The sequence below is a fragment of the Cheilinus undulatus genome, linkage group 3 (assembly GCF_018320785.1).
Source record: "Cheilinus undulatus linkage group 3, ASM1832078v1, whole genome shotgun sequence".
NCBI lineage: Eukaryota > Metazoa > Chordata > Actinopteri > Labriformes > Labridae > Cheilinus > Cheilinus undulatus.
In genome coordinates, this window is record NC_054867.1 from 23,288,506 (window position 1) to 23,360,594 (window position 72,089).

A 72,089-nucleotide genomic window follows, 5' to 3' on the forward strand; every position below is an offset into this window, starting at 1 on the left:
GCTTTAAAACTAATGGCTGGCTTCATCCTGACTTCAGACAACATTGTTACGTCATAAGTTCATTACTGACTACAGCAGATCACTTGTCAATGCTTGTCATCATTGTCAAAACTTGATATTGAACTTGGGAGGAGTGCTGGAGTAATCTTTCTCCTAAGAAGGGGGGAAAAAATATAGCAACTGAACTGAAATAAATTTACAAAGTTGGTTTGAAAATGTATAATTTTTAGTCTTTTGACACTGTGCAATCCTTGCTTTACATATTCAGCTCATGATGAATGAAGTATCAATGCAATTTATTTAGGTACAAAAGTTGATAAATGATGCTCAAAGAGTAAATTATGGGTCAATGACATATAAGGCTGCATTCACCTGACATTTGCAACTCATTTCAAATAAACAGGCAAATACTTAGAGACATGTTGTTGCTTTTACTCTTGTTCGAAAGTGAACATATATTTTTAAAAATAAATTAACCACTTTAATGGTAAAATATGTATATATGTGTGTATATATATATATATATATATATATATATATATATATGTGGGCATGTACACTTGTTGTACCACTAAAGTGAACATGGAAAGTGTACATGCCCACATGTGACTGAAAAGGAATGTCTATATCTTTACTTGAAAAGGATTCCATGAGTGAGAGCTGGAGTTAAATAGATGATAAACGCTGCTACATTCTTAAATGTACGTGTGATTGAGAGCTGATGTGATCATGTTAAAGGATGTACTTCTATGATGGGAAAACACTGAAATATAGAAAGTCAACATTGTGTAAGAATTTCTCTCCTTAGTTCTGTACATCCTGCTCTTGCAGTGACCCTAACCCTTAGGTCATGCAGTTTTTCAGATGTAAATAATCAAGTGTAAATACCTACATATAGGGACTTAAGTTTACAGCAGTAACACAGTCCTAGGAGAAAAGTGCACTCAGTGAGTATTAATGCCAACAGTGTATCAGAATGGGAATAAAAAATTACAGTCATTGAGGTCTGATATTATTATTTTATCATTATTATCATTATTGTTGTCTAACAAAATTAGGTAGATACTAGAAGGCTAAAATAGTCCTTATTCTTAACTATTTTAGATAACTCAACTTACTGGAATGCAAAGATATGAAGAGCTAGTATTCCTTTGTTATCTTAGTGCTATTGTAAAGCATATGTATGTCCACCCATTATCATTCATAAGAACAGTCTATGGCTATAGAAACACTCCATAGGGTTTACAGTAGCTACTGTCTGACTTTATAATCTAAGGTCAAAAAGTTACAAGGAGCAGATTATTCTTTGGAAACCACGCACTTACAAACATCACTTTTCTGACGTACAGTATGTTATGAATCACAGGAGGAGGTGTAGGGTGCTACAACAAGGTGTGCGCGCGCTCACGTGCACGTGAACACTCGCGGTTAGGGGAGGGTCGCGTCACGCCCACTGCCAGACTGACTGGCACGAGGAGGACTACAAATAAGACCAAGATAACTCAGTGGAGAACCTCAATACAACTCTCTCCTCTGTTACTTAGTCATTTTAAACGAAGAAAAGGGCAGCAGACATGGCTCAAGGTAAGCTTTAATATCTCCGTATTTTAACATATTTTTTTTACTTCTTTAAATATTTTAATTACAAGTGTAACCAAATTTTCATTAAATAGAATAATTGCTGAACGGTTAACAGCTAGCTTAATGGCTGAAAAAGTCTTACAGGCTTCTTCATGATGGATTTATTTGGCCAGTTAGCTCACGAGAGTATTTTTGTTTGATGTTTTCTTTCACATATTTCCTTATATGGGCTTTTACTGTTTATGATACTTCAAACTGAATTATTTTCCTGTGCTTTCTTGCTTTGGCGGGTATTTTCGTCACTTACTTCCAGGTGTTTTAATTACTTAAAAAGGCAAACTTTCACTTAGCCAAGGGCAGTGCTGTAACCTACCACACTGCACATATTATGTATATTAAGTGTGCTCATGCCTTCACGCTGTAGTTTGGTTTTAGTGCTGCAGGAGTAACTGTGAGGCACGCTTTCACCAGAGATGTGAAAGCAGACGCATCCAAAAAATGTTTAACCTTGTTCCCTGAGAACATGATTGCTGCTCTCAGACCTTTGACATGCATAAAAGCAGCTGAGAGCAGCTGGAGCCTCCACTTGTAAACTGTTGCTGCATTTACAGGCACACAGGGAGCTTTTCAAACATTCTTTGTAGAAACATTCAAGTCTGACCAAAGCAGTCAAAAATCAATGTTGGCATGAGATCACCTCTGAAGAATTCAATAGTTATATCCAAAGATGAGAAGCCTGAAGTTTAAACTTTCAGGTGTGTTTGGGCCCATTACTCTAATGTTAGTTTAAAAATGTATTGGTGTATTTACTCTTTGTACAGAGTGTTAATAAGACTTTAACTGGTGATGCTGCACGCTATAACAAAGCAAATCTTTAGTTGAAAAAATATTTTGACATATAAAGACCATTTAATTGAAATGTAAGGTGTCCATGATGACTCAGTGAAGTCAGGATGAGCATTACCTACAAGACTGAAACTCCTTTCACCTCAGAAGTGACTCATGTTTATTTTTCCAAAAGGACTAAAATGATGTTTACTGTACCGGCTTCTCGCCTCAAAAACAACTAGATTTTATTTAGATTTCCTTAAAAGGCTAATGCTGGCTTCATTGCCGCTTACTTAGACAATCATCCACAGTGTGGGCCACGGCTTGAAGGCTGACGTAGGGGTGTGTAGTATGCGAGGTTAAGTGAGAAAGTCAGGGTCAAGGCTGAGGAATCTTTGCCCATTCATTCTCTAGTAGGGAATTGTGCTGAAAAAAGCTGCAAGTGAATGCATTATGTTACGCTTTAGAGCACACATGCAGACCATCTGCGATACCATAACAGCTTCACACGACGCAACACATGCTGCTGCACTGTGGTTTTGGAATAAAATCTAAGTTGAATTTATTTTGTGTCACTTTTGAAACCACAAAAAGGCTTCAGACTGCAGCAGTATAGATGACGAGAGCTTAAATCTGCACCATTAATGTGTTTTCCATCAGCCTTCAGTTGTAAAGTTACTCTCAATAATTGTTTTCATATTCTTTAAGATCAGGAGTCATTTTACTGGACTTTGTCACCTTTCATGGGAGAGTCTATAAAACACTTTTCAAAGAGAAACAGTGAGACTGAAAGGAATTTCTTGGACCTGAGTTTTCAGTTTCTTTCTAACGGACTATTTAATTGCAGCTGTGTGCCTGTGAAAAGCTGATATTTATTCAGCTTATGCACTGATAAAATTTGAGTTGAATAATTGCCAAAGCACCCTCAGACTAAACAGCAAAGCTCTCTGACTACAATCTGCAGCTGCCCCAAAATAGGTAGAGTTATCATCTTTAAGGCATTTGACCCAATTAGTTACACTTGCATGTGCTAAATTAGTAACAGGACAGGGGTCAAGATCACTGTAAAGATCAGAGAAGTCCAGATGCACAGTGGGCTTCATGTGAAACAGCAGGAAGTCTTTGCAGCTTAGTCTTTGCTCCCTCAAGTCCATCCAGGTCTTGACACAGCACCCCATGCTTGTTTCCAGTGCTTTCCTAAACATGAAGGAGAAATAATTAATGAGAGGTTAACCCCTTAACGTGTCATGAAGCTTAAGACGTTGTTGGTCACACTGAGGACCATGGATGCATTGTTAGAGGGGACCCTAATTTTTTCTACTAACAGGAAATCAGAGGGTGGGTTTCTTTAGTCATAACTTGCCCCTGAGAGAAGGTGTGGTTGTGTGTTTGCACACTTCACAGGGAGTGACTTTCTGTCTGTTTACCTCCTGCTAAATGCACTCAGAAAGCCCAGTGAAACAGAATTATCTAATAATGAACGACTGTGTGAGCTCAGTTTTCTTCCACAAAATTTGTAATAACTTCCAAATAGCTCAATGAGTTTGTAAACAAATCTACATGAACATTTGACGCTGCTCCTTGTGCTTTAATTACTCTGGAAAATGAAGGAAATATAAGGGTTGTTTGTGCTAACTAGCTAAATATATTAAACACATTTATAGCCACTGCATGAAGAAAACTGGACTCCAGTAAACCAGAGCCTGATGCTTTATTTACCACAAGTCAGCCATTAAAGGAGTTCATTGTAATCTTGGGACCTTGTAGATTCTTTTGAATATCCTACATCATATACACTGCTGTAAATTTTACAGTGTGCTCTGTAACATGTCAGTTTAATAGCATTTGAGGTGCCACATAAATTTACACACTTGTGTCTTGTTAAATTAAATCTAGAACCAAGAATACATCTGGAGAGCTTGAAATACAGATGTATGTTCTCAGGGCTTTAATGATAATGGCCTATTATCATCAGTCATATTATACTCTTTAATGTTTTTGTACCTTTTATACAGCTGTTCTTTAGAATAAAAAGGATAATCTTTCCTTGATTAAGTCAAGTATTGTAGGCTTGTAATCCATATTATAAATCCAAGACATTCGTTAATGTTAGAATAAAGTTTATTCTTTGTCTATAACATGATTTTTGTTAAAGTCAGAGATGTGTCATTAGCTCCTCTTTTATAGAATTATGTTTTTCTTTGAAAGTTGGAAGGTTGTGTTTTTTAATGCTTTTATCTCCTCCAAAGCTCTGAACATCGACCGTTGGAACCTCGAGTGTGAGTTCAACAACATGGACCACCGCACTGATCTTAACGGCATAGATCGTCTCATTGTGAGGAGAGGCCAGCCGTTCACAATCAGCCTGTACCTTCACTCCGGACAATACCAACCAGGATTCAGCTCTCTTGACTTTGTTGCAGAAACAGGTACTAATGACTCTTTACAGCCTCTTTTTACAAAGATATTTTTGGTCTTTATTCTGTAGATAAAGACTGTCAAGTGGAAAATAAAGAAAACAACTGACTGGTCATTTAATTACAGTCGGCTACTTTTTTCCCCTGTTGTTGACTTTAAAAAAAAGTTGGGTTAACAAGTTGCAGCTATTTTTTCTTGTGTATTTAGATTCCCTACAACAGTGTATCAACTTGCAATAAAGTAATTTTAAAGTAAAAATGCTCCTTTGCAGCAAAAACATGAAACTAATCTACTTAAGACTAATCACTCGATATATTTTTTTATGTTTGGCATTTTAGGCTTGTGGCTTCCTTTTAAACTCAGAAAGTCTTAAGTGTTTAAAAAAGTAAGAACAGACCTCTAATGAGACTTCCATGAAACCATTCGTTTTTAAAATGACAGTGTTAGAAATAGCAGATCAGATTTTGCAGCAATGTGAGCGTTACTTATGAAGTAGCTGATTTCTTTTTATATACCTGGTCAATGGCTGTGTTTCATCTTTACAGAAATGAATTACAACCACAAAGTTTTGTCTTGATTGCAGGAAAAAAAGTGTTTTCTCAACTTCTTGGAGAACCCCTAGATAAAATATCTGCCATCTCTCCTCATTTCAAGGCACAGTATGAAAATCCTGCCACTAGGGGGCTCTCTATCAAGATAATATTACAATATGACAAATAGAGACCAGCTTACCTCTGCCTATCTCCACTTTTAAGTTATTTGAATTTAGAACTCTGTTCATTAAAATGGCTCTTCATAAGGTGTTTATACCAAACAGTCAACCAATGTTTAATTACATTAACGAATTTGACATACTGGTAAAAAAAGGAAATAGTGTTCATCTGGGTTTGTGATGCTGCTCACAAAGCATGCTGGGATCTCTTGCAGTGTGAACCTTGAAGGACCCTTTTAACAGCTTCTCAGGGCTGAGCATGGACAATTGAACTTGCAGCCACCGCAAGGAGACACCTCCCGTTACAATTATTACACTAAGAATAAGAATTTCTGTTTCTGAAAACTGTTGGAAATATTTTAGATAATGTAAAACCTCAACTAAAAAACATAGATAATGTAGGAGTAGTTCTTTTCAAAATTTATATAAAAATTTGAGAGCAAAATTCTACATGTTGTAAATGAACTGGGGGAAGCCCCGGAAGAAGATAAGGGGATGATATGCACCAACCATTGTTCGGATCAGGAGATGAGCTCGTGATCAGTGTAATGAGGACTGTAGCTTCAGCACAAGGAGTGCCTGTTTTATCATCTGAGCTAAGCTGACACCATCCGTTTGACATTTTCACCTACACTATATGGGTTTCTGAACAAAACATATGAAGAATTCATGTGCTTAACTAGATACTTAAAACTAGATATTTCAAATAGTAATTAATGAATTTCACTGTTAAAGTTACTGACCTTTCCAGGGCAGCCAAACAGCCAGAAAAGTGAATGAACCCAACTGTCATCATATAAAAAATGCGATATTATGATCCTATTAAGAGCAGGGGTTAAGGAAAATATTGTGGTTGCTTCCTTTCAGTCCGGAAAGTTGGGTCATCCTGCTGGAATGAGTGTGTTTCTTGAGCTGACCTTAATGCTCTTTGCTACCTATTGTTATTTCAAAGATGAGAGGGGAAAGGAGCGGTAAGGGTGGTGGAAAGAAAACCAAAGTTATTTTCTTTTGTCACTGATACTGCTACTGGATTTTTAAATGAGCATGCTGCTGTGAATGGTATTTTAGTGGACTCAGATACTGTTTTAACACACACGCCTTCAGAAACTATAGAAAAACATCTGTATTTACTTCTCATGTCATATTTGTATGAAGCGTTCCTGCTGAGTGTGATAACACAGCTTTAACTCCCACTAATATCCAACTGTTTTAACAGGAAGTGATGCTTTACAACAGGAAAGCATGTGTATAATCATAGATAACATTATCAACCTTTTAGAGTCAAGTATGGTTTAATGGATTAAAGGAGGACCCCTAATCCCACCCAGTGAGAAGGAAGTGATGGATCCAACTAACTTTGGTTTAGTTGGCTGTGCTGAGTGAAAGATGTGAAAGAATTTAGTCTGTGGACAAAAGAGAAACATTTATGTAACTTACCAGAATTCACATTTGCACTGTATCTCAGGGGACTGCGATTCAGTTTGGTCATAATTAAGCACATTACACAGTCCATGCAAGAGATGAGATTCCAGAGATGTATGAACTAAATTTGGGCACAACCAAAAATGTCCCTTGTGAGTTTTTGCATTCTTTAGGCACTCAAGTTTCAAAGCAATTGTTCACATGAAGTCCTGAGACACTAGCTATATTCTCTGTTCTATGCAGGTCCCCAACCCTCTGAGATATATGGCACAAGGGCCTCCTTTGGTCTCTCCGACCACATTGACACTTCCTGCTGGAGTGCTACGATCACTAGTCCCCCTGGGGACATGGTGGCCCTGTCTGTCTGCTCTGCCCCTGATGCACCCATAGGCCGCTACACCCTGACCCTGGGGCAGTCAGGGCGGATTGAGTTTATCCTGCTCTTTAACCCCTGGTGCCCAGGTGAGTAAACAGACCATATGTCAAGCTGTCGTGCCGGGGATTACATGTAGAAGTCTTAAACCGTGTAATGCTTTGATGATCATGTTTCACTTGTGAGAGGGTTTATAACAGGAAATGTCCAGGAGCAATTCGGAAAGGTTTATATAAAGCAACGGTGATATTTAAGTTTGATGATATTCATTGTGTTATTTTTGCATTTAAAAAGTATGATTATTCACTAAGAGCTTACTTATGTATATAGCTTAGAGTAGGATTAGTTCATTGAAACTCTGATATGATTTTTCCTGAAGTTTTATATCACAGCAAGCAGCCAGTTAGCATAGCTCAGCCTCAAGGCTGAAACCAGGGGGAAGAGTGAGTCTTGCTCTATGTGAACGAGGAAAATTCTTCCTTTACAGCTTTTTATTCATTTTTTACAGTAAATGTTTTATTATTGAGGAAAAAAAGGTGTAATCTGTTGCATAAATGCATAGGTGCTATGCAGTCACAAGATGCAGAATTCCCATAAGCAGTAGGGGACAGTGTAGAAGTAGAGGAGATGTGATCAGGATGTGACAGCAAGGGCAAAAGGTTTTAAAAATAGGTTTATATACCGAGGCAGTGATTATCCAAACCTGTATGATGTGTCATTTCTACTCCACCGCAACAAAAATACCTTTTTAAACAGCTAATGACAGATAAGATTCATTTCAGAGGTAACATTAAACATATTGAAACATAAATGAGTAGGTTGGAGAATAGGGATGCATTACAGTCAGCCCACAGTTTAATACTTACCTTGCTTTCATGGGCACAGTCTTAGGTTGTTCAGGTTTGATGGCTCAGGTCATCAGTTTTAGGTTGTTGCTTAACAGTGTCTGTATGGATAACTCTACAAGAGTGTGGGATGGCATTATTAATACAACGTTGCTAATTGTTGTCTGTTACCTGTGTAATAAATGTAGACACATGGTCCCCCTTGAGGGACGAGAAAGGCTGTTTTTAGCCAAAACTATGACACATATTCCCTTATGCATTTGAGTATTATATTGGGATTTATTTCATTCCTTTTGGACAACAGAGTGGTGCCCAATGCTGGTGGTGTTTTCCGTCCACCAGTCATCAATGGCCAGAGCTGGCAGTTTTATCAGTTACAGATCTCAGAATAGGCATAGTTTCCTCCTCAAGTGTTATCATGACTATAGGTTGCATCCTGTCCTCTAACTGTACACGGCCTGAGCTCTCTGGTGTGCCCCCTAAGCAGCTGCTAGTGGATTCAAACGCACAGTAAAAGAACAAGTTAACCTTCAGCCTTGGACAGTCAGGCTAGCAGTTTTATCATTTCTAGTCTTTATGCTAAGCTTTGCCAACCAGCTTCTTGTATTAGCTTGTCAGTGAACATACGGATATGAGAATGGTTCTGACCTTACTTTCAACTAGGAACCATCAGAGACCTAAATTTCCACAAAAATCTAAAGAGTGAACTCCAGCTCCTACAGGGTGAAAATAGCTGTCTTAGTCATATTCCACTTAGAAAATGTACATGGATGAACAATGGACATTCATCACATTGTTTTGGTGTCTCTTGGCAACAGGCGATACAGTATACATGGACAATGAGCAGAGTCTGGCAGAGTATGTGTTATCTCAGGATGGCATCATCTTTCGAGGCAGCTACAAACATCCCATACCAACTCCGTGGAACTTTGGCCAGGTACCAAAACCAACACTATCATTGTCAGCACGCCTCATCTAACACCACAAACATACTGTAATCCACCAGGGGAGCCAGCATAGTCCAGAGTGGAGGAGTTTGATTCACATTTACTGTGATAAGAAGAGAATGCCATTTATCAAGTGATTAATGATGTTTTATATAAGTCCAACACACAGTAAATTCTCAACATTTGACACTGAAATAAACAGAGGTATTTATATATCTGACAGTGGATGGATAAAGAGAGGGGAGTGTCTTTGTATGGTATTTGATATGGTTTGATTAGCCTGGCATTCACAGTGCATGACTTCTGCAGCTGTTGAGCCTTATAGCACAACAGAACCACACATCTAATTAGCAAAGCCTTCGCACCTGTTTTGCAACCTTGGAGTGATGTTTTGATTATATTTCCATGTTTGACACTATACCTGAACAATTACCTGTTTTTCTGTCCAGTTTGAAAGTGGAATCCTAGATGTGTGTCTGAGGATTTTGGATATGAATCCTAAATGTCTGAAAAATCCTGGCAAAGACTGCTCAGGGAGGAGAAATCCCATCTATGTCTCCAGAGTGCTCAGCGCTATGGTAAGTCATACTCTTTTTTGCTTTCTCTATGTACTTTTTTCTGTTATTTACAAGAAGTCTGGATGTGTTTGTTTGATTCTAATGAAATTAATTCAAACTAAAAATTAAAACTCTTAAGATTTGCTGTTTAAATAAATATTCACACTTATTTTCTTTGCCTTAGGTGAACTGTAATGATGACAAAGGGGTAGTGCTCGGAAAATGGACAGACGGCTATGAAGGTGGTGTCAGCCCCATGTTTTGGAAAGGCAGTGTGGAGATTCTGCGCAACTGGGACTCACAAGCCTGTCAGCCTGTTCGCTATGGACAGTGCTGGGTGTTTGCTGCTGTGGCCTGCACAAGTGAGATAGCAGACAGTGGAGCTTTGTAGCCTATCACTGAAAAACACACTTGATATGCCACAAACAGACGTATTCTATATGGAGGCAACAAAGATGGTACACTTTTTTCTCAATCTTTTACTCATGTGTGTTGTTTTTATCCCGTTAGTTTCTAGGGCACTTGGCATTCCCTGCAGAGTCATCACCAACTATCTGTCAGCACACGACACCAACAACAACCTGGTGATTGAACGCTACATCAATGAAAATGGAGAGCTTGTTCAGACCAGAGAGATGATCTGGTACGTTCTGTGTCTGTAAAACTACCATAGCAGGTTGGGTTATGGCTCGTCATTACTGAGGAGAGAGGAACAATGCAATATAACATTGAACATACAAATAGGGATGTTTCACAACTGTAAGGTTTCCTTTTAAAGTGAAGGCAAGAAGCTTTGAGTTATAGAGGACGATTTCTTAGAGGCAAAACAAGGAAAAACAAGGTAAAGCTATTCGTTTTTTTGATTTTGTGTCTCAACACGACATCTCATCATCTTTGGGAAGTGACTGAAAAAATGAGATCAGAAGATTGAGGTTGGTTTGGGTACCTCATTAGGGTGCCTCCTTTGGAGTTTTTCTCGGCACACCCAACTGAAGGGAGACTAAAAACTCACTTATTCAGTTATGTTTCCTATTTGGCTGGGAATGCTACAAAATCCCTCAGGAGGAGCTGGAAAATGAGAGGGGTGTGTGGGTGAACTTGATTAGTCTGCTGCATCTGCAGCCCAACATCAAAAGAAAATGGATGGATGGATGGATGGATGGATGGATGGATGCGCCTGAGAGGTGGGGAAAGTAAGCTCGTGGAAAGAAGCTATTAACATGTGGTGTAATTTCTAGGAATTATCACTGCTGGGTGGAGAGCTGGATGACCAGGCATGATCTTAAGACTGGTTTTAACGGCTGGCAGGCGAGTGACCCAACACCTCAGGAGAAGAGTGAAGGTAACAATACACTGACTTTCATGAATTAACCAATGTGGACTTCCTTACTAAGGTGGAACCACCATATATAATTTTTCTTTCCTGTTTTTAGGAGTGTACTGCTGTGGCCCCATCCCTGTCAGAGCCATTAAGGAAGGCGAACTCACATTGAAGTACGACGCCCCGTTTGTCTTTGCTGAGGTCAACGCTGATGTCATCACCACAATGAAGAAAACAGATGGCAACACATCAAAAGTCACAACCACTACACTTGTGGGCCAGAAGATCAGCACTAAGAGTGTGGGCAGTGACGCCAGAGAGGACATCACTCATTTGTACAAGTACCCAGAAGGTAAAAAGCAAATCAGACTAAACATCACAAGAGCATGCCCTTAAAGAGTTTCACCTGAAGTGCATCTACCCTGGAATTACCAACTGCAACATCATTCAGTCCAAGCTGCTTTTTAGATGTGATTATTGTCAGAAATATTCAAGGTAGACTTGCCAAGTGCTACCTTAGTGTAAAACAATGACATTCTTTCATTCTTTTGTCCCTGGACATTATTTGAAACCATCTTTATTTTGACTTCTAAGAAGCCTGTGAGCACATATTGTAAACAAAGTCAGTTGTTACTGTAATAAGAGCTTGACATCTTTTGACAACCGGAATTTATGTCCTTCCTTTTACATCCCTAGGATCAGATGAGGAGCGGGTGGCGTTTGAGAAGGCCAACCACCAAAACAAGCTGCTTCAGCAGCAGCAAAATCAAGGCCTACACCTCACTATCAAAGTCTCATCAGACATGAGGAAGGGCTGCGACTTTGACGTGTTTGCTGTTGTAACCAACAACACCCAGAGTGAGAAGAAGTGCCGCCTGGTGTTTGGGTCCTGTGCTATGTCTTACAGCGGCTTCCTTGGAGAGAACTGTGGTTTCAAAGATCTGCTTAATGTTGAGCTCTCACCTGGAGCAGGTTGGTCCCCCCCCTGTAGTTTTTAGGTGTTTGTTTTTTTATCTTTGTTAAACTCATTCTGTGTGTTCTTTAAGAGAGGAGAGTCCCACTGAGGCTGAACTACTCCAAGTATGGCAGTGCACTCACTGAAGACAACTTAATCCGGCTGGCAGCTCTTCTGCTGGATTACAGCACCAGAGAGCATGTTCTGGCAGTGAGAAACATTGTGCTGGAGAACCCTGAAATCAAAGTCAAAGTGAGTACAACGACCTGTAACAAGCATCGTAGACTAAACAAGGAGATAATAGCATATACATCCTGTCCTGACAGTTTTTGCTACAAGTTTAAAGAAAAACAGGCCTTTGAAATGAAGCTCAACCCAAGTATGAGCGTTGTTTTTACTGTGACTTTGATGAGTAACGCTCTGAGGTGTCTGTGATCTGCAGATCCTGGGTGAACCGAAGGAGAATCGTAAGCTGGCTGCAGAAATCACCCTCCAAAATCCTCTACCAGAGCCACTGGAGGACTGCTGCTTCAGCGTGGAGGGGGCCAACCTCACCGGGGGACGTGTCCTCTCTGAGAGGTTGTATGAGTCCTTTCCTATACAGAAAAAAATCACCATTCTTTACACACATAGAGAACCAACAAGTCACAGACACAATAGCTGAATTTTTCCATATTTATAAGCATTGATTTTATGTAATGGAAATGTTTCTTCCAAGCTTCACTCTTATGTATGTGTTATATCTGGCAGTCACTCAGCGTCCCGATGTCTGGATGTGCCATTGTTTTATCAGAATAAGTCCAACTGGTCAGTGACATAGACAAAGAGCAAAACAGAGCCAAATTATTATTGAGACATACTTGTTTGTGATCTCTTCTCCAAAAACACTGCAGCTTAATCTGCATCATCGCTCTTAAAAGCCAAAACCATCATAAGTCCATGTCATCATTAATAGATTTTCTAAATATTTATACAATCAGAAGAGTGATTAGTTCTCGTCTTTGTGTGTCAAAATTATAATCTTTAAATTTATCTTCCAGGTTGGGCTCACCAGTGGGACCAGGGCAAGATGCCAAGGTGAAAATCTACTTCACTCCCACCCATTCTGGCCTGAGAAAGCTGGTGGTTGACTTTGACAGCAACAAGCTGTGTCATGTCAAGGGTTACAGGAATGTCATTATTGGAAAATAATATACTCAAGTGTATAACACTGCAGTGTTTGAGCTCAATTGTTGTTTTTTAGCTGAAAAAGGACCCTGCTTAATCACAGCTTGGATGTTTTTTTTAAATATATTTAGTAGTTCAATGTACTGTATATCACTGATGGCTCCAAGTATTTCTGTTATTTTATAACATTTAATATGTGACCTGAGAGCACTTTGTATTCAGAAAGACATATCCAGTCTGCATAAACGATACATAAAAAAATAAATTTCCCATATTTTCCACTCAATTCTAGGTAATGATCTGTATTTTTAGTACCATGTACTATTTTTATACTGTTTAAGCATGTCAAGTAAAACAGGTGTCAGAAAGATCTGATTATTGTGCTATTGTGAAAATCAATTAGACTGTTTATGTACAATCTACGACCTTTATACATTTTTTTTTTTATTTGTGGGTAATGTGACAGCAGGAGATATACATTTACTTTGATGATGTTTGAATACAATGAATATAGGCTGTTTAGAAAAATGTGCATGAAAAGATCAAGTAAGACAACACTTAGAGCTCCTAACCAACAGTTCTGACTTAAATTCTTCTGAATATGGAAAACATCTTCACCTGGAGTAAATATGTCTGTCATCACTACTATCATGTATAGATATATATAGTAATGAAACACTTTTCATATTAAAGAGCTTTTCATTTCAATGTCTGCTTTGTGTCCCGCTTGGGACAGGCGTCATACTATTTTAAGCTTATGTACGTGGTTTAATGAATGTATCAAATCATTCTTATTCATGACAAGCTCCACAACTGCTCTGCACGGTTTGTACTGCTGGTTCTATGGCCAAAAATGAATCAACAGTTATCCAAAATACATGTCTACTACCAGTTATGATGATGAACATGGCATTAAAATGTGATTAATCTGCCCTTAAAGCTAAGGAAGTGCTGCCCTCTTCTGGCCTAACAGAGCTACTGCAGGTATTAATCAGAACTTGGCTGATGTTGCATAGTTTATGTTAAACTGTTAAACAGTTTTAAGTTAGCTTTTTATAGTAGAGTGACGGAGTACATTACACATTTTATGCTTATCAAAGGAATATAATAAGCTAGTGACTTTAAAGAGCATTAAATATCATTTCTACTATGCTTTAGTAATTGAAAAGTATTTTTTAGCTGATAATTCTTTTCTTGTCTTCCTCACACCACATCTGTAAGGTTTAGCACTTTACTATACAGTTCAAGGGTTAAGGACATACAAGATATGAATTAACTTGTTAGTGTATGTGGCCATACCATAAAAACCACTCTTCAAACATAAAAAGGGGTTATCTACATTCTTAAATCAATTAACCATTATTTTCTATCTTTCTAATTACTTCAAGCCTATGCTGTGTACCGTAATGATTTTAATCCCAGTCTGATGTTTTAACAGAGGCTTTCTTGTTTCCTGTGCTCCTAATTTGCGAACGTTGCATCCGTAGAAACATTGATTTAAGATTAAACATAAAAGAAAAATGCCAGTCATTTCAAATGAATGTATTTATCAGAGCAGATATTAAAAAGCAACAATCACAACAAACATAGTCAAGAGGAGAATGAGAATTAGATGACAAACACCAGAAAAGTTTCCACAGAAAAGTTCAATTGTGACTGAAAAAAATATGACATTTTAAAAAGATTAACAAACTACAGCAGTGTCTTTTGAGCCATTTGGTTAACTAGTAGAGAGTAAAATTTATTTGTTAATGGGAAAAATCTGTTGACATGTAAGAATATACACAAGAATATATATAATTTGAATTTATGTGAGGCATACATTTTGACAAACATTCTAGTGGTTTTATAGAAAGTTAAGTAGAGTTCAAACTTGAATTAAATAAAAGGTTATATTTATATATGTAAAAAGCTTAATTCATTCTTTAATTTGTAAAAAGCATTTACATTGAAATACTGCAGCTTCTGGCATGTGTTTGTGTAAAATTAATACATTGCAAAGGAAACTAAACAGTCTATTTCCCCAGTACAATGAACTTCAAGTTAGCTTATATAATTAGTTCTGCTATTGAAAATGCTTCTAACTCATGACTGCATTGTAAACTAACTGTCAGAGGGGTTTAGGTGCTTTGATACTGAAAGCACGATTCCTTCAACAAAATCACAAAAGTTTTCCTCACTGCAACATTAACTTAAACTTGATGCAATGAAAGAAAAAGCAACAAACGAAACACAATCATGTGTACTGTCATTCAAATCATTCCCTTTTTGGCATTCAGACAGCAATTTTAAAGACAAACACAAAGTGTCCTGTTATATCGATTTCCTCGACTGCACACTCGTGTGTGTTTATGACCATCCCTCATTAGAGATAGGTCTTGAACATGCAGACAGACGGACAGACCGCCCTCTTTAAAGCACACAGCTCTCATTGCAGTCAGTGCTGCTGCTGGCTGATCTCTTCTTCAGGTTCTTGCCTTCTGATTGGTGCTCAGGGTACTGCTTCAGGATCCCCTGTCTCCTCTCCGGTTCCACCTGAAGGTAGGCGCGAACACGGTAGTGCTGTGCCTTGGTGCCACTGAAATCAATGACTCGACACTCGTATGTGCCCTCATCTGATAGCTTGACGCTAGAGAGGCGGAGCTTGTGGGAGATGTTGCTGCCAGCAACTTTAACCACCTTATAAGCACAAGAGATGAAGCATGGTTATTCAAAGTCACACGGCAGGGTTGTCTGAAATCTTTCAATTATTCACTATCCCCTCACTACACAAGGAGTTTATTCAAATTAGAGGACAACAGTAGGCTCACTGGTAAAATGAGAGCAAACCACACAGTGCCTATGAAAAGTATTTATCCCCTTTGATGTTTTACCCTTTTACTTATTTTGTAAATCAATCATGGCAGATACACATAGGCTTTTTAGACAAAAAAAAATACAACAAATTACAACTTCTCTGAACATTCACCCTCTTGTCTTTAAACTATTTCTGTGTAACCTTTATCTGTATGCTTTAGGTCATTGTCTTGCTGGAAAAAATCCTCTCCTGAGCCGTAGTTCTCAAACTGAATGAGATGGCGCTCCAGGATTTTCCTATATTTTTCACCGCATTCATTTTATCCTCTACCTTTACAAGCCTTCAATAGACAGCTGCTGCATGATGCCCCACAGCATGATGCTGCCACCATCATGCTTCACAGTGGCCACGGTGTGTTTGTGGTGGTGTGCAGTGTTTTGTGTCTGCCAAAGATAGGAAGATACTTTCTTCCACCTGATCACAGTCTCCCACATGCCTGAAGAATCCTAGTCCAGATTTAATATGAGTTTTCTTCAACAGTGGCTTTCTCATTGCCACTGTCCCATAAAGCTTTGACAGGTGAATAACCTGGGCAACAGTTGTTGTATGCAGTCTCTGATCTAGGCAGATTTACAAATGTGCCATATTCTTTCCGTTTCTTGGCGATGGATTTAACTGAACTCTGGGGGATGTTCACTGCCTTGGATTTTTTTGTATTCATCCCCTAACTTATACTTTTCCAAAACCTTGTTTCTTTCTTGCTTGAAGAGGGGTTTTTTTTTATTTTTTTTGTCTTCACTTTTTGTCTTTTTTATATTGGTGTAACGGATGCCAGGAATACTGATTAACCAGTGACTGGACCTTCCAGTCACAGGTGTCTTTATACAACAATCAGTTGAGACATTGGTCAAAAAAGCCTAATTATATTGAGCATGATTAATTTATAAAATCAATAAAAGGGTAAAATCAAAGGGGATAAATATTTTTATAGGTACTGTAGGTAATTACTTAGTTCATTTTCTCTGTGCAGCTTTATACAACATTGCTGGCATAAAGTGCTATAAAGGACAGGAAAACGATCCTCTCTAAACATTTGAACAAGTACTAAAATGAGAAACCCACACCCAACTAAACGGTGAGTAGACACTGATTTAGACATAGCCTGTGTCATTTTAAAGGACTACAGTATAACTCATGGCAGATTTTCAAATGATAACAAAAGCTCTCCTCTGACACTCCTCCTTCATCCCTTAGCTCCCCCCTCTCCTCCAGCATCCTCACCTCTCACATCTCTTTCTTCCTTTCTCCCTTTTTTCCACCATTAGGTTTTTGTGAGACATAGGGTAACAGACAAGCGCTGATAAAATTTGAAAACAAAATTATGTGATCATTTTCAAGCAAACTTGTTTTTATCTGCCAACACTATGTCCCTTACATAGGGTCCCTCAGAGGGTGGGCCTGTCTCTCTTCCCCAACTTAGTGGTAAAGCTAAAAGGATGGGAGAAGGAGTGGTTGGCATAAAAAAACAGGCATGAAGCATGTTTGAATCCTTGAATGTCACATATATGGGCTGCATATCTGGATTAAGGCCCTAGTACAATGGCTATAAACAAAGCGCTGTGAACAACAAACCCAGAGGGAGTTTGACTCCAATCTCTTTTTAGGAGGCCATTGATTAAATTCGAAATATACATACACACAGAATGTATTTGATTGTTGTTGTATTAACATTCAGAATGTTTCATATTGAATATTTACACTACAAAAAGAAATCATTGTTGATTCTGCCTCTGCGCTGTCCTAGTTGGCAGTTGCAGGAAGATCAAACTCACACTAATTTTGGTGGCATCTTTTGATGTTTCCTCCAGGGGGACAACCTGCACAGAAAAGTGGATGACACATAAGAAACAGACGGTTGATCAATGCTGTGCTTTTCTAAAAACATCTTTAGCTAAAAATAACTTTAATAACTGAGAACATGACAATGAGAATCATGTTTTCTTTCTTGTGCGGTTTTCTTAACAAAACCAAGCTTCTAAGGAGGAAGGATGGTATCATTTATTATTACTTTTTTCTGTCATATTTGAACTTATATGTGTCGTCCTGTGTGCAGGTTTGAATGGGTGTGTATGAGCACACAATCCAAAGCCTCTGAGAAGCCTAGTGTGTGTGTGTGTGGATGTGTATGCAGAGGTATTCTGCTGGGCATAGGTATGAATTATGCATGCAGCAGACAGAGATTTTGAAAATCTATTTCTTTCTCAGTGCCAATTATAGTGTCTAGAGGCACAACAGGGGAGCCGAGTTTTCCCATGATGGGAGAAAGTCAACCTGTTCCTCCAGTGCTAGCAAATGCTAATCAGCAATTATCCCTTCAATGCTGCACCAGAGGGGTTCTGCTGGGGCTAATATTGCATTTCCCTCTGCCTCATATACAGTGAGCTTTCGCTTCAGTTCAAGCATTTCAGTCCTGCATCAATGAAAGTAAAGCTGAAAACTGACTCGATGGTCATGAAAGATTTAACCTTCAGGATAAAATATGGTTTACTTTCTCATGTATGAGAAAATACCTGTGGCATAATGTATATTTCACTGTTTAGTGTTGAGAACTAACTGCATGTATCTCAATGAAGCCTTTCAGACTGGCTGGTTCTGGTTTCTAAACCTAATTTTAAACCGGCCGGCGCATTCAAACTGGGAAAGAAATGGTTCTGAACCTGAAAAGTTGGTTCTCAGCTGGAACAAAAAATAGTTGGTTCTTTCTTGGGAACCGTGACATCATCAGTGGGCGTATCATATTCTAGGTTGTGAAGATGAGCAGAAAATGGACAAAAAGTGGTCTTCTAGGTTGACTAAATGTTTGGTTGTGATCTGGGCATCAACGGAATTCCAGATGAAGCTGGAGAGTAGAACAAGGAGAGGCAAGTCATAAGCCCAATTTGCAGAAGAGATAGCGAAGGCTTGGTTCACCGGAACACCAGACCAAATAATTAATCAACTCAAGAAACTGAAAAAGGAATACCAGGACAGCAGGAAAGACTTGGGCAAAGTGGAGCTGGACGGGGTGATACATGACCATCATGTCCTCCCACTTTGGTTCTGCTTAAACTGGTGTGAACATGGCTGGTTCGCCTAAAGCACCAAGGTTCTGGAACTCTGAGCCAGAAACAGAACCATGTCTGTCTGAAAACACCCAATGATTCTGAGAATGGAAATACTTAAGAAGTGCACACAATTATTACTTTAATGATTAGTAAGATATTAGTAAGAACTTAACTCACCACTTATAAAGAATTACAAACTAGCTCCACACACTAGTCACACTTAATATCTTGATAAGTCAGCTATAGCTGTGGGTCTGGTCGTTTTTCATATTCCCTTGTATTTCTTTTATTTCAAATGTTGTAGATTAATCTATATTTTACATTAGGTAACTGGACTCATGTGTAGTGCATTCAGGAAATATTCAGACTCCCTTCACTTTTTTCAGTTTTTATTATGTTGCACCCTGACGCTGCTTCCAAAAAACACAGTGTTATTCTCATTAGTCTACACTCAGTACCCTGTAATGACAAAACAAAGACAGAATCTATTATTATTATCATTACTATTATTATCTATTAGCAAATTAATTAAAAAACCCTCAAATATCATGTTGACATAAGTATTCAGACCCTGTGGAACAACACTTGAGATTTAGGTTCCTATCAATTCTCTGGATTACTGCTGAGATGTTTCTACACCTATGGAAAATTAAATTGATTGGACATGATTTACAAAGGCACACATCTCTACAAGGCTTCACAGCTGACAATGCATTGAGTTTTTGCAAACTCCAAATGGACTTTCATGTTGCTCTGAGGAGAGGCTTCCATCTAGCCATAAGCCCCGATCAGTGGAGGGCTGCGGTGAAGGTTTTCCCTCTGTAACTTTGTCCCATCTCCACACAGGATCTCTGGTCAGAGTCAGAGTGACCGTCGGGTTCTTGGTCACCTCTCTTACTAAGGCCGTTCTCCCGTAGCAGTGTGACCAGCTCTTGGAAGAGTCCTGGTTGTTAACTTGTTATAGATCTTTGCCTTGCAACAATCCTGTCTCTGAGGTCTGCAGGCATTCCCTTGACTTCATGGTTTGGTTTTTGCTCTGATATGCAACGCCAGCTGAGAGGTCTTGCTCAGAGAGGTGTGTGCCTTTTCAAATTATGTCAAGTCAATTTAGGCCCCATCCACATGGAGATGAATTCAGTAGTATACACAAAAGTTTTTTGTTGTATTGGTGTTTCATCCACATGGAAACAGCGTTTTGGGAGGCTGTAAACACTACTTCTTGAAACCAGGTCCCAGAGTGAACAAATCTGTATACGCCTATCGTTTAATCTCTGTGTGGACAGCCAACCACATCTTTCTTGAAACGATTACATTATACATAGCATAGCCCACTTATGTGCAGGTCAAGCTAAAACAACAGTGGCGGCGTACAGGGTTGTGTTTGTGCTTCATACGCAGGCTTAGTAATCTTCTCTCTTTTTGGTGCATTTCTGTGGCAGCGTTACAGCGCCACTTACAGGCTTGGCATATATACTACAGCATTTTCTGTGGTTCCGTGCTTACGTGGACATTTTCTGAAATGTTTCTGTGTTTATGAAAAATGTTTTCAAAATGAAACGGAAATATATATATCGTTTTCATCCTTGTGTGGACAAAGTATTAATTTATCACAGGTGGACTTCATTCAAAATGGAGAGACATCTCAGCAACTATCCAGAGAAATGGGAGGAGCCTGTACTAAATTCCAAGTGTTGTTGAAAAGGATCTGAATACTTAAATAATAACAAATAAATAAACATTTATAAAAATTTGTTTTTACTTTGTCATGTTTGGGTAGACTAATGAACTAATGAACTAATGAAAAAAAATAATTTTGACTGCAGCATCAGGCTGCCACATAACAAGACAGGAAAAAGTAAAAGGGCCTGAATACTTTCTGAGTGTACTGTATGTGTTTATTTGTTTATTTGAGCTTGCTTTTTAACAATGTTAGATTGTCAGGGGGCACCAAAATCTCTTCATCCTAAAGACAGAGGAGATTTAAAATGTTAATGACCTGTTGTCTAGCATCATGTCAGTTTGCAATTGACTTAGCAGAAATATCTACGAACTGCAAAAACATAAATTACTTCACAGCTTACATTACTGGTGGGCTGTGAAGTCTTCTCTTGCTGGTTGCTGTGGTCCTTGATGTACCACCACTGGATCTCAAGGGAGTAGGAGGGGGAGCCCGCCCCTCTGAAGGAACAGGCCATCTCTACATCCTCACCGCTCTGTGTTATGATGTCATGTGGCACCTCTGTAAAGAGCGCTGCATGAGAGAGAGAGTGAGAGAGAAAGGGAGGGGGAAATGAATGAATGTGACAGAAGATTCCTCCAATCACCCTCTGAAGATTTCCTGAAAAGTCCTGCCCTTCCCAAACGTTTTCTATGAGAGCTTTCCCAGATGAATGTCAAATATTTTCATGCAATGGATGTGAGTCTATTTGGCGTGTCAGGTTAGCTGTTTTCTGCTAGGGCTCTATGTTTTTGGATCCTTCAACTCTCAACCCACAGACATGGGACAGCACAATCACACACACCCCTAAAAACATCTACCAGAACACACTACTCAGTCAGGCATTTCAACAGGCATCCCAGGCTTTTTTAATGTTACATAAAAGACTGCCACATGGAGTGAGAATATTTACATTTATGTTTACATGAAATATCACTTTATCTAAACTGTGGTCTAAATGGCCCTAAATTAGGATAAATAAATAAAGAAAATGAAATGACAACAAAAACTTTCTCTACATTAAGACAGGACCTTTAAGACCAGGTGTGCAAAAAGAGAAGTTAGTCACCATAAATGTGACATTCACTCTGCCATTCATATGGCTGATCCACAGGAAGGCATGAGGAAAAAGTCTGAGAGTGATGGGGGGAGCTTTTCTGTCATTTGACTGACTGAGTCTGTAAGAGTTATGCCCTCAATGCACCACTGCTTGCAGTCAGACAGTGAACTCATTTGTCAGGAGGAGACCTACTGCAGGGATGGAGCTGTACAGAGGCCAGCAAGGGAAGGGGAGAAGAAGAAGAGAGAAAAGGGAAGAGGTGAACTGAGGCAAGTATGTCGAAAAGAAAGAGTTGAGAAGGTAAATGGGAGTTTGAAAACTGAGACACTTAGAATGACTAAATCGACATCGTCACAGTAGGAAAAAGGATATTTAGCTTTGTGGAGCTGCAACTGTATTTACAGACCAGTCAAGCAGTGACTCAGGCTGTAAAGGCACAATTTTACCATAAACATGTTTTTCATGAAAAAATCCAAACCAGAACACTTGAAAAATACTTGTTCACTTCAGCTCAGCTCTCCTGTATTGTGCTAATTGCCCTGAAAACAACAGGGGAAATGATTTGAAGTTGATTTCTATCGTGCTTGGTCTCATGCATGATGCAGGCATTACAAAGCAGGCCTATTGGCATCTACTGCCCTCCACAGGGTGAAACCTGGTTACAGCAATTACATTTTTCTGTTGGCTTGTCATGAGGTAGGGATGCAGTCCCAGCTTTAATCACCATAGAGATCAACAGTGAATGCTGACTTTTTCACCAGCTGTGTCCTCAGAGGTAAATTTCTCCAACCAAATCCTCTGTGCAATCAGCCCCCAATCACTGCTGAGGTGTTATGGAAGCCCAGGTTGCTTTGATAGCTTTCAGCTCGTCTGTGTTTTTGGGTCTTCTGGTGTCTCTCACCTTCCTCTTCACAATAGATTCTCTATGAGGTTCAGGTCCGGTGAGTTTGCTAGCCAATCAAGCACAGGAATTATCATTGTCATCTAACCAGCTTTTGGTACCTTTGGCAGTGTAGGCAGGTGACAAGTCCTGCTTGAAAATGAAATCCGCATCTCCATAAACTTTGTCAGCAACAGAAGAATGAATTGCTATAACATTTCCTGTTAGATGGCTTTGTTAAATGTGGACTGACTAACGCCAGCAGATGGCATGGCTCCCAAAATCATCACTGACTGTGGCAACACTGGACTTCAACCATCTTGGATTCTGTGCCACTTTGATCCTCGTCCAGACTCAAAGACCTTGATTTACAAAAAATAAAAATTGCAAAATTTACTTTCATTTGAAAGAGAGCTGTAGACCACTGAGCATCCAGGTCTTATTCTCCTTAGCCCAGGTAAGATGCTTCTGACGTCTCTGGTACAGGAGTGGCTTGACATGAGGAATGCGACAGTGGTAGCTGAATTTCTTGATACCTCTGTACTAGTGGTGTAAAGATAAACTGATATGGATCGGTTAACCGATCTGATTATCAAAGGTCCGAGTCCATCGGTCCACAGGGCCCTGGATTGACCTTTGGATGGGCTATAACGTTAGAGATCGGTTCACTGAGGGTCTGCTGCTTGTTATAGCTCGTTCCATCATGGTTTGGCCTAGCATCTTTGATCTCGCATGACCTGCGATGACATTAATGAGAACTACAGTAGCAGTAGGTGCTCGCTAGGTAGCTCAATGTGTTTCACCAGTAATCGCTGAAACATCTTTGAGTTACAGTTATGCACCTCAGAGATCAAATCACAAGGGCTTAATATGAAGGCTGGATAACTTTTGAAATATCTGTCCGTCTGTACGCTTTAGAGAAAACTGATTAGGAACTACTACAGCTCATAAATCTCACCTGTTGAGCCCATGGAGCTAAAGTTTAGCTAAGATGCTAACACCAAACATAGGACAAACAGACCCGAAAATTAACACTTTTCTGAGTTGAAACTCAGGGGAGTCCTCAGTTATCAAAGTAAAAGAGCACATTTATTCCCGGGGTTTAAAACCCATTTAAATATCAATATCTCATATAACTGTCAAAGTAAGACACCTTGGCATATATGTGATGAAAACTTTCTTAAACATAATTTCAGAATGTTTGCACAGAAGGCCTAGGATTAAGTCTCTTTTATAAACAAGCACAAAATAAACTTAGATTATTGTGAAATTATCTTGTTTACCACTTTTTTCTAATTTTCGTTAAAGCAAAAAGTTTTGATTCCATAATCAGACTGCACCTAATTGAATAAGATGGGACCAAATCATTCTGTATTTTAATGAATCATCAGTGAATTAAAGCCTGTGAATCGAGATTCAAATCGAATTATCTTGAGAAGGAAAGATTCACACCCCTACTATGTACACATGGTGACTCTTGATGAACTGACCCCAGCCTCAGTCCACTCCTTGTGAAGTTCCCTCAAATTCTTGATTGGGTTTTGCTCAACTTCCAATTAAAATGCTTGGATACAGCACTCTGTGAACAACCTGCTTCTCTAGCAATAACCTTTTGTGGCTTACCCTCTTTGTGCAGGGTGTTAGTGACTTACTTCTGGACAGCTGTCAAGTCAGCAGTCTTCCCCTTGACTGTGTAACCTAGTGAGCTGACTAATGCCCCGTTTACATGGGATTAGAATTACCTAGGAACCTCTGATAATTTGTTATAATCATAATAACACAAGTGCCTGACCTTATGTCAGTATCACATAGCTGTATATCTCATGCATACCACAATTTATGTTTTGAAATGTGTTGCTCAGCATTCAGTGATTAGACCAGAGCTGGTTTGGATGTTGTGAATGCTTAACAATCCCACATCAATAGAGTGCAGAATAATATCCACATCATCAACTAAATAAAAACTGTTGAAATGAGCGGAGTGGTTTACATTTAACTCGAGATGTCATGCTCTCTCATACAATAACAGGATGCTTTACTCCCTTCCTCTTCCTCTTTTTCTCTGTCTGATCAGCTGGAAATACGCACAGGTCACTTGGGGTTACGTGACTTTTACACCTATCCCATGCAACTGTAACGTACCAAACACTGACGTCAGGGGGTAATTCACAGATTATCAGAGGTCCAGAGGTAATACTAGTCCTGTGCAAATCTATAACTTTTGAATCTATATGAGTTCCGCTTTTTGAATTGAACTACTGAAGTAAATTTACTTTTCCACAGTGTTCTAACTGATTGAGATGCACCTGTACATATTCAAATGAAAACAGTGTAACAGATGGTAAAAAGATAAGAATCTTTTATTAATCCAACAAGGGGAAATTCCAAAGTTACAGCAGTAGGATAAGTGTTAACAAAGCACACAATTAGAAACATAGAATGAGAGTAAGAAGAACATGCAATTAGGACAAAAAAGATAAGATACTGAAGTAGGTACATCTTTATCTGGCAAGTTCTTTTTTTAGCCATTTTTTGTGCTGAAAAAAAGGGACTGAATAAATAATTTCCTCTGCACACATTTCCTGTGAATATTATCACAGCAGGGATTATTTCCTGGTTCAGTTTCCTGTGGTGATAACTGTTCCTGATGCTGTTGTAGACTGTAATCACAGCTAGTATAATGACTCACCATCATCTGGTGATACATCTCTTTCATAATAACAGGAAGTACAGAACAGAAAAAAAAAATCAGCATGGCAGTCATTCTTTAATTTTTTTTTAATGAACATTAAATGGAAATGTGGTGATTAAAGAAGAAATGCTGTGAATGCCACAAATTCTACTCACCCTGGCGAAAATGAAGACCATCATAAAAGAACCAAGGCAACTTAAACTCAAGACTTGATTTAAAAAAAACAAACAAACAAAAACAAAATAACGTATTTTAAGATTGTTTTTCTGTATAGAGAAAAAAGTATGAAAGACACATGTGAGCGTTCAGGATCTGCTTTATACAATACTACTCTTACTCTTTTCAGTCATATTCTTATTTCTTTGGCCCCTTCCTCTCTTACGGGCCTATACATTTTATTATTCCAGTCTGTCATCCTTCTCCTGAATGCCCGATGAAGAACAAAAGAGCATAGGTCTAAATTTATCACAATGGTTTGAAATAATGTGTTTTGAACATATGGAACCAGAGCTGAAGCCTGGAGTGGCAGAAAACTTAACTGTGTGTAGAAAAAAAAAAATCCATTAACCAAAAAACAGGGGAACAGCATTTACATCATCTGAGTTTTCTTAGTGCTGTAAGGGTTTTTGTTCTTAAGATACAGTGTGAACAGCCAGGAGCAGAGTAAAGACTGCAGCATCTGTCGCTTTTAACAAGCAGGAAGATGTTTGTGCAACACAGTGCAAGGTACAGAAAGGGCTGATGTGTGAGCACAAAAAAGATGGGATGAAGATATAAAAAGACTGTGCTGCAATCTTGATTTAAAGGAGAGTGATGGTGAATTATAAGTTGTTATCAAATGAACTCTGAGTCATAAAAGTAGGTGCAGCGAGCCTTTAAAGCTTCGGATTCTTATTCAGGTTGATATAAGGGTCATGCTGATTTTTTTTTATGAATATCAAAGCAAAAATCAAATTAGCATTCTTAACACAGAATTCATTTGCTATCACATCAGGTGCAAGCTCACTGTAAAACATGTCATTATCCATCAATCCATTATCTATACCACTCATCCCATTCAAAGCCCCATGCAGGGAAAAAATAACACAATCAATAATTAAATATTTGATGGAGAACAATAAGTACCAGAACAACAAACTGAATGAGTTGAATGTCCTGATTTGTTTTATTTTAATCAAGAAACACACCTAACTTTTTATAGTCAAAGAATTAACTCATCAGCAGCCTCTGGCAGACAAACTACAATATGACATTTCAATACTACAGTACTACAGTTTATTGTAACAACAAAAAACAAGCACTGACACTGATTTTCAGAACAAAGCTAATTTTGGGTCTACCCTGCCTGAAATAACTAACTTACCAACAAATATTGACACATATCAAGAGGTAAATCTCTTTGCTTACTTATGTTCCATTCCAAACTTTCTTTTTCCTTTTTCCTTCTTTCCCCCTCTTTCTTTTCTTTATTAAAGCATATGTGTTTGAAATGACCACTTCCTGTACCTGTGCCTACGTCATTTTTACATTTCCAGCACTTATCCTTTGCTAAGCTCATTCTACATAATTTCAGAGGTGTAAAATAACATCTATGTACATCTTATAATGAATAAATTTACTTCTTATATCTCTTGTGGCCCATCCTACATCTGAGATCATTTCTTGCCATAAATCTTCTCCAATTTCCATATCAAGGTCCTTTTGCCATATTAGTCTTAAATTTTTAGAGATTCTTCTGTTATTGGAAAATTTCCTGTAAAATCTTGTTTTTTATTGAGGTGGGGGTCCACAGAATAAATTATTTTCTCCTAGGGGAGGCTTGCTCTCAGACCCTTTGAAAACCCCTGGCATACAGTGTTTTGGCAATAATTTGTACTAGAATATTAAGAAAACATTGTAGCAGGTTAAAATGGTACATAAAAACGGGTATAGTGTGTGAATGTTAGCTTACATGGAGGGCTGAAGGCTGGCACTGCTAACATTTGCCACATCTAATATGACAACGTTTCACACATGCTATGCTGCTGAAAGAGGAGGAACGCTTCAACTTTAGAAATGCAGAAACTTCAAAAAAGCTCCCGTCCTGTAGGGGGCTCTCTAACAGGAACTGCAGTGAAAGTTGCACCTCCACGAACATTTCCACAGTTGCACTGGAAGCAGTGACCAAGCGGCAACCTCCGGTCCAAAAAAATGAAGCCAATGCGGAAGTGAAAAAAATTGCAATACCATGAGTGTCCACTTGAGGCTGGCTGCAGGAACACTGCAAGTCCCGTCTGAACACTTGCTAAACAGCTAGTTTATACACAAGAAGTTAACTGGTTTACAGCCTAGTAAAAAAAAACCCAAACGTGTCTCATTAGCTAATGTCTTCAAGTCCTCTCACTGTACAGGGGTTGAATTTTTTTGTACCACAATAGGTACGATTATATTTAGGAAAAACCTCACTGCGGACTGCTTGGCACGTCTCATTTGATTGACAGATAGCTTAACAGGCAGAAGCTATGTTTTTGTCAACCACAATGCTAGCTAGCTCGCTGACAGGAAGTCAAGCTTAGTGGGCAGGCCGTCAGGTTGAGCCAAAGTTCGGTTGAGACAACAATTTCAATATGGAGCCCACCAAGGATTGGCTTCAAAAGCTGTTTAAGTCTACCATCGGTAGGTTTCTACTTCACAAACTCTGTATAAAAGGTAGAATGTTACCGCCCCTGAATGACTTTCCCATTCAGAGACCACTCCCATCCTCTCATGCACCTGCACTGCTTTTGCTCCAAGAGTTCCGGCTTTAGTAACGCCGGTGCTAGAGCCAACGACCCGAACAGGTAGTGCCCAGAACCACCTTGCTCCACAACCACTCCGCAGCCTGCTTCAGGGGACTCTGGAGGGGAAAAATCCTCAACCTCAAAAGATCACTGTGAGGCAGCAGTGCTGAGGGACTCGATCTGTGTCACTCTCTGGCAAGGGGACATGATGGTCACTTCCGCCTCATCTGGAAAATCCCGTCCTTTGTCTCTTCCTCCTCTCAGTACCAAACTGCTCACTTTCTGTGCACTTTTTGAATTACTGACGTGGGCAGAGTTAGCTTTGAGCTGGGGGTTCACTTACACTTGAAGTGCATTTCTCCATCATAATGAAAAAGTTATTAATGAAAATGTTGATTTTCTGTTTAGTAAACACACCTCATGAGGAACATATTTTATTGAACAGCATCCTCAATTCATATCAATCTCTATAAGACACAACCCATTACAAGTATAAATATTAAGAATTTCTCTTCCTTTTTTAAAAAAAAAAAACTATAACTAGATATTTCAGAGCAAAAATTAAGCATATCTTATTTTTACTAGCAAATTAAATCTATTAGAATGTGGTGATAAAAGCTGGTTTTAACCCCATATTTCCTGCCTTGCTTCAGTTGTCCTATCCCATAAAGCCAAAAGGCCACACAATTATCATGCTAAAACAAAGAACCCTCTTATTGTGGACTTTGTGGGGAGAACCTTGGCCAACATCATGGAAACAATACACTTTCAGCAGAAATTAGTCTTTTTCTACAAATATAAAAACAGCAGAATTCATGACGCCACCAGTCTTTCACAGCTGTTTGAAATCATGGTGTGTAAAGTCAAAGTCAGTTCAAGGAGAGAGCCGCACTGGGAGTCCTCAAATACGCTCGGGAGTCCAGAGCTACAGTAGGACAGGCTTATAGCTGAAAGGTAATTCCTGCACTCTCACATTTCCCCGCCAGCCAATAAGACCCAGTCTGCAAACACAGGATATTTCTCAATTTTCCTCCTCTTTCTATCTTGTTTAAACCCTTCCTTGGCTCTTTATCTTTATATGCAGCTTAGTAACATCTCCCTCTAATCCCCCCTCCTGTTGTTAAAAACACATTACATTTTTACTTTCCTCTCTCTTTTATTGTTGATCTTTGCATTCTCATTTTCTATCAATTAGAGGCACCATCTAGCTCATTCTCCCTGTCCTCTCACCTGCTTTAATTCTCTTCCTCTCCTCTATGTCACTGAGCTGGCTGTCTGTGTCTTTAGCCTCTCTCCTCTCGAGCATTAAGAGATACTTCCAGCTCTCAGAGCAGCTCCCTATATGTTTCCTGGAGCTCTGCCCACTGGCTCTGGCAGCTGCTGAGTGTCCTGGGAGGCTTACCCTGTGTCTGGTGGGATTCACATCGTGTGTTGTTCCCCTTGGCTTGATGTCAGCACACGGTGTATCTGGGTGAATATGGCTGTGTTGATCCTAAAAGGTGTACTGTGTAATAGAAGTGCATCATAAATTCACACAGCATCAAATTTCCCCCAATATCATGAAAAGTGTGTGAAGCTCAAAAAGCCTACAGTTGTTATGTTGAATCTCTAACCTCATACAAACACAGGGGGAAACAATAATTATCATTTGGCTATTTTGATAAGCAGCTAAGAGAAGAAGAATGAAAATCCTGAGTTGTTATATTTCAAGTTTAAATAGTCACATTTTGAGTTGTTTCCGCCTGGGTTGATTTTTTGTTCCAATCTGGCTACTGGTGACGGTAGCTTGTCTAATTATCAGCCATTACAAGAATAAAGCAATAGCTATAAACTTACTTGAATAACAAATTTCCATTCAGCTCTTCTTATTGACATCAGTTTCTCCTTATCTCCAGAAAGTTGAGTAAGGTTCATGTAAGGCAGGGAACTCCTGATGGGGAGTGATGCATACCAGTGATATGTGGATCGATACTGAAATATCGATCCTCCAATACCAGAGATTTATGTTCTAGAATCTATTCTCATGTAAAAATATCAATATTTTTATAAATGTGGACAAATGTATAGTTTACCATTAACAGGAATACAGTGGAAAGTAAAAACACTATCCCGAACTTGTTGTAATGATTCCCAGTTGGTAGGAACTACTTCTTCTTCCGCCTGTCAGTCACATGTGTAATACGGCTCTATAAGAGCATCACAGGTTCACAGCGCGCTGCTGCTCGCTAGGACGCGAGCATATACATATACTTGGACATATTTCAGCTCCACAAACAGCAACGACGCTGCATGTGATGTGTGTGAGAAGACAGTCAAGTACTGTGTCAACACCACAAACCCTGTTAAACATCTGCGAATCAACCATAAAACAGAATATGATGAGGCAATCCAGAGAGCAGGAGAGGAGAGAGACAGATGCTGCTAGGGCGAGACAGACGCCACTCTTGGAGTCCTTTAGTGCTGCAGGCAGACACTATCCAGGTACAGACAGAGAAAATAAGGAGCTGTTGGCGATGTGTAGCACTGTCTTTGAATTTTGGGAAAGTGATATATGTCTGTCTACTAGACTTAGGTTTTTGTTTTAATGATCAAACAACAAGAGTTCCCTGCATTCTTAAAGCTACAGAATCCTATTCTATTCAAATGTTCATCAATAAATATGGTTATTAAATTAGTAATGAAATAAATGAAAAAATGCCACAATAAACAGCTGCATGAGTTCAGCTTTGAGTAAAAATCTATGTCCCTGAGATCACCTCATATCCATTCAGTAGGCCGAGATTTAGGCAGGTAAGGTTACCTGTTAAGTAAAACATTTAAAGTGGATTACATAAGCTAGGTGTTATTAAAATAAACATAATACTTGCAATAAAACAGCCATAGTGGGCTTTAGAAAAACAAAGATACAACTGAAAAACATATTATAAATAAGACAGATAGTAACATTGTATCTATAAAATATTTCTGTTGTATTATTTTCAGTCTCATTTGTTTGTTTTGTTTTTAATTTATTTTTGGGCATTTTTGTGCCTTTAATAGATAGAGGAGGGCAGTGGATAGAATCGGAAACAGGGTCAAGAGCGGGGGAGAGACATGCGGTAAAGGGCCTCAGGCTGGATTTGAACCCAGGCTGCCCATGTACATGGGGAGCACCTTTAACCACTAGGCCACCTGCTCCCCTTTAGTCTCATTTGTTCTGACTGATGGTTAATTGAATATTTTAAAATATAGGTAGTGACAAATTTATGTAATTATTGTGACATTTGTTTATTTTCATCAAATTTTGTATTTTACTGGCAATTTCAATAAATCACATAGCTTTTTATATGAAACGTCCAGAACAAAACAGTGACTATTTGCCCTGACCTCAGGGTTACAGTATTGTTTCTTGTTACCTACAGCTGCAAACTGAGGGGCAGGAAAATTGCCCCTTGCCTAGAGCGGCACGTTTGCATGGTTGGAGTGTTTTGTATCATCACAAGATGGCAGCATAGCCTTAATTCTGGTTCTATTAAAAGAAGAGGGAGCTTTGAAACTTTCACAAAAAAAAAAAAAAAAAAAAAAAACTTAGTTTGGGTTTACAGTGTGTGTGGGCCCAAGAGGCTTTTTTAGGTCCTGAAATGGCGAGTATGCTCAAGAATTTGTAAATGCCGAGGTAATAGGTGCTGCCAGGGCTGATTTTTTGAAATACTGTAGGGGGCACTTCTCCCACTCCTACCCACAACACAAAGAGAGGTCATCTCAGATTCCCACTGTGCATTTTTTTGTGCCAGGTTTCAGGGCTCTGCAAGTTTTCTAAGCCATGGATAATTCTACATCCTGTTCATGGCAAAGGAAAAATCACCATGACCACGTCCGTTTGAGTAATGAAAAAGTTTCAATGAAATTTTCAACTATGACACGTCTTCTGACTATACACTGAACATAACGGTGTTTGGGTGAATGCCCCATGAGGACTTTTGAAAAATGTAACCTCTGCAACATGCTACTTTTAAACCGCAGAAATCAAAATGGCGGACTTCCTGTTTGTTACATGGTATGCATCCAAGAGGCTTTTTTGTAATAAATGGAAAATTTTTAGTGAGCACCAGCAACTTTTGTCACATTATGAAGTGTCTTTATTTGAGGGGCTGCCATGGCCACACCTTTCAACTAATGAAAAGTTGTTAACAATTTTGACCTAAGACATCTCTTCTTGCTTTACACCAAAGATCAAGTTGTATGAATGAATGCCCTCTGACTAGTTTGTTCAAATAAGACCCCTAAAACATGCCTCGTTTTACCAAAAAAGTCAAAATGGCTGACTTCCTGTTTGACTTACGATATGGGTCCAAGAGGCTTTTTTGTTTATCCTGACATGACACATCTGCCCACAAATGTTTGAAATCCTATGTTAAACCTGATGGGGGGGGGGGGGGGGGGGGCTGATATTTTGAAAAGTTGTAGGGGGTGCCATTTAGCCAACAGGCCATGCCCACCTACAAAATGAATAACAATCATCTCAGCATGCCAATGAGATTTTTTTTGTCAAGTTTCATTGCTCTACATGTCTTACAACCATTTGAAAAATGTACTTCCTGTTGCATGGCGAACAAAAAACCGCCATGGCCACGCCTTTAGACGTACATCTTTGACCATCAAACATGTGTAAGATGAACTTCTTGGGAACTGCCTGAGCAAATTTTAGCATGATTTGCCCATCCGTAGAGGAATTGTGACGTAAAAATCCAAGAGAAGTAACTTCATGTTGCCAGAGAATGGCGCAGTGCAATTGATCAAAATTTCAAATATGAAAGTGTTCTGGGTGGGACTGTCATCGAGCACATGAAATTTGTCTCAGATGCAAGGATGTATATCAGAGTTATGACTAATCAAAAATTGATGGCAAGACAAAAAGGTGACTTTTTTGTATATCGCCTCATAGAGGCCACGCCCTCTGATGAAAAGTCACAGATTTTTGTACAGAAATAAATCCACTTCTCTTGGCTGTCCTGACACAAATTTCATGTAAATATCTTCAAAGGACTTTAAACAGCAGCTTCTGCTATTAGCCTTGACACTCCCTGTCACCACTAGGTGGCGATATGACTGAAAAAGTTATAACCATATGAATGTGTGCAGACATGGACCTGCCAGGAAGTTTGAGTCAGGATGGACGATGCATGGCTGAGTTACACTTAACTTTTACCAAAAATATGCAAATTTGAGTGCTCACCATGGCCACACCTTTCGACTAATGAGAAAGTCCCGAATAACTTTCCATCACCCATGTCTCATCTACCTCTGTGCCGAAGTACAAGTTGATCGGATCAAATCCCTCTGAGGAGTTAATCCAGATATGCCCCTGGAACAGGGCAAAAATACCCCAATTTTCACTAATTTATTCAAAATGGCAGATTTCCTGTTGGAGATAGAAGAATGGTCCCACTGGGTTTTTTGTATATCTCCCCAAGACGCATCTGTCCACAAAATTTAATTAATTTACGACAAAGTCAAAGGAGGATGGCTTAACTTTTCAAACTTTTAGGGGGCGCTATTGAAGCAATTCTGAATTGGCATGTTGCAAACCAGGAAAATATAAAATTTTTCACAAGACTGGATGCACCTGCAAAGTGTCATAACTTTTTGAATATGAGAATATAAGGGCCTCAAAAGTCCATGCTATTTTCCGTTTTTAGCAAAAACAATTAGGTCCTCGCACCCTCAGTGCTCAGGCCCTAATAAGCAGTGAGCGTGAGCCTGTGGCTCTGTCATGCCTTGAAAATCGTTCTGGATCCATCCATCCTGGCAGAGATCTTCATACCTTCAGCTTGTACTTCACAGCTGTGCCAAGTTGAAGACATGTAGACTAAATTTTTAATTCAGTCTCTGTTAGGTGGCTGTGAGAACACACTGATCCCTTTATGTTGTTTATATCCACAAAAAACCTGGGCAAACCCTGGTGTTTAGCAAGAGAGGGAGAAGGTGGAGGTGAAGGAAGCAGAAGACATGTTTTAAATCATCAATCACCCATTTAAATGACTCGGACTGATATGGAAATTTGCATAAAATCAACCCTGTTCCAAAAAAATTAATGACGGACAAGAGTTTCAGCGTCAGTAAACATCATTAGAACAACACAAGCTTGAGTTTCTGTTTTTAATGTATGAAAATTGGACCAAAAAAAACTGATTCAGTGTGCAAAGGCCTTAAGTTCCCCTTGTGACAACAGTAGATCTCTGCATTCATGGGCATAGGCTTACAGTTTACACACCTACACCACCAGCTAACATTGGATCTCTCCTGCTAACCAGTTTACACAGAGGTCAATATCCTCTCTCTCTTGCCGCTGAGTCTTCATTACCACCACAGCACCACAGTTAATGGTGCGTCATTGCAACTCAAGTTAGAATTGCTCATTTGCAGCTGTTTTAGCTTTGCTTGTTGTTGTGCTTCAAAAATTTTCAGTTGAGCATTCAAGCCAGCAATTTTATTGGCCATTTTTGCTTAAAAGTCACTGAATTACATGGTGTAACTGTACTCGTTTAGCACTGTATAGCCTAGCATTCCCCAGTTAGTCCGGTGTAAAGGGGCCATGAACACTGAAATTTCTAGAGGCCAATGCCACTACTAATGCCAAGTATCTTTTACAACAAAACTTAAAAAATATTTCTTAAAAATCCCTTTCCATATTGTCTTGAACACAGATTTGTGTGTTAGGGTATTAAGTAGTCTATGATGCTTGTCCAATAGAGATGGGCTATATCAATTTTTTTTTTTAATTCTATACTGATATTGATATTTTTCGATGTGATTTTATCGATACTGATACCGACACCGATACCTTTGAAGAAAGAATAAAATATTGAACTCACATACTTTCAAAAGGTACAAATTTCTGGCAAATAAAAAGGCGTAGGCTATGCATATCATTCAGAAATTCATTAAGGGAGAAACTTCAATTAAAACAAAATATTTGTGCCAGCAGGTAAAAAATAAAATGAATCAAATATTATAATAGCACAAACGTGTATATAGCATTGAAATATCAACAACATAAAAATGCCCAATTTCATTTTTTAAATTAATTCAGATAGAAGGGCTATATTAGCCACCTGTAGCCACTAGTTTAAAGCAAAAATGTAAGAAATACAAGTCATCAATAATTTTTTTAGAAAAATTTTGACTACAACTCAGTCTTTATACATTTTATGGTAATGGCATGTGGTCTCAGTATTTTCTATGTTTTCTCACAATTCTGAAATTTACTGGGGACCACATTAAGTGAGAAAGGCAGCCAGGTTCACATCACAGACTATTAAATGAATTCATACGTGAGCGAGTGGAGTTGCTGAAATCTACTACTCATTTATGATTGGTCCCCAAAGTCACATGGTATGGCAGGATCGACATCTGATTGGTCTCCAAATTCACGTGATATGGACGAGCAGGTAAGCCAAAACAGTCTCGAGGAGAGAGAGGCAGGGAGGCACTCGGAGGAGAAGCGGTGGTGAGACGTATTTGAAAGTACTCATTTGGTATCGATACTATGCTAGAGGGCTCAATACCAAAAGAGTACTTTTTAAATATTGATATACCGATACTGTAGTATCAATACTCCCACCGCTACTGTCCAATCATAGGCTATCGTATTACACTTTAAAAAGGTAATGTTAGCATTCAGGTACTTCTTAACAATGCCTTATCTTAGCTAAAAAGTTGGTGAGTTCTTAGCTGCCATGTGACTGTATCTATTTGGCTGTCAAATATGTTTTAGTGGGTTTATGCTCTTTCTATAGTACCTTACTATATTTTCCATAGAAGCTGTTAGCATTCATCCAAGTGGCTAACGACAACTTTAGCTGTTGTCTGAACATGGCTAACGGTCTATATGATGTGTTGTTTTTACCTTTGCTGCTGTTGAGTGATAGTAGTTCATGGTACGCCATTTTCCCCCAAAGTTAAGTCTGTTTGTGCTTTTATTATTAAATCAACACACTGATTTTCATTCAAATAGCGGTATTAGCTAACCTGACACGCAAGATGGATTTGTTTCACACATCCATCCGGAAAACCTTACATAGTATCTGGGAAAGGGCAGAACCTTAGAAAAAAAAACTCGGAGGATGATTTGATGAATGTTCTGTGTGTCACATCTTTACGGGCCAATCAGAGCAACTAAACACATAATGTCGTAGCTGCTATCAAGGAGTAAACTCCCAGGGGAACTGCATAACGTGAACAATGGCGACTGTAGACGTGTCAGTACACAACTTTTGTCATTTTTGAAAAGAAAACAACTTAATGCTAAGAAATTAGTCAAGTACTGATAAAAATGATGCTTTAGCAGCAACTACACTAACGTCTTCCGCCATATCTGCACCGGCCTCTTGTCCTGCTTGCTTACATCACGACTCTAAAGTACTCCCCTCGACACTGATTGGTCCTGTCACTTTTTAACTGGGCCCAATCAGTTCAGATGGGAGCTCTGCAAGATGGATTCGCCAGTAAGAAACACGGAAATGGGCAGATCCATCTGCTGTGCAAGGTTAAGTATTAGCTATATAGTTGGTGCAAGTCCATTAGCAGATGTCTGGCTAATGCACTTATTAAAATACGTGGTTTTGACATTAATTTAAGTCCAACCTATGTCTGTTTTTTTTTCATTTTATTTAATTACTCCATAATAACTTACCATTCAAAACATAAATATTGTCATGATTCTGTGCGTGTTTAGTTTCCTTGATGTTTTCTTTAGTCCTTGTGTTTCTGTGTATTTTGTGTTTTCCATGTTTGTAGTTTTATACTGTAATTAGGTTTTCCCCTGTGCTTCATGTTTAGTAATTCCCTGTTCCATGTTTAGTTTATTCCCTGTGTTTTATGTTTAGTTACTCCTTGTATTTCATGTCTAGTTTATTCCTTGTTTCATGTCTAGTTTTACTCCTTGTGTTTCATGTTTAGTAATTCCCTGCTTCATGTTAGTTTTACATTCCCTGTGTTTCATGTTTAGTTAATTCCTGTCTCATGTTTAGTTTTACTCCTTGTGTTTCATGTGTAGTTTGTTCCCTGTGCTTCTTGTTTAGTTATTCCACGTTTAGATTTACTCCCTGTGTTTCATGTTCAGTTTTCTTCCCTGTGTTTGAGTTTCCCTCCTTGTGTTTGGTTCTTTGTATCCTCCTGTGTTTTCTGTGCTTCCTTAGTTATAGTTCTAGTGTTTGGATTTCTCAGTCTTTGTGAAGTCTTTGGTTCTGTCTTGTGAAATGCTCCATGTTTCCTGTTTTACTTTGTAGTTGCCTTCCCTTGTGTGTGATTCCAGCTTTGCTTCCTGCTTCAGTTTTCCTCCTCGTTGATTACCTTCACCAGCTTCACCTGTGTCTGATTGTCCACACCTGTCCTCCATTGTTAATCACTCCCTGTGTATATAAGCTCTGTGTCTCTCTGTGTCTGTGTTGGTTTGTCAGATGTCTTCCGTGCCTGTACTCCTCGTGTTACTCAGTGATTTTCCTCGTGCCTCTTGTGTTTTTGCCTTCTCATGGACTTTGTGAAGTAAGTTTTGTTGAGTAGATTTTTCCCTTTAGTGGTTCCTTAGTTTAGTTTTTCCTTTGTGTTTGAACTTTGATCAGTTTTTGGATTTTGCCTTTTGTTTGAAATTAAATCTTTCTTAGTGATCTGCATTTGGGTCCATCCTCTTTTGAGTTTTTCCTCGAATCTGACAAATATAACATTATAGCAGAATTTGAGCTTTCCACCCTTAGCTTGTTATCAGAGATAACGGCTGCTCATTTAGTATTAAAAGCTTTAATAGTGCTGCTGTCTTTCTGTTTCATGTTTTATGCATCTCAGTGTGTCCCTATATGCTAATGGCAGATGGAGGCAGAGAAAGTCACATATGGCAGAAAATCTCCAAAGATTGTTTTGCAAAATTAAACACTTAAATAGAGACATGTTCAACTGACCTACAGACCCGATGCAATAAAAGCACAGGAATTCACTCCTCAAAATAGAATCTTAGACAAAGTAAGAGCTTTAGGTGCTTGTCTGGTAGTTTGAATAACCCTTATAACCAGTAAATAAAGCACAGTAAAAAAAAAAAAGTTATTAAGTCTCAAAGAAAAATATATAGATTAGTTTAAAGACACTCTTCTAAAACTTTACTTGAGTATATCCCAAATCATGCTGTGCTGAAACAAACACAACACCTAACCACCTCTCTTGTCCTTTCTCCTCATCTCTCTCCTCTGGGCTTTATTGATCTCACAGTTGTCAAATTGCCTCTCAGTTTGCTGTGCAGGCTCCCTCTCTAACCTGAGACACGACTTGTTGACAAACAGACTGCCTCCCGGTGAGACATAGGGGCCTGACGAGCCTGCTTAGCAGATGTCCGACTGTTTCCTTAATCACAGCAGCTTCACTAGAAATCAATCCCATAACCTTGATGGAATGCTAAATCAGCACAAAACCTGACTTCACTGTTAATTTTCACAACTAATGCCAGCAAAGAAAAGAGTGAATGTGTATTGAACTTCCAGACAAATGTTAAGCTCACTGCATCTTATTTACCATGCCTTTAAAAGTATTCAACCCTTGGATGTTTTACCCTTTCAATGATTGTATGAAACAATCATGGTCAATATTTGGCTTTAATGGCAAAGTGAAAGCAGGTTTCTACAAAGTAATATCAAATAAAAATATGTAATGTAAAATAGGTGACAGCATAAATATTCACCCTCTTTGAAGTGACTTTATCACATGGCGATTAGTGCCCTAATTTTAAACTCAAAACCTGAATGTGTTTTAAATGATTCAGTTAACAAATTAAATTGCCAAGAGTGCCTTTGAAAAATTTTGTGTGAGGTCAGTGCATGTTTGAGGTTGACTCACACATCCTGTGTTACACCTTTCTCTTGTCTCTTCCTAATAGTATAGAAGAGCTCTTAAAATATTATTAACAGTATCTTATGATCAGTTGTGGCATTTGAATCATTATTAAACTAATGCAGAAAGCACTTTTAATCTACCCACTTTAACTATATTCACTTCAAAGTTAGCAGAAAAACACACATACACTATATTTCCAAGAGTATTCACTCACCTATCCAAATCATTGAAATCAGGTGTTCCAATCAGTAGCATGGCCACAGGTGTATAAAATCAAGCACCTAGGCATGCAGACTGTTTCTACAAAAATTTGTGAAGGAATTGGTCGCTCTCAGGAGCTCAGTGAATTCCAGCGTGGTATAAGATGCCACCTGTGTAACAAGTCCAGTTGTGAAATTTCCTCGCTCCTAAATATTCCACAGTTAACTGTCAGTGGTATTATAACAAAGTGGAAGCGATTGGGAATGACAGTAACTAAGCCACGAAGTGGTAAGCCATGTAAAATGACAGAGCGAGGTCAGCGGATGCTGGGGCACATAGTTCACAGAGGTCACCAACCTTCTGCAGAGTCACTTGCTACAGACCTCCAAACTCAATGTGGCCTACAGATTAGCTCAAGAACGGTACTTGTCTGACTGAATTGTGCCAAGTGTAAAGTTTGGTGGAGGGGGGATTATGGTGTGGGGTTGTCTTTCAGGAGCTGGGCTTGGCCCCTTAGTTCCAGTGAAAGGAACTCTGAATGCTCCAGCATACCAAGAGATTTTGGATAATTCCATGCTCCCAACTCTGGGAACAGTTTGGGGATGGCCCCTTCCTGTTCCAACATGACTGTGCACCAGTGAACAAAGCAAGGTCCATAAAGATATGGATGAGAGAGTTTGGTGTGGATGAACTTGACTGGTCTGCACATAGAACACCTTTGGGACACTGTTGAATTAGAACGGAGACTGAAAGCCAGGGTTTCTTGTCCAACATCAGTGTGTGACCTCACAGACGCGCTTCTGGAAGAATGGTCAAAAATTCCCACAAACATACTCCTAAACCTTGTGGAAAGCCTTCCCAGAAAACATCCATAGTGTAGAGCTGCTATTGACAGATTGAAAACTGAAATTAGACGATTATCCTTTATGTTATAAATACTTATTTTTCTTTCTCTTACAATTGTCACAATGTACTTTAGTGTGAATCACACTCCAATAAGATACATGACATTTTTAGATTTATTTATTTAATTTCATTGTATTTTATCAAGACAACATCCTGACCAAGAAGGTCAGGTTTGGTCAGAAGGCACTGTGAGCATTTATCAGCCCATTAGAGCTGCTTAACCAAAGTGTGTGTATTCTCCTTGCAGAGCCTCTGTGGTTGTATCCAGAGTTCATCTCTGCTGGTTAAGCCTGGACTCTGTGCCACTGAGGTTTCTGCACTGAATGTTGGAGAAGCTTTCCTCAGCTCTCTTGAGAGCTACAGTCAATGTATGCTTCTCAGGATCTCCATTTTCCTTTTCAAGGCTTCCTTCAGCTCACATCCATACTTCTCATGCGAGCCGTTCTTTCTTAAGAGCAGAAGTGGCTTCATCAACTCTTTGCTGCAGCTCAGAGGTTTTTATCTTTTCCTCATCGAGTGCTTCGAGCTCAGCAATGGCAGACTTCTTCTCTGTAAAGTGCCCAGAGAGACCCTGGTACATACAGTCAAGTCTGTCACACTGTCTCTCTGCTTCCTGGAGTTTGGCATTGACTTCTGTGTTCTTTCCCTTTAATATCTGAAGGTTGTTCTTGAGACGCTTGGAGGATGCAGAGGCTTCTCCTAGCTGAAATTTCAGAGCTTTGACCTCAGCCTTGCTTTTTTTCTAAAGTCAGGGTCTTCTCAGTGAGCTGAACCTGTTGCATCTGAACGATTGCAAATGCTTTAGCACAGTGGTTCTCAAATAGGGGTACGCGTACCCCTGGGGGTACGTGAAGATACTCCAGGGGGTAAAAACATTTTCATGCTGCCAATGTCTGCAGCGTGTTTTCTCCTGTCCTCTGATAAACAGTGATATAAATGGAAGCGGAAGATTAAAGGAAGTTTCTCCCTCTCTGTCCTCCACTCCATGTGTAGCGCAGCACTTTTACAAACAGCCAGGAGGTCAGTGCCGTTTAGTTTCACTGCTTCATACACTGCGCCAGCCAAGTTTGTAAGAGAAGGGACCGACTTTTCATTCATTTTATGTCAAATATTATCAATAATAGTAGTGAGGGTGTAGCTGAGGTTCACTGTTACTGTTAACTCCCCTACAGCGCACCGATTGTCTCACCTGTTTGTATCACAGACTGGTCAGAGGGGTAATTTCAGTGAGCTGATTAATCAGGAGCATTTATAAAAGTCTTTTGTCTGAGGTCAGAGGAAACTGTGTTTCTTATTTCATTGGACTAAAGTCCCGTTAGTTTGGAAACAGCTCCTGCTGTGTGAGTCGTATATTTACTCTCAAATGGACATGTCGGGCTGCCTATTTTTTGTGAAGAAATGTTTATAGCTAGATTTCAGTTTGAGAAGAGGTCTTTATTATGATCCCAAAAGGGGTACCAAGCTCTTTTTTTAATTAGTTCATTGTTTTGTTTTTTTTTTACAGGTTTTTAGTTCTTTCTAGATCTGTTTTTATTTCCAAATATTTCCAGAGAGACCATTGCAGCCAAGCAGTGCACACTCATGGGTTCAAATGGTTTAATGCCTGTCCAATCACGGTTTTCACTACATGAGTTTGAATATCCACATTTATTGATGAGTAGATCTTCCATGAATTGAGTCATGCATTCTTAACATTTAAAATGTTTGGAAAAAAAAAGTGTGAATTTATTTATTGACGGGATAGCCCCTAGAGATGAATCATCTTGTTTTCAAGGGGGTCCCAAACAACGATACATACGAGACAGGAACACTGCAAGACAACCCGTTCAGTACAGACATTACAAAACATTAGAGGAAACATCAAAACACAGACATTACAGTATATTATAATAGAAATACAATACAGACATCGAAAAGAAAAAACAATGTGACAGAAACACAAACTAAACAATAAAAAAAGCTCTCCCAGCCAAACCACCCCCACCCCTAGAGGATACAGGTATATGTATAGAATTTGTATGCAACAAGTCTAGAAACACAAGCCCATTTTACGTAGAGCACACAAACATGTTAGCAACTATGGTTTCCTAGTCACAGCAAAACTAATAGCAGGAGCAGAGTGTTTGTAAATGAGTAAAGAGAGATTTCTTAAAGAGATGAAGAGAAGAAATTGATCTAAGTGAAATGGGTAGATTATATTGAAAGGCCATACCGTCCAAGTTCTTTATGTATTCTTGGAACAGAGAAAAAGGGGTTGACTGTATGACGGAGGCTATACTGTGATCTGTACAGGGTCAGGTATTGTTTGAGATAAGGAGGATAATTAAAGTAATACATTTAAAAAAAAAACAGTAACCAGTGAAAATGCCTTCTAGATTTGGGTGATAGCCAGTTCAATTAGTCATACATTTAGCAATGATGGGTTCTGAATGGACATCTTAAAATAAACCTGCACAGGCTACTGTAGATGACACTGTTAGAATGAAGATTAGTTTCTGACGTGTTTTGATAAATGACATCTGCGTAGTCCAGTACTGGTAAAATAAGCTGAGAAACAACCCTTTTCCTGGTTTGAAGAGTGAAACAGTTGATGGAGCGATAAAGTTGACCTAAAATGCAGTTTATTTTCTTGATGACAAAGTCAATGTGAGACTTAAAAGATAGCTGTGAGCCATACCCCTACATATTTATATTTGTTTACCTTCTCCAATGGTGTACCATCAAGATAAGTAATAAGCCAATGATCCGAGTGTGAGATTTTAAATCTAGTGCCAAACAACATATTATAAGACTTTCTCTTATTTAGTAGTAGTTTGTTAGAAAAGAACCATTTTTGTACATTAGCAAAGTCAGTTTGCAGGTCATCTGAATTTGAGAAATGTCAGTCGTGGAAGTGTAGATGACTGTGTTGTCGGCATATAGTTGAATTTGAGAATTGCAAGAAATTTGAGGCAAATCATTAATAAAAATACAAAAGAGTAATGGGCCAAGAGAAGAGCCTTGCGGCACGCCTTTTTCAACCAACAACAAGTCAGACTGAGTGCCCAAAAGACTGACACACTGATGTCTGTGATGTCGATACAAGTTAAACTAGAGGAGAGCACTGCGAGATAGTCCAATGTTACAAAGTTTGTCTAACAGAAGAAAGTGATCAACCATGTCAAAAGCCTTGGTCAGGTTGATGAATATGGCACCAGTGAGCTTCTTATTGTCTGACGCAGATGTGATATAGTTTGTAAGTTTTGAGAGAGCTGTCATGGTGTCATTGTGCCTGAAACCAGATCGATGTGGTGATAGAATATTGAAATCATTGATATTCTGAGAAAGCTATTAAAAACTAATTTTTAAAAAATATTTTGGCTACACAATTATTATGGAGATAGGCCTGTAGTTATTCATGTCGTGAGCATCACCACCCAGGCACATTTCCAGCCTAGAGGCACTTCACCTGTGCTTAAAGAAAGATTAAACAAATCTGACAGTGGATATGACAAAACATGAGATGCACTTTTCAGAAATTTAATCTCCAGGCCATCAGGGCCAGTACCACTGCTTGAGCTGGGTCCATCTATGACCTGCTGGATGTCACTTGGACTGATAGAGGTAAAGAAAAAGGAGGCGTCACAGACAGGGTTGCTCAGTGTGGGATTGTGATGGGGAGAGGGAAAAGGGTTTGGGCTAACAGTCTTGGAGAAATGCATCAACTATCAAAGTATGATCCTTTAGAGTTTCATCATTTACCCGTATACGTGTAGTAGAGCTTTTTGAGAATCTTTATAATACCTGGATTTTGCATTTCTTGTTTGAGTTGTGCATATATTTCTCAGATGTTTATATATGTTCAGGTCAGCCATATCCTTTGTAGATCAGTGTTTTTCCCATCCCTTGTCCCTTTCTTAAAATAAGTGAATGAGTTCAGCATTTATCCAGGGTAAATGTCTATCCTTAACTCTCATTGTAGTCCAGGGTGCGAGTCTATTAATAACCTCATTAAGCTCATTATAGAAGTAGTCCCAAGCATCATTAACATTGAAATTTTTGAACCTCCTCACTTTTATAAACTTGGGGGGGAAACATGGAACTTTAATCTTCCAGACACAAAAAATGATTGAGTGATCATTCACTCACAGTCTCAGATGTTAAGTGCACTCTAGTTGGTTCAAATCCAGACAGACAGACAGAAAGCTCTCCAATTACAGTATTAAGATGGGGATCACCTGAGTGCAGTGAAATTTTTCTCAGTTGATTGTAGTATATAGACACCTGGGTCTGAAAGGTGTAGTCACTGGTTGATCAATATTCCTGGCTACCATTACACCATGAAGACAAAAAACCACCCAGGCAACTCAGAAAAAAAGTTATTGAAAAGTATAAGTCATAGGATGGATAAAAAATTACCAGGCACTGAACATCCCCTAAAGTTTAGGTGAATCCATCATCAAGAAATTGAAGGAATATGGCCCATAAATCTGAGTAGACCAGGACATCCTCACAAACTGAGTGACCATGCAAGAAGGAGACCAGTGAGAAAGGCCACAAAGACACCTATGACTACTCTGAAAGAGTTAATAAGATTCAGCAGCTGAGATGGGAGAAACTTTGCATACAACTGTTTGCCAGGTTCTTCACCAGTCAAAACTTGATGGAAAAGCGACAAAGAGAGAGCCACACATTAAAAGGCATGCGGGAGACTCCATGGTCAAGTGGAATAAAGTTGTTTGGTCTGATGGGACCAAAATGGTGCTTTTTGGCCGTTAGACAAGAAGCCATGTTTGGCAAACACCAAACACTTCACATCAGCACAAACACATCATCCCCACTGTAAAGCACAGTGGTGGCAGCATCATGCTGTGGGGATGCTTCTCAGCAGCAGGTCCTGGCTTGTAAAGGTAGAAGTAAAATGAATGTGGCACTCTGCAAGAGAAGTACAGCTATGGAGAAGATTTATTTTCCAGTAAGACAATTGCCTGAAGCATACAGCGAAAGCTACACAGAAATGTTTTAAAGACAACAAGGTGAGTGTCCTGGAGTGGCTGAGCCAAAGCCTAGACCTCAATCTAATAGAAAATTTGTGTCTGGACTTGAAAAGGGCCATTCATGTCCAATCCCCATGCAACCTGACAGAGCTTGAGTATTTTTGCACAGAATAATGGTGTAAAATTGCAGTTTCCAGATGTGCAAGCCATACTCTGACCTATCCACACAGACTCAGTGCTGTGATTGCAGCCAAAGGTGACTCCACTGAATACTGACATGAAGGGGGTCAATATTTATGAAGTCACTTATTCATTTTACATTAAATCTGTAGATATAAAGACATTTTACATGGCACAGAAAAGCTTTGCTTCTGTAAGTACAGATCTTCATAAAGGCAGTATAGTCATATCTGTCTGGTAGCAGAGGTAGGGGACCCTACTGAGAAGATGAAACAACAACATGCATTTTTAAAATGTTCCTTTATGGCATTTTTAAGTAGGCTGCTTATAGAGCAATGATAGAAACAAGGCCATGCGAACACAGAGGCAGCTGCTTGCCATCTACCAAATACTCATTAAAAATGAAAAGGAGAGAAAACAATAAAAGAAAGCAATCCAGTGACAAAAAATATATATATAACAAATGTTTCGAGACTTCTCAGACCCAAATAGACCTTTCTTTAATGTTTTCTTCACATCCCAAAGAAAAAAGAGAGTGTGGGGTCAATCAGCATCCATCCCCTCACTTTTTCTCCTCCTCATCCTGTTGTAGAGAAAGCATGAGCTGTTTAGCAATGACTCAATTACAGAGGCCTTATTAGCATGAACAAGAAGCTAGAATGACACTCATATCTTTGTTTGTCCACATGTGAGCCTGTGTGTGAGCGAGATTATGAGAAGCTTGACACTAACCCGGTGAGCTTCTGTTTTTCTGTCAAGCCATAACAGGATGAGACGTTTGTTTTTCTGAAATATCACATGAAAAGGCAAAAACCACTGAGTGCTACAGTGCGGGCATTTGCTCCATTCTTTGAAAAAGCTCAATAGTTTCTTAAAACAGTCGGACACTTTCAGAAAATGTTGCACAAACAGGAGAAAAATAGTGAAACTGAATAAGGGGCCTAATTTCAGCTGTGAACACAAATTTAGTAATGTGGTTTCAATCAATAAAATACATCAGAATGGTGTAACTTAAGAACTATAATGCATATGCTCATACTACTTAAATTGACAACAGTTGGCTTACTGATTTATAATAGTTTCTTGACAGTAATGGAGCTATCCCCCTTAATTTGAAATGTCACCTTTGAAAAGTCCCCAGTATGAATTTACAATCACGCACAAATTTGATCTCTTTTCATATCTTGAAATTCTAATACTGCTGTTTATGAGTGGTGGGGTTGTGAACTACACAGCTCCTCTTAAAATGCCCCTAAAACAGGAGTAAGCAGCAGCATTAGCAGGCCGTTCAACGCAGCAGAGTCATTTGGCTGACTGGAGCAAACATGCTGCAGCGGACAAAACAATTCGCATTAGGAGCAACAGGAAAATAACCGAAAACAACCGAAACACAAAGGAACTGAAAAAAGGAATAATGGAAAGGTAATGCAAATGGAAAATTTTCAACATAAAGCCAATACGGACAGGATTTACCACAATACAAAGACAAAAATGATGAAAGACAAAAGAAGACAGAAAGAAATGTAACCTGGAGAAGTGATCTACTTTACTGGACATTTCTATGTGATCAATGATCAGTTAAACAACATCTAACTTACAGTAGGTAGTGTTGTCAGGAAAAAAAAAACTTACGTAAATGGGAATTTAAAATAACTATGTATCAGTTAGGGTCCAACATTTGAGCACAAGTATTCAAATTCTATATTTTGTGTCAAAATGTCCTTTACAGGCTGAAACCATTTGCTACAAAAGAATTAAAGATAATTCTATTGTCTGATCTGGTGCCAAGTGAAGTATGTAGTGCCATCTTTTATAGGAATGGCAGTAATACGGTAATACCATAACCCAGGGTATTGAAAAATAGTTTTAGAGTTTCAAAACAATTAAATTCTTCTTTTTGGGTGTAGATCAGTTGGGTTGGGTACCATTTAGTTTTTTCCTGATACGGTGCTAAATGAACACTTTTTTATATGGTGCCAGTGCCTAAGCGGTGCTTTTGAGAGGAAAAAGAAGTATTGAAGCTTGGTGGGAGAATAAAAGCTTTCTGGGTATCGTAAATGATTCACAGAAATACCTTTAAAAGATGCCAGTGAAACATGAGATAAGAAAAGGAAACCAGTGTAACTTCTTTATGTAAAATCTTATACTAGCATTTCATCAGAGACAAATAATAAAGTAAATGTGTTAGTCAATGGGATTATTTTCTTTGGTAGGAACTAGGGCTGGACAATTAATTAAAAATTAGATTTAATCGCAATATGGCCTACTGCAATTTTCGCAGAAGGTGCAATATTTCTTTAACCTGAAATGTATGTCAAAATAGCAGTTTCAAACTTTTTTTGCAACAGAGATGTAATGCATTACATGATCATGAAATCATTCAAGTGTAATTTTTTTTACAATAGTCTACAAAAAAATCCACTTTCTTCCTTTTTGTATGTTGGTCTTACTAAATATGAGAATAACATAAAAATGATCACACCCTTCCATAAAAAAAATTCATATCCAGTTTGCAATACAAGTCAAAATCATCAGAATAAGGTATTTTTGTCAAATTTGTTCAGCCCTTGTTTAGTCTAATATTGTGTAATATTGTGTTGGTTGTGATATAGAATGCTTTATGGAAAATATATGAGATGAGGAACTTAAGGAATAATAACACTTCAAATCACAATATTGGGTAAAAAAAAAATGCAATTAGATTATTTTCCCAAATCGTTCAGCCCTAGTAGGTACATGCAAGCAGATCAGAGAGATAACTCCAGACAGCAAAGCAGTTTAAAGAGTTTCATGCTCAGCTGGAATAAAGTGAATAAATAATAATCAGCCTTATTCCATAACAAATGTCATGCCTTTCATTTGGAGTGGAAGGGGCTGCATTGGGGAGGAGGGATATTAAAGTATCGACATTTGTGTTGAAATTGGTCCCATAGGTGTTTTACCGGACCACGTTGGATCTTAATACTCATCATTATACATCAGTGATGAGAAATGATATTTTCTTAATCACCACATATGCTATGTCCTGCAGCAGCAACAGCAGGCAAAATTAAAACCATTTTGTCATTTTAACATTTATCTTATATGCAGTTATCTTATATTTTCCCTTTTTATGCAAGATTTAAACAAAGTAAATCTGTGCTTGTTGGTTATTTTAGGCGCTGGAGTAGTATGCAACTGTTTTAAGTTACATACTACTGTTTGTAAAGCAAACTTATGAATGTAATTATTTTTATTATTCTATTTTGTTAAAGGTATGAATGAAGTACCTCCTCGTTGTGCTTGTGCACACACTGGCAAGTGTGTGTATAATGTGGTCTTTAAATAGCTGGCAGTACCGCATATTTGGTCAAAGTTAGGGAGGGTATGACTATTAAAAAATCAATACTGCCCAGTCCTAATCTGCTGATGTCACCACAAAGCTCATCAGTTACCACCCACTTTTTCCATGACTAATATCGCTGATTAAGCATGTTTTTTTTTTGTTGTTGTTTTTTTTTTTATAATGAAGTGGTAAACAGATGAACTTGTGTGTTACACATAGCCATTTGTCATTGGTGGTAAGCCTAAGCTGTTTTCTTTTAATTCCAGGGTGGATGCACTTTGGCAGAAACTCAGGGGTTTGATAGAATAGATTAGATTAGACTTTCATTATATGTTTGCATTAAACTAAGAAACTCAGATGTGCATCTCAGTCTGTCTCTTAGAATCTCTTGTTCATACAATTGGAATATTCTTCCTTGAAAAGAAATGCATCCCTACTTTGAAAGCATACGTGCTGTTATAAATGTTGTGCTCTTCTTTTGTCCACTGATACTGATACTATACCTTATTTTCTAGAATAATAAACAGTAGCTCTAGTGTTAGCATGCTGGCCCATATCTTAAAGTAACTTTATCAGAGCAAAAATTGGACTTTGAAATGAATCTGTGTATGAAGTTCACATATTTTTCAACTGAAAGGTTTCCACCTCACAGGGCCAGTCCTGTGAGGTCATTCATTAACTCAATGCTTCCATTTGCATCACATCCTGAGGGCACTGAAGAGGGGAAATAATCCATTGAATCTGACAGAGTAAACAGAAGACATTAAATCCTTCTTACAGTTGAAACTTTCACCAATAATGTGAATGTAAATAGCCCTTAAACAGAATCCCTGGGAGAAAACTTGATGGATGACTTTAATAATGAGGGAAGCCCCAAGGAAACAGCGGATTAAACAGCAATGAGCTCCTGTAATAAACAAACCTGCTGCAGGTGTGTGTCCACATCTTAAATAGTTTTAATCTGCAGGCATATGATCAGCAGGAGGAGGAGTTAATGTTCAACTTGTGGGAAAAAAACTCTTCATGAATTTAAGTAATTTGTACCGATTAAAGGGCCGTCTTTACACTACTAGTAAATCAAAGCTTTGTAATTTGTGTGCAGCATCTGCTGTGAAAAATGAGTAAAAAAGGGATACTGTTATGGTACTTAATGCGCTAAAATATGACTTTACAGCACAGCTACAGTGTAAACGGCAACTTATAGCCAAGAAAAATAATAACAGTGATACAAAAATAACGAGAGTGGGAATTTTCCGGAATTAAATGATGCTTTATTTGGGTTTGGATCAGCATTTGGGCAAACAGACCAGAGCATCCCTGGGGAAATATTGACTTGCAGGGAGACCTTCAGCAACCATTCAAGGTGGAAGGTAAAATAATGAAATAAGAATGGAGTCTGTAATCAAGCGAGCAGCTGTCTGCCTGTAACCAGCGATACTCCCAGCCTGCAGAGAGAATTTTTCATAGCCCCTGGGACCAAAGACTGAGGCTATTCCTGTGATTTATCCCAGTGTGAGGCAACACCAAGTAGCACGTGTTGTTGACAACACAAACTGAATCTCAGAGCAATTTTCAGGAAAGGAAGGTGTACTCCATCTGGGGTCCTCAGGGATGAAAGACAACATTATGTTCTGTTACAGTATGCTGCCCTTGAGAACCTTTAAGTGATGGTGTGTACGGTTTAATGAGAAGGGACGGCTCAGTGCTTCAGAGACCAAGCTGCTGCACAGGGGGAGTCCAATCTGCAGCAAAGTAAAGAAATAAACCAGCAGCTGAACTAGCTTCACATTAGATACAGTAAATCTACCACAATAGAGAAAGGTTAACATGTAGGATCAAATTAACACATGTTTTGATGAAAGTGAGTCTTAAAGTAACCAGGACCTCTACTGAAATGTACTCAGACACAAATCAGAGGTAGTCCAGCAGGTCACATCTTCCCACAATGATAAATCTCTGCTGTTGTAATGTGTGCTAAATACCAGCACTAAACTGATCTAACACAACAGATGAACATCTGCAACTGATATCCTTTCATGCCCACATCTTTGACCAATGCTTGATAAAAAGGGACGATATCGACCAATGCCACTGTTAAACTGAAGCATCCCTAACTTTCAACAAAATATTTCTCAAAATAAGCAACATACCAGGCATGCCAACGTACTCATTTCTTTCTTGACATACAATAGCAGCCCTGTTTTTGTTTCTGTAATTCCCTGAACACATTTTTCAAGCTACTGGATGGTGAAAACTGTCAAGACAGTCTGGCTGCAGACCATTCATCTCAGACAGCCACTCTCACAGACTGTAAATCTGAAATGCAGTATATATCTCAGAATGGAAAAACCCATAAAAACTTTCAAAATAAAATCAGACTAAGCTTCTGTTTAGGGTTAGTGTAAGAGTTAAGGTAATGGCTAGGATACCAAAAGCTGAAATCTACAAACCTCTCCTGCAAAACCTGATTACAAAACATTCAGTAAAGCTGAGGTAACAGTCTGCACGCAGGCAAATAGATTGTCCTCCATGAAAACATTCTTACACAGAAAGAGTAGCTTACATAGCTCTAATAGCCCACCTAACAGGCCCTTGACCCAGCATGGTACCAGTCCAGTTGACAACCACTGCTCTCTAAAACTTTTTTTTTAAATTCATATTTGATAACCTTGCAAAGCCAATTCACTGGCCAGATTCCAGGTCTGTCATCAGGCAGACACATCTTGCAAAATTCTCATCTGAAATGACTGTGCCAGATCTGAGAACAGACCTGACCAATCAGCATCATTTGAGGAGAATGAGGAAGTAGCTACATGCCGGATCAGTTGTACTGGAAGCTGATGGCAATGGCTACTACCAGTGTAGAGTTTAGCTCAGATATAGCTGTAGTTAAGCGTCAGTTTTATCAGAACTGGGCCAGATTCTTTTTTTTTTAATTAAAATGAAAGTTGAAGGCTTCTGTTGGTGGAGAAGATGTTTTTCCACTTCTCCCACCAAGAAACCCCACCCTTCAAAAACTAAGGCAGCATTGGCCAGTCAGCTCAGGTTAATACTGGAGCTGCATATGCCTGAGTGTAAAATATATCCTATGCAATGGATATATGAATATATATTCTGTATATATATATATGACTATATACTATATGAGTATATGACTCGTATATGGCATGTGACGTGATACATATTGTGTCTTTTGTATTATACTGTTTAAGTGATCACGGTACAAATATTGTATTTCCTGCCTCGTACTTTTTATAGAGCAATCAGAGTAACAGGCAAATATTTATTTCAATCATGGGTCATTCATGTATCATGTCATATTTTCATGCCAGAGAGCGTCACTGCTCTCTCTTCAGGTTGTGACAGGTTAAATTGACTCCTTCCTTCAGTCCTCTCAGTCTCCTCTCCAGGTGAGCCGTGTTTAACTGTCCTTTCTCTCTCCTCTCTCCCACTGAGCCTCTGCCAGCACTGTGCACTCTGACAGCATGACTGTACAGTCTGTTTCCTCCCCCCCGCCACACACACACACACACAGTCAGAGCTCCATTAAATTGAAAGCCAATGCAAACTGTTGGGGCTGGCCGTCCTCATTAAGAGGACACCAAGCAGAGCTCTGGCAGAGGATCCCAGACACTTTGGAGGCCTAATGAATCGGTACACGCCCCCTCACTGTGAGAGCGCTACGCTGGCCACAGATAACAGGAAGAACACTGCCAATGAGCACGAACATCGCCATGTCCTCCACCTACAATGAAGACTAGAATTGATGTTGAAACTGTGTGTGGCATCATCATCACTTTGTTGTCTTCAAGAACAGAATCTCTCACAAGGACAGAAGAAGCATGTAGCCCACAATGAGAACGTACTGATCAATGAAAGCTGGCTGTTTTTCTCTTTACAGAACTATAATTTTGCATCAGACATGACTCAGTCTTCACTTCAGCTGAATTGGAATCAGTTGTGCAGGAGCCGGCTGAGATGATGCACTTATCTGAAACAAATGATTCAGGGCTGAATCTAACAAGCACCCTCCACAACAGTGCATCCAGGCTTTCTGCTCTACATGACGGCTCTGCTCTCTTCTGCTCAAGTCATTTATCAAAGAGCCTGATTGAAAAGGAAAAAAAGAGCCTGAAAAAGCTTAATCGGTGGATACAAAAAAAAAGCAAATAGATGGTTTCAGATTGTTTTCTCTGTAATATTTTATAACCTGAGCAGTTCTTTTTCCAGAGGAGTCTTCATCCTTGTTAAGACTCAACACCCTGAGGCATTTCTTCTTCTTTATGGCCAGTCTGAGACACAATGATTATAGCCAATTCTAATTAACTCCCTTTGGGAGAAATGCTACTAATTGATTTTCCAACCTGCTCTAGACAGTCAATCTATTTGGAACTGCTGCATTCACACTGCATTCATTTATAGTGATTGAGCTAAAACTAACTCGCTAAGCAGAAAAGCATCAAGGGACGAGTGATGAGACACCATGATGAAGTGGTTATCACATGCTTTAATTAGATAACAGGAAATCTATGAGTGGAGCTGCAGCAGAAAGGTACCACTGGTAGTATTTAAATATGGTAAGGACTGTCAGACAAAAATAAGAATTCCACTGCAAAACACAGCAATTCTGTTTAAATAAGCAAATGGTATCAAAGTTGTTTTAGTATCAGGGTTAATGCCAAGTTGATGTGACATTTATACTGTTTAAGTTTTTACTACCCCTCCATTCACTTCTAAGAAAAGCTAAGGCCTCCCCAGACCCACTGGGACAAAGTACACATCAATTTTAAGTATTTTTATTGACAAAATCCCAACAGAGTGGGCCTGTTCACACCTTTTCTTTATAAAAAAATGTATTTTTTGTATAAACCATCCATTATTACAATGGTGTATTGGGCCACTCAAAGAAAAAAGGAGAAATTCCCAAATTCAAGTTATTGTTTTTTCACAAGAAAAAATAGGAAATTTTAACTTTAAAAGTTATAAATGATCACTAACCAAAACTAAGACTTTCTGAGGTTTTACAGTCAAAAAGTCAAAAATCCAACCACTGTTTTCAGAGTGGTTTGCTTGTATATTTTTGACTTTACATTGTTGTAAATGTACAATTCTAAAAACTTGAAATTTTTGTATTTCTTATGTCAGTATGTAATACTTTTTAAACTTTGAGTTTTTTCCCATCAATTTCAGACTTCTTAAACAAAAAAAAAAACTGTTTTTTTTTCTTTAAAATAAATGATGTTATAATCCAAAATTATGTTGACCTTTCTTCCTCAAAAATGTATTTTTTTTTTGGTCAGAAATGACCAGACTGTCTTTATTTTCTTATCTCCTAGGTTGGCCCTACGTTGCACATTATGCTTCTGATCATGGTATGTAGCTGTTATCTACGTAGCTTACACAGCTAATAGAACTATGTAAGCTAGGATTGCTACGTTAGAATGTTTTCATGGAGGACAAGCTTTTTACCTTCGCCAAGGAGGTTATGTGATCGGGTGGGTTTGTTTGTTTGTTCGTTTGTTAGCAACATAACTTAAAAAGTCATGGACGGATTTTCAGGAAATGTCAGAAATGGCATAAGGAAGAACTGATTGGATTTTAGGACTGATCTGGATCACCGTCTGGATCCAGGAATTTTTTTAACGATTCTGTACTATTGGGCGATAGGGCTAATGGCAGAGGTCTGTGCTGTTACCACTTTCCAATCCAATCCAATCCAAATTTACACTTTACACCATGAGATGGCGGATATGAGTAATTTATTCAAAGTTTTGGAGTTTATAGAGTTTGACAGACACACGCCCGGTCGAGGAGACGAGTCGGAGCGCAACAGAGAGAAAGACAGCGAACTGTAGCGAGAATACTAACAATGCTGGGAGGAATAGAGGAATATTCACCCTCTGCCATGACTTCCACACGTAGCGAAGCCAGTGCTTTGCCTCATCATGTCTCCACCCCACCGGGGAGGGAGTAATCGGCAAATTAGATTTTGGGAGTGATCCGGATCACCGTCTGGATCCAGGAATGTTTTAAAGGGATTCTTCACTACTGGGAGATAGGGCTGATGGCGGAGGTCTGCCCTCTCTGAGTGCTTATCCAGTTCCTGTAAGCAGACCATTTATTCGGCTTTATTTCATAGATAACTTAGATACATAGCTTACATAGCTGCTTAGTGAGCTTAGCTTAAGCTACATTAGCTATGTTATAGATAACCATGATACATAGCTTACATAGCTGCTCTGTGAGTAACCTACGTAGCCATGTTAACTATGTAGCTTACACAGATAACACAGCTACGTAAGCTACGCTTGTTGCATTACAATGTTGCCATGGAGGATGTTCTTGTTTTTCCTGTAAGCAGATGGTTTGCTCTGCTTTATTAAACGCTCTGTATTCTGGTTTCACTGGTAAGGTTTTTGGCTGAATTCAGCTTTAATGTAACATAATACAAAAAACCCCTGCAAACAGCACTGCGTCCAAAGATTTATTTTATTTTTTCTATTTGGTACCCACAGGTTATTTTTTTACTATTACTGCCCAACTATTTAGCTATTCAATTAATATACTAAAGAAGTCCCCAAAGTTAGTATTTTTCCCATTGAGCATTTCTTTCAGACATTTTCAAAATAAGATATAGATGAGTTTCTATTAGAAACAAGTTTTTGAATTTTTATTTTGGTTGATTTGCTCTTCACAGGTTCGAACCAATAATCTGGCAGATATTAACACACAAAACCATGCTTTAGACACTTAGTGAAAGTATAATACCCACCAGTTTTCACTATGCCCTCAAACGTTGTTTATTTTAGCCAATCACAGACAACTTTGAGACTAAAAACAGTCAGCATCAAACTAATAACGGCACTAAACAGACTAATGGGGGAAAAACAAAAGAAAATTCACTGTGAACCCCACCCAGTCACTCCCCCTCATTAATAATGATTTATAAATTCATACATTTATACAAGACGCCCCCCACCTTCAAACCAAGCGTCCTTTAACAAAGAAGCACATTAAACTTACCATTTCCAGAGATGTGATTATCCACCTCGCCGTGTCCAACGATGAGCGCTGCGTTAAGTTGAACGTAAAGTCCCGCGTACTGTAAAATCCATAATATCACTCCAAAGGCTCCCATTTTTCAGCCAGTATGTCGAACAGTAGTGAGAAATGGTCACATTAGGCAGAAAGCATTGGTAAAATATCCCCACCTCCGGTTCTGAGAAACCCTCACAGACATAAAGCTGGAGCTGAGGGAGGGAGACGCTGCTGCTCCGCGCGGCTCTGCGGGAGGAGATGTTGATGATGACGGCGATGATGCGGCCGACGGAGGCGGAGGGAGACGCAGCGTGGAGACAGGTGCAGTGCCTCACGCAGAGAGTCAATTAGGCGGAGGGATCTCGGTAAGGTGGTAGTTTAAGTTCAATTAAGCACAAACTGACGGATTTAAATCCTGCTCTCACTTCCGTTTCTCCTCAGTGACGTTCAAACAAAGTGCTGTCAGTAGATAAAATATTTTACATCAAGGTCTTTCACACTTAGAAGTAGGCCGTTTGAATGAGACATAACCTTATTATGTCTATTTTGTATGAAAGGTAGTTTAGGTACAGAATGCCATGACAGTATTATTGAGAGTACTGTAGTAAATCTTTATAGCAGAACTTGGTCAGTGATCACATGGATGTTTTTAAACAACAAAAAAGTTTCATACATTTTCATACAGTTAAGATTTTACTCACCTTTAAAACAATAAATACAGCAGTGAGTAAGTTCTCTTGGTGAATGACCTCTGGCACACCAGAGCATCCTGATAAAACCCAGAATCAGGCTCTATATGGTGTATATCCTATAGCTTAAAGCCAAGGCCAGTGATGTATCTAAAACACAAGATCATCTGTGCTGCAAGGGTCTGGCTGCAGTCTATACACTTCTGAAGGCCTCTCTCACAGACAGTTAATCTCAGACGTCTTATATACTTATAGAATAAACCAAAAAACTTTCAAACATAAAATCAGAATAACATTCCTCTTAGGCTAAGGTTTAAGGTAGAGACTGACTGATACAGGATTTTTGGGGCTGATGCCGATACCTATGTGGGGGCTAAAAAATGCTGATATCCGATATATATCGGCCAATATCTGTAAGAACTTAATAAGAACATTGATATACACAGGATATACACTGTAGCCTACATGAACACAAATGTGGACATGTGAATTAACAGTTGCATTTATCTTTGTTTATTTCACAAAGATGCAACTTGATTATGATTAATTTGACAGGTGCATGCATTGGAGGCTAAAGATTTGCATTAACTCCAATTTTGCCTTTGACTTTACTTTTTAAAAGGTAGTAAATCCAATGTGATGACCACCATCATATGATGTCAATGATGTCATTGAGACTAAGCCCATGTTTAATACATTTAATAGCAGGGGTTTCCAAACTATGACCTGAGGCCCAATTGCAGCCCGCAGTCCAAATTTTGATTGGCCGCAGCAAATTCTAGAAATAACAGCACAAGCATGCTACAACAAACAAACCTGGAATTGTCCAGGTTTTGTTCTTATTTTCAGCATCATTCAAGAGCTTTTGGTAATATGTATTGTTTCTCAAATTGCAGAATTTTTCTAATATTGTTATTCTTAATGGCTGTTGTTTTGAATGACGCTCACCTTATCAACCACTCTTAAATACAAAATCAAAAGAAGGTTACGCATTGTACAGAAGAAACATCCTTGTATGAAATATTTAATCAACATCAAGTCAAACTGCTGCCTCCTGCCATATTAAAGCTATGTGTGACCTTGGTGTGAGTGTTTTGGGGCATAAGACTCACCATTGTTGGCATGCAGCATGCTGAGGATTTACAGCATCCAGTGGTAGTAAATCCTGTGTTTTACAGAGTAATCGCTGAAAATTAAGCATTTGTGGTGAGTTTAGAGTGCTGCAATAGAGCTCAGGACAGAAAAAAAGAAAAATCTGTGAGTATTGAGATGGCCACAGCTAACAAGGAAAACAGGGGGAGCTCAGTAAAAACACATGACTGTTCGGTATTGTTTCACTGCCCAAAGATCCATATTATAGTAGAAGAACAATCCCCAATCACTGCTGTGCCCTGCCTCTCTGGTGTAAAGAAACACATTTAAAACCATCAACATATGTCAGCTTTACAAAAGTAAGATATCTTACACATTAAACTCACTTGAACAATCTTTGATCCCACAGTTCTGTTTGTTGTATAATAATTCCACAATATACTTTTAAAATAATCATCTTTTACTTAAATGTTTGGGTTTAATGAAAGGTTTAATCCCTTCACATTTGGCTGCACCTGCATGCACATTTGTTTTTGCTTGAGCGTGTAATTAATTATTATCAGAGAGCGACAGAAAGATTAATCCTGCTGTTTTTGATCCATCTGTGCGGGAGGCTGACATGTGGAGCTCACAGCATGCATTTAAGATTTTCTGCAATATAAAATTAAGTTTGAACACATTCAAAATGTAATTTCGCAAGAGGCCTTGAAATGAATTTGTTTGCTTCGACTTTAATGAGGTATTTGATTTTAGGGCAGCTGCTGTCATCTGTTATTACAAGCAGCCCTGGAAGATGATTTGTTTTGACTTTTGGGACATCATCAGCTAAAAACCAGCCCCATAGCACCATTTAAAGGGCTCAGAAATCAATTCACTTCTACAGAGGAGACAAGTTAACCTCAGAGGTCTTTGAGAAACTCGACAATTTTCACCGCTCCAAAAGAGGGAGTTATTTTTTCTCACAGCTAGTGCTGCTGTCTGCTCCCTGTCTGTGGGTGTCAACCTGGCAGTGAGGCCCCGAGAACTGAGGGTGAAATTGAAGCTGATGTATGCAGACGTGAGTCCCTAAGACGGACACAGCACCTGCCTACTAGCTCTAAGCTCAGCACCTTCACAGCCCTAACCGGCTCAGACAGCTTCAGCTACAGAATTATGTGTGTCTGTGTGTGTGGGGAGATGATGGTAATACAGCACAGGGCCTGTTAGAGTCTAAAATAAAGGAAGTGTGCTGGGAGTATGACGGAACCAGGGAAATTATTTCATGACATCCATTATTCATTCATATCTCTTTGACACATTAAGCCACTTTTTACCTGCTGCGTTTCGATAGCAGCCGGAAATAGTATGCAACTATTGTTGAGTAAATTGATGCAATCTGAAGAGATGCAGTGTAAAATCATCTCAACCTGAGAAAAAAAATTGCTTTTTATGGATGAATTTATACTTGAAAAAAAAATGTAACTATTTTTGTGTTCTACAGGGTCGGGCTTCTCTTAGTACTGCCTTTATAACATCTACATTAACTCAGCAGTGTCTATTAACCCTGCATGAACTCAGACACTCCAAGGACATGTCTGCTTTCACTGTTTTCCACAACAACAATAAAAAAAACTCTTATCCTTAGTTTTCACGGCTTTTCCTCCCTCAACCTCCTTACAATCTTTTCAGCATGTAATGCAGATAGCTAACCTTGCAAAGCAGATGGATTCGCCCGTTTCCGTGTTTCTCACTGGCGAATCCATCTTGCAAAGCTCCAATCTGAACCTTTTGGGCCCAGTTAGAAAGTGACAGGACCAATCAACTTCGAGAGACAGTACTTCCGCGTGCGGCAGAGTCGTGACGTAAGCGAGCAGCAATAAGAGGCTGCTGCAAATATGGCGGAAGAGCTTAGCATTGATGCTGCTAAAGCGTAAGTTTTATTAGAACTTGATGACATGTCTTTGTTAAAAGAAGAATAAAGAACGACATTGAGTTGTTTTCTTTTCAGTACACAACAAAAGTTGTGTACTGACATGTCCACAGTCGCTCTAATACAGTTTACTCCTTGGGTAGGGGCACAGCTCGCTGGTGGCTACATCACGTGTTTTGTTGATCTGATTGGTCCATAAAGATGTGACAGATTGAATGTTCATCCAGCATTTTTTTTCAAAGGCTCTGCCTTTCCCCAAACACTGTCTATGAGTGGTTTACCAGATGGATTTGTGAAACAAAATCTGCTAATGTAGTGTGGCCCAGCTAGAATCCTGACTTGAAACCTCTTGAGGATCTCTGAGGGGACCTGAAAATCACTGATGATCCCCATCCAACCTGAACGAGCTTGAGAGGATTTGCAAAGAAGAATGGCAGACAATCCCCCCGTGCATGTGTGAAAAGCTTATCAAGTCAAATTCAAAAGGCTTGAGGCTGTAATTGCTGCCCCAAGTGCTTCAACTAAGTACCAAGTAAAGGGTCTGAATACTTAAGTCAGTGTAATATTTCAGTTTTTCCTTAAATAGATTTGTAAAAATGTTTTTGAAAGAAAATATGAATTTAAATGATTATAGCATCAGGTTGCAACATTACAAACCTTTAAAAAGTGTAGGGGATCTGAATGTACTGTATATTAACTTTCACACTGCTTTCAAAAACACATTTTAATGAAAAAGAACTTGGCAGGTACGAGGTTGAAAAATGTCTCTTCATTACCCACCAGGCCTGAAACTGTCAACCCATCTTTTTTCGCACAAACTGATGTAGAGCCATTAGCCCAGCAGACCCTTCATAACATTACACCATGACACTTGTTCTCAGCAGAAGGAAAGTACTTTCACACCCCACAGCATTCATCACTTTCCAGTCAGGCAGAACGTTGACCAGCCCCGCTCCTCTGTCTCCACCTGTCAACATGCTGACCGATCAGGAAAAATTACAGGATGGCAAAATCCTCGCTACCATTTCCTGGTTCACTGGCTATAGCTCTGTGCTTCTGTAAATTTTTCCTGTGGTACAATTACAGTGGGCTGCTGTGAACATCGGAGATGTCAAGTACAGTAGCACCCTGTCAGCGGCAGGTGAGCTACATAAACCATCTTTCCCTTTAATGCTTTCCTCCTGAGGCTAATGTGGCTTGACAGGAACATGCAATGAATAAAAATGACTAATGATGCAGGGATGATAGATGTAGGGTGCATCACATGTAGACGCAGTGGTGCTTGATATTCTGTAAAAATCACATTTTGTGAACAAGTCTCTGTCTGTCCTGAGAAGGACTGAGCTGGGATCAATACTTTAATACGACTTAATGAATTTAACAAGCAAAACAGAGCAAAGTACTTATTGTTTCAGCTTAAAATGACAGTCTTTGTGAACTAAAAGGGCCTGCTAGTCAAAAGAGAGCTGGACAAGAGGAAGATCCATTCTATGTATTAGAGAGTAAGGTGTTAATAAAGCCTCATTAGTGCCAGATTTCTGCACAGGAGGTGATGCAATTTTGTGTGTTTTCCTTCTCAACAGCCGTTGGCATCTCAACTCAGTTGGCTCTGCTCTCTCCTGCTTTTTAATCTTCCACCAATTCTATAAATAAACCAGATATTTGTCTGCGCTGGCCAGCCAAGTGACCAGTATTTTGAGAAGAGTGAGCCACACCGCTGTCATCTATGTATAGTCATCAGATGGCTTTAAAGCTATTTATTAACAATGTATAACTTGTATTATACCAGCCAAAGTAAAATCAAAAGATGCTTATATTTCTTGCTTTAATTTCAGTCTTTGTTCAAATATCTCCTAATTTACTATACAGATAGTGTTTGACTATGTATTTTTATATCTAAAACTTGAGTGGTCAGGAACATTTACAGCTGATATTACTGCTGTATTAAGTCAAGAAGTGTTTTGTGTGTTTTGTCAGATTTTTATGTGTTTCCCTTTGAAGTCACCAAGAACTAGACTGTGGAAATCTAGAAATTTCCAAAGCAGGCTCATAGTTGACAACTTAAGTAAAAGATTAGGAAAGCAACCACACTAGACTACAAGAATTGCTGCGGCAACTTCCATATAGGTGTGTCCCAGGAGGAAATTTTAGAAATAAAGCTGTAGAGAAGGCAAACACTCTTTTTTGCTGCCTATAGACTTTAAAGTTCTGTCCTTGCTCTCATTTGATATTTGTGAATCCTTTATGAAACACCTCTGGGATCTCTATTCTCACTTGTACTTACAGTGTCACCTCATATCTCTGGAAAAAATGAACAACACCTTTCTAGAACAAAGCTTTTACCAGAAAATTTCCCAGGGGGAGATGTTTCTTTTTGCTCAGTGAGCAGCTATAAAATGAATCTGTAGCAGCTCACTAGAATGGGGGAATATTGGTCTTTTTTTTTTTTTTTTTTTAACCATACTTTGTCATGTACGGCTACCTGCATGGCTTTATGTAGTAGCTGTACATGTAACCTTTGTACCTCAACCTACTTTCTTTGTATTTTTTGACTAATGTGTGACATTGTCTAAGTATTATTAAACATATTATTCTACAGGGCAATGTTAATTTTGGAGGCTATTTTTAATTTTAGTCTTAGTCTTTAGACAAAATGTCTTTTAGTTTTAGTCACATTTTAGTCATTTCTACCCATCTTAGTTTTAGTTTAGTCTTAGTCAACAAAAACTCAAGACATTTTAGTCTAGTTTTAGTACATAAAAAGTCCTCACATTTTAGTCTTTACTTTTAGTCCAGGTACCAAATTCAGGTACCAAATCATGGCAGTGTGTTCTATGTACCCTGCCAAACCTGGAGTCCCTGCTTTCTAAAGCTGAGAGGCCAAACAGCTACAGCTGCATTGTTTTTTGACAGATTTATCACTAGTAGAGAAATATCATGGATTTAGAATGGCAGATGAAAAGTACGTTACATTTTAGTCAAGTTTTAGTCATCTTGACGAAAACTAAAGTTATTTTTTGTCAGTTTTAGTCATCACAGATCTATTTTTTTAGTCTTTGTCTAGTTTTCGTCATGAAAAAACACGCTGTCGACGAACATTTTTAGTCATAGTTTTCGTCGATGAAATCAACACTGCTATAGAGCAGTGGTTCCCAACCTTTCTTTCATTTGAGAAAAAAAGAAAAGGAAAACTTGAGCTGCAACCCCCTTCCTGCCTTAGCTGCTGAAGCTTGTAACTCCTTCAGCATAGTCATAGGTGTCTTGGTGGCCTCTCTCACTAGTCTCCTTCTTGCATGTTCACTCAGTTTGTGAGGACAACCTGATCTAAGCAGATTTGCACGTGTGCTATGATCCTTCCATTTCTTGATGATGGATTTAACTGAACTCTGTGGGATGCTCAGTGCCCTTGAGGACATTTTCATTTTACCCATCCCCTTTTAAAGTACTTTTACTTTTCAATAACCTTTTCTGAGTTCTCTGAGTGTTCTTTTGTCTTCATGGTGAAATGGTAGCCAGGAACACTGATTAACCAGTGACTTGACCCTCCAGAAACAGGTGTCTTTACACTACTACTAGCACCAGTTAACTGGACCAGTAAGCATCTCTACACTGAAACCATGAGAGCCCAGCTGGGGTAAGGTGTAGATAGCTTCTCTTAAAAATCAACACAAAAGAACAGCATTGAGAGTAGGACAACTTTTTAGCCTGTTTGCATCTGATATACTGATTAGCAGTACAGGCTTTATGAATTAGTCTGGAGATGACACAGATTTTAAGAGCAGACCATGTGGAATTTTGAAGCTAAATATGGCAGTAATGAATGCTTGAGTATTTATATTAATGATGTCTACCTTTGCCTCTAGGTGCTGGAAAAGCTTGAAATTGCGTCTTAAAGTGCTTGAATTGACCTTGGTAAAGGTGTATGAACCCTGAAATTGACTGATGTAACCTGCTATTAAGTACTTCTCCTGAAAGTGATTTCCTTTTAATTGAAAAAAAACAATCTATTGACTTTTCAAAAGCCGTGTCTTGAATATTGCAAATGAAAAATGTCTTGTCCCCTTATTCCAAGACGCCATCTGTAAAAAAACAACAAACACAAAGGTAAAGTGTGTAGTTTGAAGCAAATTTAAAAAGACAGCGCTTCATGTGCCTTCGGCAAGCTTGATTAAAGCGTTTTTGGTTTGCATGATGTGATTTCCACAGTGTGTAGGATCCTGCAGGATGTTTGTTCTCTGATGAGCCTCGGCCGTGTTCATCAGCATTCCCAAAGAGAGAGCGCCATTCAGGGCGCATTATGCAGAGCCAATCACTTTTGCGTTTGCTTGTGTATGCAGCTACTTAATTCTATCACTTTACCCTGTTGTCATGACAACGCTATTATACATTACTGTTGCCTTCAAAAAGGAAATGAGAGGTTGAACATGGAGCATTCATAGAGGCTGAATATATTATTGTACGAGAACAGTGTGGGACATGTCAATGTTTCTTTAGCAAATACTTTCATTTTCATTTTCCACTTTGTTTTTCCTTCATTTGTAGCAGTATAGTTTAAATGTACATAGCACTATTTAGTAAACCAATACCTTCAGAAAACACTCCTGTTTTTAGAAATATAAAAAAATATGTCAAAGGACTCTAAACCCCAAATATACTCCTGCATAGTGCACCTTTACACAAAAACCCACTACAAAGGACAGCTTTAGTTATTGAACTGGCATGCTCTCAGTCATCTAACAGATGGGTTTTTATTACTGTTTCATGTGCTGCTGTGCCAAGCGTACACCATAAACTGGCGTGTACTGCAGCCGTCCCTCTTGTGGATTCGAGCGTCTCATGAACAACAAGGGCTCCGGTACAGCGTGCCAGCTCAGCTCAACAGCAGGCCAGAAAAACGATCGCTGTGCTTCCAACTTTATAGTGATGATAAAACGCAGAACAGGCACAGAGGGTGTTGTCACCTGCTAGTGTTTTAATCCAAGTCTAGAAGTTAATACTTTTGTACTTTGGAAACTTTGGTGATAAGGCTTTGTAGTCAACACAACTTATTTTGGTTATTTCATGACTGGATATGCATTTAACATTAAGCCCATCTCCATGTGAGTATTTTTATGGTGAATTAAGCAACATATACAAATGATAAAAACGCCTCTCTATCTAGTCTTTGGGCTTTTTCTTTTGTGTCTGTTAACAGGCTTTAACAAATAACTGCCCTTTCATTGTCATCACTGTTTGTTTGTTTTTTTTGTGTCTATTTAATCCATGAGTAGATGGCGCAACCTCAATGTAATCTTGATTTAAAGCTTGTGCTTTTACCTGCTTTACTTTAAGAGTGATGAACATTCAACTTGTTGCCTCATAGGCATGGATTCATGTTATGTATTTCCCTTCCTGTTCCTGCTCCTGAGTGATCCATCTTGCCCATTTCAATCGGGATATGGAAATGAGCAATGAACTGCTCTCAAAGGATGCCGAAAAGGAGACAAATTAATAAAACAAATTAAAACACACACTTTATATATGCATAAAATGATCCATGTAGCTTCTGTCAGCAATCATACTCCTGGCATACAGAAAAATTGTGTTTAAAAAAAAAACAGCATCCCTGCCATTTGGATTTATTTTTGATCCAACAGACAATGTTTTACAAACCGTGGTAAAGCATGCATATACAGGTGCATCTCAAATATTTGGAATATCACAAAAAAATCATTTTCTTTCCTATGATTTCATTCATCACTACCTTGCTGAACTCAAGCAACTTCTGCTGAATCAAATTGTCTCCTGATGATAAACAAATACTCTGTGTACCATCATATTTTACTCCTTACAACGTTCTATTTCAGAAAGATGTCCTGAAAGATAGGTCAAGTCATTTTGATGGTTGGGCCTGATAAAGTAAGGGACCTTATGGAGGTGGATTACAGCCACTGAAAAAAAAAATTGAGATGCAATTCTTTTTTTACTTGTGAAAAACAAAGTCAGAATTCTGTCTTTAATTTCAGATTTCTGATCTTTTTCAAGAGTCAGAATTTAATCTCAGCATTCTTTTTTTTAGAATTCTGACTTTAATCGAAATATTCTAACTTTAAAACCAGAATTCTGACTTTAATCTAAGAAATACAACTTCTTTCTCCGAATTCTGACCTAATCTCAGAATTCAGAGATTAAACTCAGAATTCTGACTTTAATCTCAAAATTTTGACTTTAATCTCAGAATTCTTAGTTCCCTCTGAGAATAGCATCTCAAATTTTTTTCAGTGGCCCTAATCCACTTCCGTAGAATCTTATTACACAGAAAGAGCGGATATATTTAGTGCTTATGTTTACACATACTTGTTTAGTTATTAGAAGCATTACCATCATTGTGACACTGAACAAGGCTACTGCATATTTTCCACCGATCATGTAGGCCCGGTCTGTTGTTTCATTCAGGCTTAGAAGGAATAAAACACTCTTTAAAGTTTTGAAATGCGGAATAAACCACATCTGAATTCTTCATGTGAAGCTGCTCAGTTACTGAACAGTCTCTGTGTTGGGGAAGTGTCCTGAGATCATACTGCTCATGTAACAGCTCGGACGCAGACATGTTAAGTGGAGTATTGATTTCTTGAACCCCTGCTCACATGTATCACCTCCTGTCAGGCTGGCTGAGTATAAGCACACATGGGGCATTTATCCACATCTGACCATCATCTCAGAGGAACATGACATTGTGCATCTCTGAGCTCTTGTTATTGCTCCTTCAAAGGTTCAGAGGGATTTGACTCATCAAAACAGCAGGCTGCTGAGAGCATTTATGCAGAAGCTTCAGCTTCATTCATACTGAGTGAGAAATCTCACACATGCAGGATTACATACACGCCTTGGGGAGGTATGAATTATTCAATGAGAGATGCAATATTTGTTGGACACTCAGCTTATTTCATGCGTGCAATGATCATAGAACACCAAATATATCAACTTTGAACTTTTTCTCAGTGAAGAAACAGTTCTTTAGTGTTTCTGGAGATTGTAACACAATAGCTGAAATATTTTTAGCTGCTATTATTCCACTGATATTAAAATACTGTTTTCTAAAATGTTAAAATGAAATCAATTACCACTTTAAATCTCATAAAGACAACTCCCTGAGAAAATATCATTCTGCTGCAGATTGAAAGTGAAACACAGAGAGCAGGTTTTCTGGGTGTAAAAGGCTCAAACAAAGAAAGCACAGAGATGATGAGAGGCTGGTTTTGGGCTGTAGTCACAGTGTCAGAGTATAACCAAAATAAATGGTGCAATACGCACTAAGTGGAACCTCTGGGACTTTTCTTCAGAGAAAACAGTGAGCAGGCAGTAAAACTTCATCACAGTATACACAGAGAACACTTTGTTGAGATTTAAGTGGGATTCTCAGTCCTGTAGCAGACAGTGAAAATCAAAACAAAATACATCTCAGTTCTGATCTGCAGGAACGTAGTGACCCTCGTGGTCATTAATGGACTGAAACAATTAAACTAATCTTAGACAGGACTTTTTTTCTATGTGCCTGCATGTAAAAAATCCCAGTAGAGCTAATTAGGCAAACACGGGATGCCTTGTTTTCTCATCATCCTCACTGTACAAACTGAATAGAGCAGTGTAAAAGATAGGTTATGGAAAATAACCACAATAGGCTCAATTTGCATTAAAAAAAAAAAAAAGAAAGAAAAAAAAACACAGAACTCTGACTGTAGGTTTTCCCATGTCCCATTGGTTAATATGGAGAAAGCTGGGGTTTTGACTTATCCTGTATCAAGTCAGCTGGGGAGCTGGTTCTTCTCCCAGGAAACTGCTGCTTGGCTCATGATAATATACAATCTAAGCTGCATACATGTAATCATAAGCAGCCATATCAGAATGAGTACTCACTGTTTATTTAAATTAGTAAAGGGTCACTTGTTTCCAGGATGCTGCATAGACAATTATATGAAGAGACACAAACATTCACATAGAGAGAATGGTTTAACAAGATGCCAGGAAGTGTTACATCCTGTTCGTTTTAATCCTATCACAATACTATGTGGCTCAGCACTACACCTGTCCTGCAGAAACTAAATCCTTTTTGCTTGAAAGATTTGCTCCTGCTTTCCATGTCCCCGAATGCTTAATTTATGCCCTTTTTATGCAAGAACCGTACAACCTCTGAATTATGGACACCCTCTTGCAGTGTTTGCATTGGAAATGTGCTTTAAGTGGCCATAAAATGCCAGTACTGTGACAACACCATTAGTACAGATGAAGGTTAAGAAAAAAACAGAGGCGATCACTTCAGAGCAGCTGCTGCTCAGCCGACATTCTGATTAGGCTCAGCTTCCAGGTGTGTAATGACCTGCCACTGCTTCTAATCCATCGCTCAGCAGGGGCATGTTTTCTCCATGACCCCAGCAAGACCTCTGTTTACAGTGAATATGGGATAATGATCCTGACCCCAACATTATTCCTCTTTTCTTGTTTCCTTTGTACTGCTTTGATGTTTCACAAGAATTTCTAAATGTTTTCTGATGCACCTATGGAGTTGAATTTGTGAACTGGTTCAAGCTTTAGGACAGAAAAAGTAAGACAACAGAGAACTGTTTGCTTTTCCTAAACTACACAACTGTATAAATGTGAACTATGGTGTCAGAATTGTTGATCTGCAACCAAAGCTCAGGGATTATGTGACAAATTATTTGTAAAATCCATATGGTGTATTTAAAGTTGTCAAAAAAGGCTCCTTTGAAACTCCCACAGATGGAAAAGGAAATCGGTTGTCTGTGTAAGTCTGCATAAGTTTCCTCAAATGCATGGATATAGTCCAAACACCGTTGTCAACACTTTCAAACACACTCAGCATCACCAAGAAACATGAGTTAGTGAGCGGGTGAAATCATTTAAGAGAAGATATTCCCTGGCAGGTGGAGGTTTGCAGCTATTTTCTCCTCATATTCATTTTGTTTATATCCTTCATGGAAGAAGGATGAACACAAATCCCACCCCCTTAGTGACCAATCTGATTCAACAGAGGTCCAATCAATTGGTGCTTGTAGTCACATTTAGTGACATGGGGATCACCTGAGTGCAGTGAATGTGTCTCAAGTGATTGTAGTATAAAGACACCGGTGTCCAGCCACTTCTTAATCAGTGTTCCTGGCTGCCATTACACCATGAAGACAAATAAACACTCGCAGCAACTCAATGAAAAGGGTATTAAAAAGTATAAGTCAGGGGATGGATACAATAAAAAAATTTGAAGCAAAGAACATGGCCTGAGTTTAGTTAAATCCATCATCAAGAAATGAAGATAAGTGAGAGAGGCCATCAAGACTATGATTACTCTGGAGAGACTCTGCATACAACAACTGTTGCCCAGGTTCTTCTCCAAAGCTTTATGGTAGAGTAGCAATGAAAAAGCCACTGTTGAAGAAAATTCATCTTAAATCTAGAGTTCGCCAAAAGGCACATGAGAGACTCCATGGTCAAGTGGAAGAAAGTTCTTTGGTCTGATGAGACCAAAATGGGGCTTTTTAGACCATCAGACAAGACGCTACATTTGGCAAGCACAAAATACTGCACATCACCACAACCACCATCACCACTGGGAAGCATGGTGGCAGAAGCATCATGCTGTGGGAATGCTTCTCAGTAGCCTTCCCTGGATGGCTTGTAAAGGTAGAGGGTAAAATAAATGCAGCAAAATATAGGAAAATCCTGGAGGACAATCTTTTACAGTTTGCAAGAGAACAAGAGAAGATTTATTTTCTAGCAAGACAATGACCTGAAGCATACAACTAAAGCTACACATAAATGGAAGTAAAGATAACAAGGGGTGAATAATCTGTAGGCACTGTATAAAGCTTTTGCGGTTAAATGTCCGAGTGTCCATTTGGAATAAGGGGGTAAAGCAGCTGAGGGAAGTGTCTATCAGATGAGAGTTGAATAAAACATCACTTTAAGTGGTTTCCTTGAGGGAACACCAGAGTGCTGAGGTGAAAGTGAGAAGAGAGGCCAGGGAAAGAGAGTGAGAGCGCAGAAGCAGATTTAGAGATAGTGCTGCAGAATAGAGATTGATGAGACACTGGAGAGAAGAGAGGAGGGTGGAGAGAAGAAGGCAGACGTAGATACAAAAGTAACAAAATAAAAAAAAGGGAACAGAGAGCAAATTGATAACAATGTAGTGCTCATTGTATGATGTGTCCTGACTTAGGAAAGGTTTATAAGGGTGTGTAAAGTGTGCTGAGATGCAAAGAGAATGTTGATATAGTTGGGCCATACCAGTGGAGACAATCTGCAGTCAGTTATGTTGGTGAAAGATGCTGTGTTTGATACAAGAAAGTTCCTGCAAAAATCGTAACAAGTTAAACAGTGCTGGCAAATACCCACAGACAATGTTGCTCTTTTTCAGATTCTTAGCTTGAATCTTGTTTTGTTTTTTTCTAATTTGCTCATTTGCTGTGGTCAAAAACCAATAAAAACCGTAGCAAAACCTGATGGTATCTGATTTCAATTACACCTGCTCCTCGTACTCAGCCGATGGTTTTCGTGAGTTCAGGAGTTCGCATATCAAAGAGTGATTTTTGTGTTAAACATAAATAAAACCTTTTTTTCTTCTTGCCATGAAAGGAAAAATGCAGGTGTGGCTGTAATAACTGTGGGAAATTCTTCCTGCTACAATTGTCACCACTGCCTCCAATAATAATAGGATCTTTCTGCATTCACTCAATTGTTATGTGAGCAAAAGGAACCACAGCACACTGTACAGTTTGTGAGGAAAAGCCCAGATCCACCCTGGGCCTCTGAACACAGTATAAAGTTTCAGAAATCCCAGGGGGCAACAGGGCAGCAAGGTCAGGCAGGGTTGAGCTTCACCAGCCTTCAGCTTTTCTGACACTTCACAAGTTTGCTCATAAAAGTGTAATGGCTCCATATCTCCCTACTGTATCACAAAACTACAGAGTCTTTCCTCTCTCAGCCTCACAGTGACTTCTGACAGACATTAAAATGAAATTTTTTTTATTGTACAAGGCCTGAATTTTGGTGCAGGACTGTGGGAAACATGCATTAAAAAAGTAAATTTTCACAAATCTGGCTCTCAAAATGCACCAATCCTGTATAAAATCATAAATGTACAAGATTTTTATAATGCCCACTATATGTCAAACAACAAACATTTGCACAGTTAAGTACCAGAAAGACTGGTCAGAAAAAGCAGCAGCAGAATGAGCGACACAAGTCTCAGCACTGCCTCACTTTCCCCCTCCTTAACATACCTAAATACAGGAATGCATTTGGTGTGAGTGAATGATGGACACGGTGGACAAAGTAAAAAAAGATTTAATGTCTTAAGTGAAAACAGTTTTCAACAAAGTAATGTCAAAGAAAAAATATGTAAGGTAAAACAAGTGATTGCATTAATATTCACCCCCTTTAAAGTGACAGACCTATTTCAACAGAGTTCCAGTCAATTGGTGCTAGTAGTCTCACAATTAGCGAAATGGAGATTACCTGTGTGAACTGAATGTGTCTTAGATTGACTGTAGTATAAAGACACCTGAAGGTCCAGTCACTGGTTAATCAGTATTCCTGGCTACCATTACACCATGAAGACAAAAGAACACTCCAAGCAACTCAGAGAAAAAAGGTTATTGAAAAGTAAAAGTCAGGGGATGGATACAATGAAAATGTCTTCAAGGGCACTGAGCTCTGAGTTCAGTTAAATCCATCATCAAGAAATGGAACAATATGGCAAAATCAACTAATCTATCTATCTATCTATCTATCTATCTATCTATCTATCTCAAATCAGGCCATCCTCACAAAATGACTGGCCGTGCAAGAAGGAGACTATTGAGGTAGGCCACCAAGACACTTAAGTCTACTCCGAGGGAGTTAAAAGTTTCAATAGTTGAGATGGAGAGACTTTGTATTCTTCCCCAGTCAGATGGGTGAGTGGCAAAGACAAAGCCCCTGTTGAAGAAAACTCCTTTAAATTTCATCTAGAATTCACCAAAAGGCATTAAGGAGACTCCATGGTCAAGTGGAAGAGAGTTCTTTGGTCTGATCGGACCAAAATGGTGCTTTGTGGCCATCAGACAAGACACTATGTTTGATGAACACCAAACACTGCACATCACCAGAAACACATCATCCTCATAGTAAAGCATAGTGGTGGAAGCATCATGCTGTAGGGATGCTTCTTGGCAGCTGGTCCTGGAAAGCATGTGAAGGTAAAATGAATGTGGAAATACATAGGGAAATCCTGGAAGACAATCTTATGTCAAGTTAAAGTTAAAAAACAAGGTAGAGAGAGGGGTGGTACAATCTAAGGTAGAGGTTTGTGTATAGAACTAAAGATGAGCAGATTAAAGTCATTTGTACAAAGATTTGTTTTTCAAGACTTCCAGATGACATTTGGTTGGCAAACAGCCAAGCTTAGAGAATGAGTTACAACATACCACAACAAAATACTCTTTTCTGACAGGGACTGAGAGACCAGCTAGATAACTTAAAGACAGAGAAACAATATAGATAATTTGCTATGAGAAATATTAATATAATACTAATATGGATGCATTTCAGTCCACGAAAGGTATCATTATTTCCTCTTGGCTCCTTTTGTAAGGAGTTAAACTCAGTTATAATCAGCTGTTCCTAAAAGTGTAGGCCAACCTGTGATTGAAGTCTTTATGTGAGAGCATTTGCTAAAGGCCAGTCCTCAGAATTATCTGTTCGGTATGCAGACAGACACCCTGTATTTCAATCGAGGCATCACACTGTG

At 38.8% G+C, this 72,089-nt stretch overlaps 2 protein-coding genes across 2 annotated transcripts; one reads left to right on the forward strand and one right to left on the reverse strand.

The window, feature by feature from the left end:
- Positions 1–1,462: 1,462 nt before the first annotated feature.
- tgm2b (transglutaminase 2b) lies at positions 1,463–13,834 on the forward strand. The gene is made up of 13 exons (XM_041816068.1): positions 1,463–1,584; positions 4,659–4,838; positions 7,205–7,423; positions 8,998–9,116; positions 9,576–9,704; positions 9,868–10,045; positions 10,194–10,326; positions 10,922–11,025; positions 11,117–11,356; positions 11,701–11,976; positions 12,051–12,211; positions 12,402–12,538; positions 13,000–13,834. Exons 1-13 carry the CDS (start codon positions 1,575–1,577, stop codon positions 13,148–13,150), a joined length of 2,037 nt encoding a protein of 678 aa, XP_041672002.1. The 5' UTR covers positions 1,463–1,574; the 3' UTR covers positions 13,151–13,834.
- Positions 13,835–15,106: 1,272 nt separating this feature from the next.
- vstm2l (V-set and transmembrane domain containing 2 like) lies at positions 15,107–55,799 on the reverse strand. The gene is made up of 4 exons (XM_041783858.1): positions 55,604–55,799; positions 21,109–21,278; positions 17,756–17,800; positions 15,107–15,805 (listed from the first exon to the last, which is right to left on the reverse strand). Exons 1-4 carry the CDS (start codon positions 55,716–55,718, stop codon positions 15,539–15,541), a joined length of 597 nt encoding a protein of 198 aa, XP_041639792.1. The 5' UTR covers positions 55,719–55,799; the 3' UTR covers positions 15,107–15,538.
- Positions 55,800–72,089: the final 16,290 nt, after the last annotated feature.

Excerpts from the sequence above, each read along its gene's own strand:
- vstm2l (XM_041783858.1), bottom strand. The coding sequence starts at position 55,718 with ATGGGAGCCTTTGGAGTGATATTATGGATTTTACAGTACGCGGGACTT. Across the intron at positions 17,801-21,108 it reads CTTCACAGCCCACCAGTAAT|GTTGTCCCCCTGGAGGAAAC; the intron begins GTAAGCTGTGAA and ends TTTTCTGTGCAG. Across the intron at positions 15,806-17,755 it reads AAGATGCCACCAAAATTAGT|GTGGTTAAAGTTGCTGGCAG; the intron begins GTGAGTTTGATC and ends TGTGCTTATAAG.
- tgm2b (XM_041816068.1), top strand. Across the intron at positions 11,026-11,116 it reads ACCTCAGGAGAAGAGTGAAG|GAGTGTACTGCTGTGGCCCC; the intron begins GTAACAATACAC and ends TCCTGTTTTTAG. Across the intron at positions 11,357-11,700 it reads TTTGTACAAGTACCCAGAAG|GATCAGATGAGGAGCGGGTG; the intron begins GTAAAAAGCAAA and ends TTACATCCCTAG.